Raw genomic sequence first — 72,089 nt, forward strand, 5'->3', positions numbered from 1 at the left:
TTCCCAGTATCAGAGCCCGGTGCAGTGTCTGCACACCTCAGAGGCAGGGAGCTTCTCTCTCACTCACACACCATTCCCAGTATCAGAGCCTGGTGCAGTGTCTGCACACCTCAGAGGCAGGGAGCTTCTCTCTCACTCACACACCATTCCCAGTATCAGAGCCCGGTGCAGTGTCTGCACACCTCAGAGGCAGGGAGCTTCTCTCTCACTCACACACCATTCCCAGTATCAGAGCCCAGTGCAGCGTCTGCACACCTCAGAGGCAGGGAGCTTCTCTCTCACTCACACACCATTCCCAGTATCAGAGCCCGGTGCAGCATCTGCACACCTCAGAGGCAGGGAGTTTCTCTCTCACTCACACACCATTCCCAGTATCAGAGCCCGGTGCAGTGTCTGCACACCTCAGAGGCAGGGAGTTTCTCTCTCACTCACACACCATTCCCAGTTCAGAGCCCGGTGCAGTGTCTGCACACCTCAGAGGCAGGGAGCTTCTCTCTCACTCACACACCATTCCCAGTATCAGAGCCCGGTGCAGTGTCTGCACACCTCAGAGGCAGGGAGTTTCTCTCTCACTCACACACCATTCCCAGTATCAGAGCCCGGTGCAGGGTCTGCACACCTCAGAGGCAGGGAGCTTCTCTTTCACTCACACACCATTCCCAGTATCAGAGCACGGTGCAGTGTCTGCACACCTCAGAGCAGGGAGCTTCTCTCTCACTCACACACCATTCCCAGTATCAGAGCCCGGTGCAGTGTCTGCACACCTCAGAGGCAGGGAGCTTCTCTCTCACTCACACACCATTCCCAGTATCAGAGCCCGGTGCAGTGTCTGCACACCTCAGAGGCAGGGAGTTTCTCTCTCACTCACACACCATTCCCAGTATCAGAGCCCGGTGCAGTGTCTGCACACCTCAGAGGCAGGGAGTTTCTCTCTCACTCACACACCATTCCCAGTTCAGAGCCCGGTGCAGTGTCTGCACACCTCAGAGGCAGGGAGCTTCTCTCTCACTCACACACCATTCCCAGTATCAGAGCCCGGTGCAGTGTCTGCACACCTCAGAGGCAGGGAGTTTCTCTCTCACTCACACACCATTCCCAGTATCAGAGCCCGGTGCAGGGTCTGCACACCTCAGAGGCAGGGAGCTTCTCTCTCACTCACACACCATTCCCAGTATCAGAGCCCGGTGCAGTGTCTGCACACCTCAGAGGCAGGGAGTTTCTCTCTCACTCACACACCATTCCCAGTATCAGAGCCCGGTGCAGGGTTCTGCACACCTCAGAGGCAGGGAGCTTCTCTCTCACTCACACACCATTCCCAGTATCAGAGCACGGTGCAGTGTCTGCACACCTCAGAGCAGGGAGCTTCTCTCTCACTCACACACCATTCCCAGTATCAGAGCCCGGTGCAGTGTCTGCACACCTCAGAGGCAGGGAGCTTCTCTCTCACTCACACACCATTCCCCAGTATCAGAGCCCGGTGCAGTGTCTGCACACCTCAGAGGCAGGGAGTTTCTCTCTCACTCACACACCATTCCCAGTATCAGAGCCCGGTGCAGTGTCTGCACACCTCAGAGGCAGGGAGCTTCTCTCTCACTCACACACCATTCCCAGTTCAGAGCCGGTGCAGTGTCTGCACACCTCAGAGGCAGGGAGCTTCTCTCTCACTCACACACCATTCCCAGTATCAGAGCCCGGTGCAGTGTCTGCACACCTCAGAGGCAGGGAGTTTCTCTCTCACTCACACACCATTCCCAGTATCAGAGCCCGGTGCAGGGTCTGCACACCTCAGAGGCAGGGAGCTTCTCTCTCACTCACACACCATTCCCAGTATCAGAGCCCGGTGCAGTGTCTGCACACCTCAGAGGCAGGGAGCTTCTCTCTCACTCACACACCATTCCCAGTATCAGAGCACAGTGCAGTGTCTGCACACCTCAGAGGCAGGGAGCTTCTCCCTTACTGACACACTATTCCCACTATCACATCCTGGTGCAGCATGTCCGTGCACCTTGGAGGCAGAGAGCTCCCTGCTTTCTGTATAACCATTTTTACAGTCCAGCTTTCAGATGCTCATTTCGGGGTTTCTTTTCGAAGGGGTTCTTCTCCTCCCTTCCCAACCTGGCATCTCAGTAATGGTCCTGGGTCAAGAGACACAGGTCACGCCTCCCTTCTGAATCCAGAACAAGGGTGCTTTATGGGCAGCAGTTGGGTATCACTGGGGCTGGCCCAGGGTTATGCGTCTGGTGAGGAATATGTCCGTCCAAGGCAGAATACCCCGCACAGCACAGCACAGCCACCCAGCAATAGCGGATTGTCAGTGCAGATACAACTCTTCTGATCCGTAGGCAGCTAATGTGGGTAAAAAAAAGGTCCTGACCCCTAAAAGCTCAGAATGTAGGTGAGGACAGATTAAGGAACGAGGAAGAAGCTCCCAGGATTTGTTTGCTGCCCTTGACAGGCAGCAGAAGGGAGGCGGGTGACTGAGGGATTTCACTCGGTCAGGGCTGATAGAGCTCTACGTGCAGCACCTCCTCCTTCTCTCGCCAACCTCCTTAATGAGGAATTAATTAGCCCTTCCTAGGATCCCACAGCCACGCTCACTGGATTACCAACCTTCCCGCTAGCCTGCAGTCCCCCCGCTTCCCGAGGGAGCCCTCGGAGATATCTAAACAAACACTCCTGGAGACTGTGCAGGATTTAGGGTATTATCAGGAAGCCTGTGGCCAGAGCTGAGATAACAGACCTTAAATAGCAGACTGATTACACTTCCTGAGAATAGAACTGAGATCCCAGGAGAGCCTGCAGGGCACAGAGACACAAGGACACTATATATAGCATGCCCTTCATGAGTCCCCCAGGAACAGCAAGGCAGGGCTCAGAACTTCATTACCTTTAAATGTCTGACTAGGAAACCATTAGCAACAAGACATGACAGGCGTGTGGGGGTGAACTCACACCAGGATACAGTCCATGCCTGGTGCTGTCCAACAGGAGAGCAGAAATAGCACATGATTGGTGCCCTGCCAAACACAGCAACTAATGTCTAATCTCTTTCCATTCAAATCTACTTAGAATGGCTGTGGGAATACAGTACAGCAGCTTTATGACATCCATAGACATTATTAAAACTGCCTTCTGATTGGCTGGTGCAAATAATGGTTATTGTGTGAGTTGTCCTATCAATCAGATTTCAGGATTTCCTGGGTGCTAAGGAATTTCGAAACAGGTCACATAAGAACCTAAGAAATTGCCATACTGGAACAGACCAAGGGCCCATCAAGCCCAGCATCTTGTTTCCAACAGTGGCCAATCCAGGCTACAAGTACCTGGCAAGTACCCAAACACTAAGTAGAGTCCATGCTACTGATACCAGTAATAGCAGTGGCCATTCTTTAAGTCAGCGTGATTAATAGTAGATAATGGACTTCTCCTGCATGAACTTATCCAAACCTTTTTTAAACCCAGCTACACTAACTGCACTAACCACATCCTCTGGCAACAAATTCCAGAGCCTAATTGTGCATTGAGTGAATAAGAATTTTCTCCAATTAGTTTTAAATGTGCTACTTGCTAACTTCTTGGTGTGCCCCCTAGTCCTATTATCCGAAAGAGTAAATAACCGATTCACATTTACCCATTCTAGACCTCTCATAATTTTAAAGACCTCTATCATATCCCTCCTCAGCCCTCTCTTCTCCAAGATGAACAGCCTTAATCTGGAGCTATACAGAGGCATTATGACATTTTCTGTTTTATTAACCATTCCCTTCCTAATAATTCCTAACATTCTGTTTGCTTTTTTGACTGCTGCAGCACACTGAGCTGATGATTTCAATGTATTATCCACTATGATGCCTAGATCTTTTTCCTGGGTCATAGCTCCTAATATGGAAACTAACATCATGTAACTACAGCATGGATTATTTTTCCCTATATATATGCTATACATTGCACTTGTCCTCATTAAATTTCATCTGCCATTTGGATGCCCAATCTTCCAGTCTTGCAAGGTCCTCCTGCAATTTATCACAACCTGCTTGTGATTTAACACCCTGAATAATTTTATATCATCTGCAGATTTGATTATTTCACTTCTCGTATTCCTTTCCAGATCATTTATATATATATATTGAAAAGCACCGGTCCAAGTACAGATCCCTGAGGCACTCCACTCTTTACCTTTTTCCACTGAGAAAATTGCCCATTTAATCCTACTCTCTGTTTCCTGACTTTTAACCAGTTTGTAATCCATGAAAGGACACCAACTCCTATCCCATGACTTTTAGTTTTCCTAGAAGCCTCTCATGAGGGACTTTGTTGAACGCCTTCTGAAAATCCAAATACACCACATCTACCGGTTCACCTTTATCCACATGTTTATTAACCCCTTCAAAAAAATGAAGCAGATTTGTGAGGCAAGACTTCCCTTGGGTAAATCTATTCTGACTGTGTCCATTAAACCATGCCTTGCTATATGCTCTGTGTTTTACACTTGTTCTTATTTTCCTGAGTTTTTTTGACCCAATAGTTTTGTTTTGCAACTTTGGTTTTCCAGCTCACTCAAAGCCAGGCCTGTGATCTGACACCAGCAGCCTTTATTCACAACCCCCTACATTATATCCCCACCAACTTAGATAGTCCAGTCACTGAAGTGACAACCTTCAGTTGGGGCCATGCACCAAGGTTCTTTCTGGAATGCTGCAATCCTGGACCCTAGATCACACTGACCATGACCATGACTATTCCCCCACCTGCAGAGGCTGTGAGTACTGCCTCTTCAGCATCCTAGTCAGTCAGGGAGCAGAAGAACTGAGCCAGGAATCTGCATGGCCATTGAGTGACTGATTTGGCCTGATTTCCCCAATCATAAAAACTTGTGATGTCAAATCAGTGTTTGCACTTCCCTATTACAACAGGGGTATGACATCACAAAGTACCACCAGTCAGTCACGTTAGAGGTTTTTACTATCTAATCAAATTAGAAAATAAATGTGCACCACTCATAACTTAAACATGTGCCTGTGGAAGGTATGGGTGACAGGAGGTGGGGGGTATCTCTTCACTGCTTTGGATCCTTGCATTCTGTGCCTGGCCTTGGATCTATGCCAACAACATTCCTAAAGAATTCAAGGGGCCAGACCAAACCATCACATAAACCAAGAAGGAAGAGCAAAGGATGAAGAGATCCAAGATGAAAGAGACTCTGAGACCATAAAACCAATCTCTGCACGCTGATTTACGATGTGCATGTGCTGAGAGTATATGTTGAATGTATCCAATTAAAATGCAATAAATACTACCTAAAACAGACAAAATTATCACGGGCCCTTCTCTTTATTGCAAATCTGCTTCATTCCTGATGAGATTTTACTGTGTTCTATGTTTCACAGCTCTTCCTACTCAGCCCCTCCCACCATAATGAATCTGAGGAAACTATGGTGCTCCTGTGCTGCGCTTCATCTTTTTTTAAATTACTTTGCTCTCTTGCCAGCAGGGTCCTAAAGGGCACTGCTATGTGCCTGATGGTCCAGATGGTGTTTTGTAAATAAAGCAGTGGCAGAACTCAGCTGGTGCCACTAGTTCAAAATACTGAACTGTAGCCTTCCTATTTTTGATCCTGTTTTACTGCAGGCAGAGCACTGGCGTTTCTGTGACTATATCCAAATCTCATGTGGATGAAAGGCTAGCGGTGACATTTATAGTAGGGGATTCAGTCGCGCTCCCTCAGCCCCCTTTCCACTTCCAACTCCCCCCCCCCCCCCCCCCAACTCTCGAGTCACCAACCATCGTGCTCCTTCCGTTCCTTCCACAATGCAATAAACTTCCCATACTGAAACAGCACCCAGTAAAAACCTTACATATAAAAAGGCAATAATGCAAATATTACATCAGGCCCTAAAACAGCAATACATCGCCTATTAGGCAAACAGAACAAGCCAGGCTGCCTAAAAATCTGCAAAATAAATATCTTCTCCTACAAATATTGTACAAGAGCTTTTCAAACTACATAGGCCCCTTCTTCAGATGTCAGATCAGAGACATTCATATCTAAAGACATTGTCTCAATAGCTCACGTACAGTATGTTTGGATAGTACTTACATAACTCCAATAAAAGCTATCCCAGCCTGCCAAGCATACGGTTCACCCCAAACATCAAAACAGCACTAATTCCCAGGACTCAAACAGCAACAACCCTAACCAGGAAAGAGCAGCACTGCAAATATTATATCAATAAAACACTTAAAAACAGCAGGCATAACAAATAACATCCAACAGTTAAAACTAATAGGGATAAAAAAAAATCTTTTGCTCTCCATACCTGGGAACTTTTGATTTCCAGTCAGCTTGAGATTGTCCTGGATTAGCTGGTGGGTGGAGGTGTACAAACTTTATCCTTTTTCTCTTCTCCATACACACACTCTAGCTCTCATACACATACTCAGTGGCTCTATTTTCTTCACACACAGACACTCTCTCACACTCTGGCTCTTACACACACAGGCACTCTCTCATACAAAAAAAAGACACTCTCACACTCAGTGGTTCTCTCCCCTTCTTAGACACACACACAGGCAATCTCACACTCAGTGGCACTCCCTCTCCCTCACACACAGACACTCTTTCACACTCTGTCTCTTATATACACAGTTACTTTCTCACACAAAAAAGGCACTCTCTCAATCCCAGTGTCTTTCTCTCCCTTTCATACCCACACACACACACACATATATATATATATATATATATATATATATATATATATATATATATATATATATATATATATATATACAAAGGCACTCTCTCACTCTCAGTGGTTCTCTCATATGCTCAGGCACTCTCTTACATTCAGTGGCTCTCTGCACAAACACACATATACAAATACAGGCACAGGCACTCTCACACTCAGTGTCTCTCTCTCCCTCATTCGTAAAAAGGCACGCTTTTATACTCTGCCTTTTGTATACACACAGGCACTCTCTCACACAAAAAAGGCACTACCTCACACTCAATGGCTCCCTCTCCCTCACATATACACATTCATTCTCAGTGGCTCTCTGTCTCCCTCATACACACACATACTCAGGCATTCTGTCACATTTAATGGGTCTCTGCATACATACATACACACACACAAGAAATCTTTCACATTCGGTGGCTCTCTGCACACAAACACAGGCACTGGCACTCTCATTTTCAGTGACTCTCTCTCCCTAATACACACGCATACTTAGGGATTCACATTTAGTTGCTCTCTCTACACACACACACATGCACAGGCAATCTCTCACATTTTGTAGCTCTCTGCACATTCACACATAAAGACACTGGCACTCTCTCACATTCAGTGGCTCTCTCTCCCTCACACACATACACACACACACACTCAGGCACTTTCACATTCAATGGCTCACTGCACACACACACACACACAAACACACAGGCACTCTCTCACAGTGGCATGCTTGGATTCAGACACACACTCATGCTCTCTCTCGCTCACTCACACAGGTTCAGGGCTTCTCCCCTCTCTTCACTTTGACGCTGGATCAAAAGTCCTTTCTTAGTCAGCTCCCACTCTCCCCCCCCCAGTGGCCTGCCAGGACTTGTCTTCAGCCGCCAATGGGATGGGCTCTGCTGGTGGCCACCAGGTTGCAGGGTCTCCTGTATTCCTTGTCCACCGCAGGATGGACTCTGCGGCGGCAGCCTGCCAGATCACAGGTTCTTTTCGTTACGGACCATAGCAGTCACGTTGATGTTACGTTACCTCCTGCTGCCGCAGGGCCAATCCTGCAATAACCTGTGAGATTGGCCCCAATGCAGCAGGAGATGACGTTCACTTATACGCGACTCCTGCTGCTGGCTGTGTGGGTAAGAAAGTGGTGGTTGAGTGCAGCATTGGCTCAGGCAGGGGTTTGGTTTATCCCCACCCGATTTGAATAAAAAATGCAAAGAAAATAAAATTAAATAAAGGAAATTTGTCAGGGCTGGGGATTCACTGAATCCATTGAAGGCCCTGACTGAACACCACCGAAGACTAGAAACCCCGGTGGCTGGCTACAGAAGAAAGTGCTAGCTTCCCAAAGCAGGGATGTTAGCCAACTCTCTCTGTATCTGTTGTGCCGGAGGTGGACCCTTGGGCCGAGGTGAGGTTGGTGCAACCCGTAGGAAGGGTCCTATGGGTCCCCACCGTTGGCAGGCAAAGTGGGCTGATGTACGGAGACTGGCTGGTGCTTCACCAATACCAGCCTCGTTCCCCGCGGGTTGAGCCTTTGGGTGCCGGGGCCGGCTAGACTTAGGTGGGCCTCTGTATGTCGTCGTCGATGGAGGGATCAAGGTCAGCCCAGAGACAGTGGCAGAGGTAGAGCACAGTCTTGTACTAGACGAGGTAGTGTCCCGGAGACCTGGGCACCAGAGGAACAAAGTCAGACAGGGGGCGCCCAAGCAAGAGCAGGCCGAAGCCTGAATAGGCCAAGTCCAGGACTTAGGTTGAAGAGGCATCGTAGAGCAAGCTTGAGTCAGGGCTGGCGGCAATCTAGAAGTAGCAGCAAGCGAGGCTGAGGTCTGGTCATGGAGATAGTCAAACATAGTCAGGCAATGCAGAGGCCTGGGTCTTGAGAGAGGCAACGGCGTGGTCAGGCAATGCAGAGGTCCAGACTTGGAGAGAGTCAATGACATGGTCAGGCAAAGCAGAGGTCCGGGCTTGGAGAGAGTTAACGATGTGGTCAGCCAAAGCAGAGGTCCGGGCTTGGAGAGAGTCAACAGCGTGATCAGGCAAAGCAGAGGTCTGGGCTTGGAGAGAGTCAACGGCGTGGTCAGCCAAAGCAGAGGTCCGGGCTTGGAGAGAGTCAACAGCGTGGTCAGGCAAAGCAGAGGTCCGGGCTTGGAGAGAGTTAACGATGTGGTCAGCCAAAGCAGAGGTCCGGGCTTGGAGAGAGTCAACAGCGTGGTCAGGCAAAGCAGAGGTCCGGGCTTGGAGAGAGTCAACAGCGTGGTCAGGCAAAGCAGAGGTCCGGGCTTGGAGAGAGTCAACGGCGTGGTCAGGCAAAGCAGAGGTTGAGATCCAAGAAGGCAATCTTGGAACACAGGAACAAGGAAACCAGGAACAGGAGTCAGCGGGGATCAGGAACACAGGAACGAGATGAATCTTTCAGGAGGCAACGAGTACTCAACCAGCGAGGAGACCTGTTGCAAAGGCAAAGCTAGGGAGCGGAGCCTGGGCTTAAGTACTGGAGCTCCGCTGATGTCATCATCCGGGGCTGCGGCTCGGTTCCCGCCGCGGGCCCTACTTAAGCTTCAGTGATGCGCACGCGTGCCTAGGGAGGGACGCAGCGCCGAGTAGCAGCGTCTCTCCACGGAGCAGCAGAAGCAGTAGCTGGACTGGAGACACCAGGGTCTGTAGCTGAGCCGGAGGCACCAGGGGTGGCCCGGGGACGGAGCCGGCGGCCTACCGCCGCCAGAGACGAGGGACCAGGCACCGGAGTTACTGGAGAGAGGTGAGGGGGCCGTGCCTTGGGTCTGCTGCGGACAGCACGCGTAACAGTATCTGCGACATGCCTGTAAGAGATTCTGAATTTATCATGGATTTACTAGTAGTGTCTTGTGTAAACAGGACAGATATGCCAGTAATGCTTGCTTCACAAATTAGATGGTCCAATCAAGTGATAAGCAGATGGTTCTGCTCTCCACCCGTAGATTAATGTGGACTGCGTAGCTTGTGCTAGATTCCCACTGAACTCTGTCTTGTAAGCAGGTTTTCCAGTTTTCTTGCCATAGTCTCTGCATTATTTTGGCAGACTTCTCCTAGGTTTGAAATCCCTAATGAATCTCTTGAAAACTTCATTTTCTACCAGTGTGAGCATTGCTATAATGACAAGCTGCATATCTCCAGCCAGACACCCACACAGCCAAAGACAGAAGCTCAGCTGGGTGCTGGGAGTGCTTTGATTGCCATTTGCTTGAGGGAGACACAGCTAAGAGGACAGCGCTTATGGTTCCCATTTGGGTTTAGTTCACAGCCAGCACAGATGTGCAGCACAGCGCTGCCTTCCTGAGTCAGATTTGCACTGAATTGCTGGGGGGAGGGGGGTGTATGTTTAAAACATTTTTTCTCATCCTTGTTTTTCTTTGATGATGGCTATGAGAGAGATGTCATGCTGGACAGCTCGAGGAGACATGCAGAGTTCCAGGACAACACTTCCTGTTCAGAAGATTGACCAGGTGGCCAAGCTGCTGGAGATCTTGTCCAGATGATGGTCTATGAATATGTGTGTGTTTTTGTGTGTGCGCGCGCTGGTGTGCGATTGGAGGGTAAGGGTGGGGCAAAGGCTACACAGATGGAAAAAGCCCATAGTGGGCTTCCAGATACAAGAGAGGACCCTTCCGGACCCTGAAGACCCATTCTCCAGCCCCTGGAGGTACTTGACTGATGGCTGCACTTGTTTACGCACAGTATATTCTCAGCAAGGAAAGAGGCATCTGTGCTGTGAACAGGCTGAGTGACTAACAAAGTTATAGCTGCCGAAGCACTATGAGGTTCTGCCTTATTGAATAAAAGAAATGAACAGTTTCTTCAGGCTGCTGAGAGTCGGCTCCGCACACATGCAGACAGAAGCTCCTTCACTCCTTTCATAAAGGCACAGAAAGCCCTCCTCTCTGGTTTTCGGACCACGTCTAATACGCTGGGCTGAGACAGAATTATCCCAGCACACAGCACCGGCATTGTATGGCATCATTTTTTCCTAAGGATTGCTCAGGGACTGGTCAGTGTTTTCCAATGCATAGATGTTACCAGAATCCAACAGAGTCAGTGCACAGCAACAAAAAAAAATAGAACAAGAAATAATTTGCATTGTCTATCTGGAGTATTATAGTGCAAACCTGAAAGAGGAATGTCTTCCAGAGCCTATAGAAAGAGTAGAGAGGCTCCAGAGAAAGCCTGGCCCATGAGCCCTAGGAAATGAGACTTAAGAACCTGAATGTGGATGTCTCTCTCACCCCTAGGGACTTCCGAACTGAAGCAGTTCACAAATCAATTTTAAAAATGCATGGAAAATCCATGGCGTCTTAATATCTGTACGTGAAGCTTTTTTTTGTAAGAAGGTCGGGCCACCTCCTGGCAAAGTCTGGAGCAAATCCACCGACAATCTGCTTTGGATTCCCTGAGGTCCAGATCCCATCGCTGTCTCTGGCAGATCCAGCAGCACAAACCATCTTTGCTTCCCTCTGACGCCCTAAGTATTTAGGATCCACTGGTGACTCTTGCTGACAACAATGTGGAGTTGTGACATGGGCTCCCCCCGATAGAAAAATCGTCAGTGGAGAGGAGAAGTGATGACACCTGTACAGCCCTTCTTGTGTTTGCTATGAAGGCAGGAGGGGTCACATTAGACTTTGCAAAGTCCCACTAGAACCTGGCATGGATTCTCTGAATGGGGTGGAGTAGGATAGACCTCCAGGGCCCAAGGCTCAGTGTAAATGTCTCTTTCTGTGTGTGTGCTGAGACTCAGGCATCTATTTACAAAGCTGTTAGGGGTTTACTGCGCGGTAAAAACAGCCTAACGCGGTGATAAAGAGTGGTATTTGAAATACTGCACGTTGTTCTGCTCCCAGCCCAGCGAGTATGCCAATGAGCTGATTAGCATATAAATGCATTCTAACAAGTTCATTACTAGCCCAATGCATGCAAATCAATTAACACAGCTTGCCTCAAGAATCGCAAGCCACGTTGTTTGATTCAAAGTTAGGTACAAGCTAACTTCCCCAGGGAGCATCATCAGGACGCTTATAGGTAAATTTTCAAATGTTGTGCACGTAAAAATTAGCTATTTTCAAAACTGCAACTTTTATACACATAAATTGGGGTCTGCGAGCAACTTTGCACATGTAAGACAAGGGCAGGCCAGGGGCATTCCGGGGCTGGGCCAACATTTACGTGCATAAGTTGCTATTTTAAAACCTGCCAAAGTGAAGTGCATATTTACTTCTATTCAATATCAGGAGTAAGCAATCATAAACAACATTAAAGTGAAAAAATGACTGGGTGGAGGGTCTGGATACAATGGTAGGACTTCAGGTTGAAGAGCTGACTTTTTCCTGATATTTCTGTCTCTCATCTGCTGCCTGGGCCTTTGGTGTTTTTGGAAGGCTGACTTCAGTCATGATGGAGGTCTGCACAGGTAAAACAGCCCAAGCTGTAATGCGTGAGAACAGAAAATGTCATTCCAACCTGCAAAAGAAACAGATTTCACCAAGAAATTGTACAGTGCGGTTGCATAAAGGTCTAACTTCTTCACTTTAGTTTTGTCAGTGTTGAGAGGTTATGAGGATAATTTGCTCAGCCAAAACTGTTTAACAATCTGATTGAAGTCTAGTGAGCGATTTTAGAGATGTGCAGTAACAAGACCCTCTCCCGGGATCCTAGCATAAGAGCAGGTTCCAGCTGAGGATTTATAGACACAGGAAATATGATTGCAAGGCCCATCAAGCCTCTGCCTCTCTTCCCTTCCTGTTGGATTAGCACACACCCTGCTTGCCTTCTCCACAACTCAGGATCTTCCGTGCTCATCTCAGGCTTTCTTAAATTCTGAGACTATTTTTGCCTCCACCACTTTCACTGGGAGGCTGATCTATGTATCCATTACCCTTTCTGTGAAGAAGTATGTCCTTATGATACCTCTGAGTCACCCCTCTTTAGGCCTCATAACATGACCTTTATGTCTAGAGCTTGAGAAAATGCTCGTTTCTGGTGCATTATTTAAAGCTTGGAGCTATTTGAAATGGTCTTTTATACCCCCCTCTCTCTTCGGTCCTCTGAAGTTAGGGCTGTTCAGCTTGGAGAAAACACAGCTGAGGGGGGATATGATAGAGGTCTACAAAATCATGAAAGGACTTGAACAGGTAAGTGTAAATTGGTTATTTACTCTCTCAGATAATAGAAGGACCAAGGGGCACTCCATGAAGTTAGCAAGTAGCTCATTTAAAACAAATCTGAGATAATTATTTTTCATTCAATGCATAGTTAAACTCTGGAATTCCTTGCCAGAGGATGTGGTTATGGCAGTTAGTGTAACTGGGTTTAAAAAAGGTTTGGATAAGTTCCTAGAGGAGAAGTCCATAAACTGCTGTTAATCAATACGGAATAGTAGCTTGGGATCTATAATGTTTGGGTACTTGCCAGGTACTTGTGACCTGGATTGGCCACTGTTGGAAACAGGATACTGGGCTTGATTGGCTCTTGGTCTGACCCAGTATGGCAATTCTTATATTCATATTAAATCTCTCCTTATAAGACTTATGGGATATTTTGGTAATCATTCTTAGGACCACCTCTACTTTGTCTATATCTTTTTGAAGGTATGGCCTCCAGAACTGGTCACAGTATTCCAAATGATCTGTACAGAGGCAATATGATCTCCTTTTTTTCTACTGGCTATATCTGTGCACCACTGAATTTCTCTTTTGATGGCCACTGCCTGGTTGCTCTGTTTTATCATCTTGAGATCATCAAATAAGTTCACCCTGAGACTGCTCCCCTGTTTGGTTCTTATTGATATCTCATTCTCATCATGTACCGTTGTCTCCGATTTCTTCTTTAAGAGGGTCACTTTCAAAGTCATTTCCGTGGATAAAACCGTGCTTGCTACAAAATCTCCCACCTGACGGGATTGAATTTATGTGTCTATGTCCTGTAGGAGTGAACGATTGTCCGCACTGAGTGGAGGCATTCTGGAGGGAGAGAGATTTGGACTTGCACTCATACTTTTGGATTTTCAGAATTTCCGTCTATAAATTAGCAGGTGCAGGGATGTGCAGAGAGGTGTGAAGGGGGTCATTTTCAAAGTGAACATAGGCGTGTATGCTTGCTTTGAAAATCGGTGTAACTTATGGGCATGATTGGCATAACGCGGGCTGTTACAGAATTATCCCCCATTGTGTGAGCTGCCTCTTCTTGGCTGAGCTTGGGCCTAACACAATCACTCACAAATTATGCTCTGGTAATTGTATCTACAGGACTGAACTTCTGGTGGGGAAAGAATTAAGGCTTGCTTTTTCCAAGAAATTGCTTTTCTTTTCGTTTTTTTGTTTATTTGGTGTTTATTAGGCATCTGCTCAAAAGTGTTCTAAGTGAATAACAACAATGCTTTCTGCAAAGCTTAATTTTCTAATACAAAGATCCGGCATCATCTCCATACTCTACAATATAACTTACCACAAAACAATGTAATCCAAATCATATTAAGCAAATAATAAAACTAGTTTGGATAACCTAGGTTAAATTTTGTAGAAACCACAGGAACCTCAATATTCACGTCACCAACTTGATCCCAAACCGTATACAATCCCATTAAATCACCACATTAAGATAACAGAAAAACTCAGCAGGCAATAGCTAACCCTAGGTAATAGGATCAGAGAGCCAGGTCTTAAGGCTACAGCGAAAGGCAGGATAATCGGACATGGAGCAGCCTCTTTAGGTAACTTGTTCCAACATGTTGGAACTGCTAAGAAAAAGGCCCCTTTTATGTATTTATTTGCTTGCTGGTTTATCCGTTGCGTGTACAATCGAACCTTGCTTCTCTGGCTGGTACAATTCAGAGTATATTACAGTTCCTTCACTTTAGCACTGAGTTTCAAATGAGATTAATCCCAGACTTGCACATTTGGCCCAGAATCAATGGGATTAAATAGTTCTTAACGATGCTTAGCGCTTATCACTGCCTGGCCACCCATCCTAGGATACGGGATTTATCACTTCTCTCCCATAGCAGCAGGGTCAGAGACGTACAGATCTCATACTGAAGGAGTCCTGGATATTGACAGGGATGGCAGTATATTCAATCAACCCAGAATATCCCCCGAGTCCTCGGACATGATAAACTCCAGAAGAGTTACACGGCGCTTCCATTCCTTTCTCAGAAGGGCTGGGCCACAATAGTGGTTTTGGCTTTCACTGGGGGCCAGTGGCGTGGGCAGGAAGGAGGCCCCCCCCTCCCCCAAAAAAACAAAACCTCCAGCCGGGGAGCATGCAGGCCCTCACAGCTGCAATTGGGGAGCAGGGTTAGGGGCTCTTTGTGGTGATATGATGGTTCAGAACTTTGGCTCTATGCATGACTTATTCTTACGAACTCAACAGACCTAAAAACATTCAAAAAGGACTTAAAAACAATATTGTTCCACAGGTTCCTCACTGACTTTCAACCATCTAATCATACTTTCAACTGAACCCCCAATTACTTACCCCATAATTTCATCCCTTTCCCCTTTTCCTACTTCCCCTCCCCCTCTACCCTTATCTTATCTCATTCTGGACTTGATATCCATTTGCTAAGACTGTTCAATGGTTCAAATGTCTCTATACTTCTACACATTTGTTAAGAATCTGTTTACTGTTCTTACTAATGCTCTGTTACAAGGTATTGTACACTTTTGTAAACCGTTATGATGGCTCAACCGAATAATGGTATATAAAACTCATCAAATAAATAAATAAATAAATAAATGACTGAGTGGTTGTGTCTGTGATTGCATGGGGAGGGAGGGTGTGACTTTCACTTCTGGCTCCTTTCCCTCTCCTCCCCTCCCCTTCTCTTTCCTTCTTTTCCCTACATTCTCCTCTCTGTCCCCTCTTGTACTCTTTCCTCCCTTCACCTGGTATTTCTCTCTTTTGCTGGAGGGAGGCAGGGGGCCCTGGTGGCACTCCAGCCTATCATTGTGGATCTCTCTCTCTTTTCCTGGTGGGGGAGTGAGGACACCCCCCATTACTAACCCTCCAGCCTCTCCTGTGCTGCTGCCAATGCTCTCCTTCCTCCTGTCACCAATCAGTGCTGAAGGGAGAAAATCAGCCGAGGGAAAGGGAGGTATGAAAAACCCACCGGCTTTCAGACAGTCTCTGCCCGCCAAAACGCAATTGACAAAGGCCTGCATGGCATTGGATCTTTGCCGATGGAACCGCGACATTAGTGGGCTGCTCAGCATTAAAATGTAGGAAGGCTTCAGAGGCTGGATAAAGGAGCCCTGAGGGCTGTAGTTTGCCCACCTCGGTTATCATTCCAAAACTGCAACTTTCATGCAGCAACCGGTAGCAAGGAGAATGTCTTCACTCAGCAGGTGGCAGATCCAGCCCGGATTTAGATACGCTCTGCTCTCGGCATTTAGAGAAATAATCTGGAAACTCACCCAGGGCACTCTCTTCCTAAAAGGAGCTGGCAAGAGGCTCTTTTTCTACTTTCAGGGGGTCTTCTTACACCCGCTATAACCACAATATATCCCATATATAATACCCGTCCCCTAAACAGAGACATTCATTTATTTAAAAGAATGCTGAAAGCATTGCACTTGACCAAAGTGAGATTGCTCCTCATTTCTTTATCTCCATCTGGTGTGTCTGCCCTTTTTCAGCTTTTTCCTACCAGCCCCTCTGCAATATCAGTCATAATAATAGTGAGTAGAACGGGCCCCGGGCCTGGCTCCTGAGGCATTCCACTGAAAGTTCGCCTTCCTTTGCCGTGAATTCTACCTGTTGCCTATCACTCAACCGATTTCTAACCCAGTCAACCACCTGAGGGTCCATCCCCAGGCTGCTCAGCTTATTTATCAGTCTCCTGATCGACACAGGGTCAAAAGCCTTATTATGTTTTCCTAACATACCTTTGCATGGGTTGACTGTCAATAATACTGCTTTTCACAGGACATTCAGGGCTGTCTGTATATGAGACAGTCTGGGCTAAAGATGATGTGCGGCTGTGTATTCCCTGTGGGGGTCACAGCAGCTGATCTGTTAATTGCGGGAACATTGCTGGTACCCTGTAGAGACCAAAGTGAGCACAAGAAATGGATTTATTTTGGGGATCTTCTGGGTAACTTATGACCCAGCTTGGCCACTGTCGGAGACAGGATGCTGGGCTGAATAGATTTTTGGCCTGACTCAGGACAGCAAATCTTACATTCTTATATAATGCCACTATCTATTCTCTCTGATCTTGCAAAAGCATTTCACAAATTTGGCCTGGAGCAGGATCCCTTGAACTGTCTAGAATTTCAGGGCCAAGGTAATCCTCTCGGGACATGGGGTCAGTCTTTATCAAACTACAATCTACTGTAAACCATGTCTTCAACAGACTGTTATGAAAAATGTGGGCTTTCTTCTGCCTATCTGGCTGGGAGATTTTGTAATTGACAGAACCTACTTTTCTCTTGCTTCATATGGACCTCCACACCCAACTGGCTTCCTGTAAGTGTTTATATTCAATTCCACTCACCAGTTCATTGGAGGCAGTCCCTCATTTGTGAGATATATTCAGCCAAATGTTTCCCCAAGTTTGATTCTTCCTCCCAGGCCTCCCTAGAAATAACTAGAATACTCCAGGGTCTTCACCATAGTGGAGCTCAAAAAGTGAAAATCTTTCAGTATAGTTTGTTGTTAAGTTATTAGGATTTCAGTTTTCTCCATTTGTTTTAATATTATTTATGTTATTGTATGTTATCTGTATCTGTAGTTATTTATGTTGTATATTGTCATCTGCCTTGAACAGTGATGCAAGTGACAGAATAAAAATCTTTTAAATAAATAAATAAATACCTGTGATGCTGTGGGATACTTCTCAAATAGCAAACAGTAGGCAAGGCAAGAGGGTGTTCCAGTCTTTCCCATCTTCATTAACACATTTTGATAACATCTGTTTCAATGCCAAATTAAAATATTCCCTCAAACCATCGTTCTAGAGATTATACACCAAGGTTCTAAAAGTTCCGACCTGTAGGAGGGAGTAAACCTGTTTCATAATCTGATAGATGAACGGTGTTCTATGATCCATCAAGATATCTTTAGGTAGCTCCAATCTTGCGAAGAATTCAACCAAAACGAAGGCAATTACTCAGGGCTTCATGTCTTCAAAGGCATTGCTTAGGGGTATCCAACAGCATAATCTAAAATGACAAAGAGATAGCAGTAACCTCAAGTAGATTGGTCAAGAGGTCTTATCAGGCCCATAGCTATTCAAATGGGACCCCTATAATGGGTCAAGGAATCAATAGGGCCCATTGATTAAGCTAACTCTTCAACTTGTCGGTATATTACAGGCTAATTAAAGTGGCTGAGAATTCTCTCCTGGGTATTTTCATTGACGAGGTAATCTCCTTAGGAGATGACTGTGGTTGAGTTTAGGATCTGCCTTCTAAAACACTTGGAAACTAATAGCTTTTCCCAAGCTTCCCTGGGAGCATCCGCTGCATGACTTGGTGCAGAGATTATTCTTTATCATAAAGGATGCTCCAGTCCATCTGAAGAGAGGCATGTGTTTGAATCCCCATTCTGACACCATATGTGATAGTTCCTCACATGCTGTGCACTCATAACTGGGACTCAGGAACTTAAATGAAAGGTAGATTTTATCTTCCACAAGTTCAAATAACAGTTTTTCACTGTCTTGTCCCAGGAGAATGCAGTCTGCCTCCAAGCCACAGTAAGGATTTAAACAGAAACAGTTCTGGCTCCTTGCCACAGGTAACAGTTTAAATAGAAATAAACTGAGAACCAATACTTAGGACAGCCTGAAGCACAGTTTAAACAGGGAGAGAAACTCACTCTCCCACACAGTTTACTAACTGGAGATACTTTAGTTTCTGATTTCAACAGAACCCTTGCTCTAGAGCAGCGATTCTCAACCGGTGTGTCGCATCCTACCTGAAGCTGGCGGGGTCCAAGATCAGAGCCGCTGGTTGCTGCTGCTGCCGGAGATCAGGCCGGCGGGGCCGAAGAAATGAAGACCAGCACTGCTGGCCACTGCTGGAGACCAGGCCGGCGGGGCCAATGATCGGAGCCACTGGCTGCTGCTGTCCAAGACCAGACCGGCGGGGGCCAAAGACGAGCTGTTCAGCTGGAGGCTGGTGTGTGTGTATGGTGTCTATGTGAGACAGGGAGGGTGCTTGTGTGTGTGAGACAGGGAGGGTGCTTCTGTGTGTGTTTGTGTGGCATATATGTGAGACAGGGAGGGTGCTCGTGTGTGTCAATGTGTGTGTGCGAGAGAGAGATGGAGCATGTCTTTGGCTGGCTGTGGCTGTGAGAGAGAAAGTGGGCATGTGTGTGTGATTGAGCCTATTTGTAAGTGAGAGAGAACATGTGTGTGTGATTGAGAGCCTGTGTGTAAGTGAAATAGAGAGAGCATGTTGTGATTAAAAGTCTGTGTGTAAGAGAGAGAGAGCATTGTGTGATTGAGAGAGACTGGTCAGAGAGATGACATATGTATGTGTGAGAAAGACTAATCAGGGAGATGACTGAAATGTGTGAGCTTGTGTGTGTGAGAGAGAGAGAAGAGACTGGTTGTGGTCCCTAAGGAAGAGGACCGAGAGGACGGAGCTTCAGCAACTACAGCTACTTCTGGTGTGTGCTATTGGCCTACAAGGGAAAGGAGTAGGAGAACTGCTGGAGAGGGTAAGTAAAGGTGGCTTTTAAAGTTCATTTTTCTTGATTGACTGCCTTTTTAATTATTGGGTATTATGTGATGTGTCTGCTGTTTTAAAATTTTTTATTGTTGTTTGAAGAATTTTTAATAATTTTTAAGAGTTTTTGTTAGATGTTGTTCTATTCATCAGCTGTTTCGAAACATTAATTCATAAAGTTTTACAATTATTTCTGTGTGGGAATCTATAATAGCTTGGCTTTTTCTGTTTTCCTAATGGGAGGTAAATTGTTTAGGGCCTGGTTTAATATTTGTAGTGTTGCCTTTTTATAGGTAGGGTTGTTCCATTTCAGTGCATTCCATAATGCAGGTGTAACTTTTTGCTCATTTCTTTGTGTATATTATTGCAGATCCTGGAAGTCTGTTAGGTGCTATATTTCTGTTTCCATTTATCCAGTTTTGTACTGAATGCAGAATGGCTTTTTTGGGTTTCCATTACAGTTTCTGTCTCCATCTTTGTAATTTGTGGTCTTTCTGTACTTGGTGAAGGTCGATCTTGTGTGTATGACCTAGGTGAGATATTTAACTAGCATGTAGGCACATAAAATACCTAATTTTATTTGTTGTTTTCTCAATAGGACATACATTGGTGGTGAACTGCTGTCTTTTTATAAGTAGGGCTATTGCGCCTGGTAGTAGAGGGAGTTTGTGTTGCTGTTATTGAGATAACACCAGAATATCATTTTTGTATGGTGAGTTAAAAGGGGAATGTTCTAGTTCTGCTTTATACTCATTGCTGAGGGTCAGGGGTGGGAGTGGGGTTAGCCCTATGACTATCATGTGTTCAGTGTATCTCGCATGTAAGGACCACACTAAATCTATCAGGTATGTCCCGACAGAAAAAAGGTTGAGAAACACTGCCCCAAGTTACTTTATTAATAGCAGTTAATTGTTATGAGTTCGCTCCTCCAGAGGGGAGGAGTTAGCAATTTGTTATGAGTTTGCTCCTCCAGAGGGGAGGAGTTAGCAATCTGTTATGGTTTCGCTCCCTTGGTGGGAGAAGTTAGTAATCTGTTAGGGTATAGACTGCGGAGATAGCAATCTTGATGTGAATCTACTCCTGTGGAAGGAGGAGATAACAATCTGATATGCTCAGTTCCTGTAAAGGGGGTAGATAACAATCTGTTATGAACTGTTGCTGAAGGCCCCTGATGGAAGGAGTAGCAATCTGTACCAGCGGAGTGCTTGGAGAGGGCACTCAGCTGTAGAGGAAGGTAGATAGGTGAATCCTTGGGCCAATGGCAGATGACAGCGCCCCCAAGAGGATATCCTGAGAGGGACCACCAGCTAGGCTGGGTTATGGAGACAGACACATAGTTCTTTTATTAGACAGGTTAGTAGAACCACCAGAGGTGGCAGTAGTGAGCTGACGTGCCCGGCAGGGCTGAAGTCCCTCAGGTTCTGGAACAGCGATCCTAGGGTGGCTGACCTGTAGAGAGACTATAGATAGTGAGTAGACAGGGTATGCTGGGTTCATAGCCAGAACTAGATAACCAATCTCACATAAGGTCTTAAAGAGGCTCAGTAGCTGGAAAGGGTTAGGCCCTCGAGGAGCAAGTACCTGGTTCCAGGGAAAGCTCAGAGAGCGATGGTAACTCACAATTGTTTGTAGCAGCGATAGCTTCCAGGCAGTAGAGAATCTTCAGAGTGTTCAGGAACATGGGCCCTCGAGGAGCGAGTACCGGTTCCTATCTGTAATCTGAAAGTAAAGGAAAGAGCGAGGCCCCCGAGGAGCGGGTACCCCTGGTAAGTCCGAGGAGGCAGAGCTTGGACGAATTCGTATCCTTGTCCGTGTCCGAGTTCATGTCCTTGCTAACTCGATTAGTTAGCGAATACTGAGACATCCTAACCTCTTTATCTTTTCCTCATAGGGGAGCCATTCCATCCCCTTTATTATTTTGGTCACCCTTCTCTGTACCTTCTCATGCAACTATACTTCTATTTCATTTTTACACTTTTGTACGGTAGCTATGCTGATCACATTCTTTATTTTTCCCCTTTTTTTCCTTTTTGCTTTCCCTGTGGTGGTGCTGCTGCTGCTGCGACTTGATCCCTTTAAGGACTGCAGCATTGATGAGGTCACCACCAGGTCCGAGCCAAAGCTCAATTTTTACTAGGGGTGGGAGCTTTCCGGCCACAGCTTCATTTCGGCAGCGAGTGCTTCCTCAAGGCTCCCTCCAGCCACCCCCGTGCTGTGTGAAGTAGCGAGAATGGCAGCAGAAACCCTTCCTCTTCTGCTGCAGCTTCACCCTCCTCCTCCTCGGTGTGCCCCAGGATTCAGAGAGACTCTTCCATGGCCGCCAGCCTTGCTCCTCCTGCTCTCTCAAAATGCCACGGGAAGCAGAAGGACAGTCCTCCCATGGCAGCCGGTGGCTGCTTCCTCCTCCTCTCGTCCAGTCACGGGCCTGGGCTTTAAACCCGGGCCATGGCATGGAAAAAAAACCCAAGGCCCTACAAAGGGCCATGACAGACCCTTTCCAAGCCAGCCTTACCCATACCAGCCAGCAAGTGCTGGGGGAACTTCCAGGGGGCAACTGCAGGTGGAGCATGGGGGTTCCCCTCTCCAGCAGGTAAAAAAAAAAAATAAATCAATATTTCTTTCCCCAGTCTTCAGTGACATCAATCAAAGGGGCAGGGTCTGTTGAGAGCACTGATTCTACACTAGCAAGGGCAACTGTACTAGTAATGGTAAACATATTTGGGTTCTCCTTACACCTGGTAGGGCACATGCACTCCTGTACAGTCCCCAGTCACCCCTGAGTTCAAGTGATACCTGCAGATCACCTCTTCCTCTGGCAGGTCCAGTAGGGTGGTCCATATGCCTGAAAATGCACGGCCATGGCTGTATCTGTGCTCTCTTCTGTTGCACCTTGCAGAAAACAGGACTAAGGCTCCAGACTGAATTTAACAGATTTATTAATATATGTTCTGCAGTTTACTGTCAAGGCAGCTGCTCTCCTGCTTTCTTACAGGTCGATACAGTTATGCCGCGTTAGAAAGAGTGCGGCAGTGCCAGGCGCACCCTCGTTCCCCGCACGCACAGTTCTCTTCACCTACCGCTCGATACTCTCTTCAAATTGCATGCAAATGCATGCCGCGTCTGCGAAGCGTTAGGCGAAGGTTAGGCCCGCGCAACCCATTTTACTGTATAGAGCGCCTATACAGTATCCTGGGTGCGCGGGCCTAACGCTTCACGGCCACGCTGGTATCTGTCATTTCAAATGTCATTTGAAATGACAGGTACCAGGAAGTGGACAGTTATGTTCTCCGATGCTCGGCAAACTTTCCCCCAGCCCCCGCTCACCTGCCCTGGCCGCGTCCGGTCTCCGGTGCAGCCCCAGTCCTGTATCCTCCTCCCGAAGCAAAAAAAAAAAAACCGAAAAAGTAGCAAGAGAGCGAGGGGAGAGACGGGCAATCCTAGGCTCGGGCCTGCTAGTCCCTTCTCCTCTCCTCCCGAAGCAGGGCACGAAAAGCAGCCTTGCTCCGGGAGGAGGGGGGGGGGGCAGTTTAAAGCGACGAAGCGACTTACTTTTGCAGCACCCCCCTCCGGACATCGGCGACAACCGCGGCTCCAGCCTCCAGCTGTCAGACAGACGCATCGCACGTGGGAAAGCGGCCCCTATGCGTGCAATTGGCTGCTCAAGACGTGACGTCACGACGTTTGGCGTCACGGCATGTGACATCACGTCTTGAGCAGCCAATTGCACGCATAAAGGCCGCTTTCCCACGTGCGATGCGTCTGTCTGACAGCTGGAGGCTGGAGCCGCGGTCGTCGCTGATGTCCGGAGGGGGGGGCTGCAAAAGTAAGTCACTTCGTCGCTTTAAACTGCCGCCCCCCCTCCTCCCAGAGCAAGGCTGCTTTTCGCGCCCTGCTTCGGAAGGAGAGAACAAGGGACTGGCAGGCCCGAGCGTAGGATTGCCCATCTCTCCCCTCGCTCTCTTGCTACTTTTTTTTCGGGTTTTTTTTTTTTTTGCTTCGGGAGGAGGGGACAGGACTGGGGCTGCACCGGAGACCGGACGCGGCCAGGGCAGGTGAGCGGGGGCTGGGGGAAAGTTTGCCGTCTACCCTTACCCCTGCCTCTAACGCTGGGGTAAGGGTAGGCGGTAAGTTAGCAGGGTAAACGCGCGGCAAAACGGCAGGGTAAAAAAGCGATAGTCGGGGCGCGCGTTACTGTATGGGAGGGAATAGCTAATTCGCTCGTTTACATTTAATATACATGCCGCAGGCAGAAGGGGTCACCCAGGGATTTTAAGAGGTGGTAGGGATGAGTTAAAGGGGATAGTGTATCGCAAGAAGGGCTAACGCGGCCGGAAAGTGAGTAGAAGGCGAGTTAGGAGCAGGGTAACCGCGGTTGCACTTTACTGTATCGATCTGTTAGTCTGGAGAATGGACCTTTTACAGCTTAGTAGCACTACCATCAAAACTTGGGGTGGAGCATACCCCAAAATAAACTATTAGGAAGCGCAAAATCAAATCCTGGTCAGGACAACTGGGATGTGCCTCTCAAGTTCATTACAATCCTATCCTCCTTCTGGCCCTTTCTGACCTCCTCCTCCAGTCTTTGGCCTTTCATGTCTGCTCCCATCTCCTTTTTAAGAACATAAGAAATTGCCATACTGGGTCAGACCAAGGGTCCATCAAGCCCAGCATCCTGTTTCCAACAGTGGCAAATCCAGGCCATAAGAATCTGTCAAGTACCCAAACACTAAGTAGATCCCATGCTACTGAATTCAGTAATAGCAGTGGTTATTCTCTTAGACAACCTGATTAATAGCAGTTAATGGACTTCTCTTCCAAGAGCTTATCCAAACCTTTTTTAAACCCAGCTACACTAACTGCACTAACCACATCCCCTGGCAACAAATTCCAGAGTTTAATTGTGCAATGAGTGAAAAAGAATTTTCTCCAATTAGTTTTAAATGTGCTACATGTGCTACATGCTAACTTCATGGAGTGCCCCCTAGTCCTTCTTTTATCTGAAAGAATAAATAACCGATTCACATTTACCCATTCTAAACCTCTCATGATTTTGAAGACCTCTATCATATCCCTCCTCAGCCGTCTCTTCTCCAAGCTGAACATCCCTCTCTTTGTCCCCCTGCCTCTTCCTCTTCTCCCTCTGTCTCACCTCTCTTTCCCAGTCTGTCCTTTTCCTCTGTCTCTCCTCTCTGCAGTTCTCCATTCCTGCCACAGCTCCTTGTGCACTAGCAGCCACTCATCTTGAAACCCACCATGCTGGTCTGAACTGCTAAATAGCTCGTGAAGGCGTGTATACCACACTATTTCCAGCGTGCACGCTAAAATCTCACTGTATGTGACAGTCCTTCATTTAAATTTGTGCACATACTAAGGTCTTCTGAGACCGTTTAGCGTGCACACGAAGGCCTTAATGCATAACGCACTAAACGGTCTGTGTGTGCACAGTAAGCTTTGGTGCATAGGCCCCCAAATGTCTCCTGGTTTCTTAATCCTTGAGGGAACGTTTCATCTCTTCTGACTGTTTTAGTAAGCACCAAGGCAAAATGCCTGTAGCTTCTGAGCATTTCCAATTTCTTCTAATGCCCCAGACAGACTAATCCTTTATTGTGTTCCTGTTTTTTGTTTTTAGTTGTTTATGTTTTTTTTATTCATGTAATTTCATTTTTTACCCAGCGCGAGCTGTCTATGGAGACGTTAGTTGTCGCTCTTTTAATGAGGAGTTGTGAGATTAATAGCTGCAGCGCGGTGACAATCTGCTGCCTTTTTCCACAGATGAATGAAGAATGCAATGCAGCAGCTCAGAGACCTCTTATGTCCTGGCTGGGGATATGGAGGAAGAGCTGCCTCACGCAGGCCATCACCTTTGGGACAGGTGGCTGCCTGACGGTATGGGGGAGGGGGAAGGTGCGTGACAGTAGTAATAAATCAGGATTTAAGAGCTGTAACGTCTTGTACTGGTCCCAAGGTGCTCACAAAGTAAGAGAATTCCAGTGCATGCCACTCCGCACAGGGAGAGCCTCAGATAATAAAGCGTGAACTTTGAAACAGTTTGTGTGTGGGATGCACTCTGAATACAAAACATTTCCACCTTTTTCTCTGAGAGCAGGAGTCACACAGAATGTTATGAGGATTCCCAGCTGGAAAATCAGCTCAAAGGCAGAAATCTCAAATTATTCTTCTACCAGAGACCTCTCGTCCCTTACCGCTGCCCTGTGGCACCCTCTGCTATTCCAGTACTAAGACCTTCACAGACAGCCCTACCACAGCACCTCATTCCTGTCCTGTAGCAACCCCCTGACATTTCAATATGGAGAACCCCCGACACACAAACACACAGCACTGTCACTGCACCTCACTCCTGCCCTGCTGCACATGTCCTGCTATTCCAGTACTGAAATCCTCACACACAGCTCTACCAATGCACCCCATTCCTGCCCTGCAGCACCCCCCCCCCCCCCTGACATTTCAATATGGAGAACCCCCAACACACACCCACAGCTCTGCCAATTCATCTCTCACCTGCCCTGCAATACCCCTTGTTATTCCAGTACCTTGACCACCGCACACAGCTCTGCCAATGCACCTCATTGGTGCCCTACAGCACCCCACTTTTAATCAACAGTATAGTCCTGAGGTTGAAGACATCTAAGGTTTGTTCTGACAGTTGACTTCTTAAAAGTTCATGTTGACTTCTTAAAAGTTCCCTCCTTTGACTGAGGGCCCCTACATTTCAAATAGTGCCAGAGCTGAGTGGCTGCATCCCTCCCCCTTCCCCTCAAATAGGATGAGTCACCGTTTTCAAAGAAGTCTGGCTTCCTTCTTCAAGCCTTCTTCCAGAGCCGAAGAGCACATCAGACATGCAGAAACCGTACCAGCAGGCACCCCTGGCACCCCTGCCAGCCCCACCAGCATCCCTCTCCCTGACGGTCTGGATTGTTTTTACTGCAGACCATTTTCATGGGCCCTTTTTTTATTCCCCTTCCTCCAGTTGAAGATCCTTGCAGATTTCGGAGGTTCTCAGTGAATGGTGCAGTCAAACCCAATGCAGGCAGTGGCTTTCTTTCTCCCTGGCTGTCACTGGGGCTGCTGCCGGAATAGCTGTGTCACCTCTCACTTCACTTCTGCTCTCAATAAAAAGAAAACAAAAAAAACAATGCAAAAGGAAGATGAGTTCTCTGTGAGTGTATGTAGGAGGGATTGCTCAGGTACATGTATGTAATAGCACACGACTGAATTTCTTGGTGTGACTGCAAGTTACGTTCATGCAGAACGACCCTAGCTTGATCTGTCCTCTTGCAGACAGACGCCTCTTGATTTAGTTATATGTATGAGTTTTGTGTTCAGCACACCTGAGACTGCAGTGCCACTTCTTCTTATGCCATGGAAAATGCCAGTTTGCTGTGAGTGGGGGTGGGGTGGGGAAGCAGGCCCGGCCCCACCAGGTGTGCAGGCCGTGCAATTGCACAGGACGGCACACCCGGTGGGACGGCGTCGGGAGCAGGGAGAGGCCAGTGTTCCGCCGGTGGACCCGATCCCACCAGCGGTGGAAAAGCAGGAGGTCCATGGTGCCACCAGTGGACCCAATTACAATTCATTGCGAGATGAGAATACAGGAAGTTCTAGCGGGTGTTGAATTAGAGCGGGGTCAGCACATGAAGAGGAGCTGCAGAACAGCTGCTGTCTACAAAGAAGAATATACAGGCTGGCAGTAGCAGCAGAGGAGGAATGACCCATGGACCCTGACTGCTTGGTCTGCATGTCTGTGGGAGTGAATGGGAGCCTGCCTGGTTTAAATCCTTTGTAGTTTTATTTTTCAAGTGTTATTTGATGTGTCTGCTGTTTTGAAATATTTTATTGGTCTTTGCGAGATTTTTAAAAACTTGTATATGAGTTTTTAATTATTTGATCTTTTAGTCATCAGTTTTTTTGAAATATTATTATTAGTATGTTTTTAGTATTATGATTGTATTATTTTATTTCTTGATTTTATTGTTTGATGATTGAGGAATGGTGATGGTTCTGTTTTTTCATTGTTGCCCTGCATACAGTGTCTGGCTTCTTGCGATTCCCGTTCAGTTTTTGTCTGCGCGTTTGTATTTCTACTTATGGTTGCTCTATTCTGTATTTGGTGAGGGTCTGTTTATGTTCTGCATGTGTGACTGAGGTGAGGCATTCTCCTAATAGGAAGTGTATTAGTGTATTTGGGCTTTCAGAGGGTCAAGCCCACACCCAGCACACATCATAATAGGCCTCATACTGTATGGGTTCCAAGTGTCTTTTTTGCAGGGATTTCTGGTTGGCGTCACAGCAGTGCATGTAAATATAATGTAAGTGATATTTTTACCTCAGAATACTGTACTTTGATATTTTTCATGTAAAATTATACAAAGTTAAAATTATACAAAGTTATACTGTTCCATATGTTATACGGTTCCATGTAAAGCTCCGCTATCTGTTGAGCAGTTCTTCGTTTTATGTAAACCGGAGTGATTTGTAGTCCCTACTAGAACTTCGGTATATAAAAATTAAAAATAAATAAATAAATAAATAAAATATAAATGCATAACTTTTAACTGTGTGTGTGTGTGTGTGTGTGTGTGTGTGTGTAACGGGGCGAGGGGAGGGCGCATTGTTCAAGGCTATAAGGTTCGCCTGGGGCACCTAATGCCCTTGCACCTGCCATTGGTATTGGGGGGGGGGGGGGGGGGTGTCAGTTTTTAAAGTTTGCATCACTGAAAGGAGCTGGGCTTTTTTTTTTTGTGTGTGCTCGGGATAGAGAATGAATGAATGGGGGGGGGGGGGGAGGGGAGGGAATCACAATAATTATTAGCACAGGGAAGCAAAAAAACCTAGCACCAGTCCTGTGAGGAAGGGAAATGATTACTTTTATGGTAAACATGTTTGCATGAAAGCTAAACTAGCGCTCCAGTTAATGAATTAATTGGTGTTTTGCTGGGTGTAGCAGGCACACGGCTGCATTAACGATTGGAAAGGTACTGGGGGCATCAGTGAGTATACCATTAAAGTATGCCCATGCCTACATAGTTTATGCAATGTGGATAGTTATTTGATCTTCCACAGCGAGGAATGGTGTCGCACGAACAGACATCGAGTTAAACAAAACAAATTCAATATCATTTCCCTAAACTGCTAAAAGGATACTAAAGCCAGGAGCGCATCTGTCCACTCCAGCTTTAGAGATTTCATTGCTCTTGTTCCCTTTCCAGGAGCTCGGAAGCTGGGGCCCTGGACTCTTTCCTCTCGACAGAAGCTCGAGTTTATGAAAAACCAAGTAGCAATAACTACATTTTTGTGACTTTTCATCTGTCACTGGAGTTGGCAGCTTTGCCAGCTGATTCCCGAAACAGGAGCAGAAATGGGGAACTGCGACCAAGGCAAGGAAGCCCTGACGCAGCCAAGGCCCCCAGACGTGAGTCAGGCTTGGCTACGCTTAATGGTCCGGCTGCTGACCTTTGCCAGATCCTCTCCAAAATAAATTCTGCTGTTAGCAGACGGAGAAGGGCCTGGTGTGATCGCCAGCACTGGCTACAGTCTGGGGAAGGATAAACTTCCTGACCTAACTCAGGTTCTGCTGCTGGATCACTGACTGAGGTCCTGGAAACTTTCTTGGCCGGAAAGTTTGTCCCTGGGCTACCAAAGTCATACACAAAATGGTAAAAGGGAGAATTTCCTTGCATAGAGGAGAAATGACAATTCCCAGCCCTGGTCTTCCGCTCCTCGGGCCGGCCGGGGCTGGGGATACTGTGAGGCGGCGTGCCCAGTCCCTGGTTGGGGGTAGGGGGGGTCTTCGGCATCGTTCAACAGTGACACCTAGGAGGAGTCCTGGTCCACAAGGGCCATCACTGCAGTGACTTAGGAGGGGGGGAGAGAAAACAGGAGGAAGATCCCGAGGTACATGCGAATGAAGGCTGCAAGATCCCAGCTCTGGTTCTCAGGAAACTGTGAGGTTAAACCTCCTACCCACCCAAAAAAAAGAAGAAAACCACAAAAAAAAAATAAAAAAATTCCAAAATCCCCCCCAAAGCCCTCAGTTGCTGAGTCCTGGTGCTTTTCAGTCTTACCTCTGTTGCTCTCCCTGCTGCCTCCTCTTTTCCCCCCAGCATCAGCGCGGGTAGCAGGCTGCTGAATAGGGAGGTAACTGCCGCTGAATATAGTCGGGCAAAATATTGGGGTAACTGGGACAGGCATTCGGCCTCTTTGGGAACGCCTCCAACCCTACCTCTTCCTTTACGGGTAAAGTCTGTGCGGGCGAAGGTTTGCTGAGGCAACATGTGCCCCGTCGTCAGGGGGGGGGGGGGTCCTTCTCACCCCATCCATGTGTCCAGCACAAAATGACAAGCGGCCCATCCTGTCAGCCCCCGCAGCTAAGTGTGGGGGACCCTGGAGGCCCCCCACTATCCATCGTGGCTTCTAGGATCCTAGGTAGGAATCGCTTGCAGGCTCCCGCCGTGAGGATGTCTGCATTGGTCACCAGCCTGAGCAGGAGGAGCTGGGTGGTATTTTTCAGGGGCCTGCAGGTCTGCAGTTTCAGGAGCCTTCTGGGGGGGGGGGCCTGATACCCCAAGAAGGGGCAAATTTTTGATCAGTGGCCCCCCTGGGTCTCTGGAAGTGGATAGTCTGGGTTTGTGCCTCGGGAGGAGGAGGTCAGGATAATCCCCCGCCTGCAGTACAGGGAGGGATGGCAGTGTCTTCCCGCAGAAGAAGAGAGGGCTAGCTGAGAAGATTTTGTTCCCGTTTTCCTCGAAGAAGAATTTTTGCCACCAGTTGCTGCCCAGGCGAAGGAGAGAAGATTTTGGGGGTTTTTTGCAATTTGTTTTTTAGGACTTTCTAACCCAGCGGTCCAGTTTAACATCAGAGAAAGTGAGAGAAGATCCCAGTCCCCCCTAGGAGCCCACCTTCGGTCACTGGGAGTGCTGGGTCTGCCCCCCTGGAAGGGACAGTGGCTGAGCTGGGGGAGGTGAGAGACCTGATGTGCATTTTTTTACGATCAACTGGAGATTTTTGTTGTTAACTGGACTGGAGATATTTAGGTTACAGTACATTTGTTACTGAAACACCCCCATCGGTGAGCCCAGTGTCTTTTGTGAGAATACAAGGTGCCCAAAAAAGCAAAGGCACCTGCACCTCAGTTGTGAGGCCATCTGCAAGAGAAAGAGATAGAGAGGTTACCTTCCTCCTGGCTTGCCTTGGGTCTTGGAGATTAATCCTCTTCCCCCTCCACGGAAAAGGACCCTGGACAAGAAAATAGAAGAGAGTGTGAGTTGTGGCTCTGGGAACACCACGTACTCTTGTATTCAGGACAGCCACCAAAAAGAAGGTTGTATTCCATTTCAGGTATTTCTTAGGTACTGCAGTTCCAGTTCAAAATATCTGCCCCTAGCGGTTTACAGACAATTACATTAAGCAAAAATATCAAAATAAAATGTGGCCCCTGCTTAGCCACTAGAAGTGTGCTAGAAGTGTTTTGGAGTGTCTATGTCCTACTACTGAGAATCTTCCAACAGTGGAGGAGTTCAGACTGTGGATGTATTGATTAACTTTTGGGAATGTTCTAGCACTAGGAAGTTCACAGGGAGTTCAAGGGGTGTATGTAATTTATTGGATTGGCAAGTTGTTTTTTCCCCCCAAAGGGGATGGGACAGATTAGGGTCTTTAAATATGCCTCCCATATGGCACCAAAGGGAGGTGGCTGGGATTTTCAATTGTTAGAATACCGGGGTACATAGAGCAGAATTTGAGAAGCAGTGGGGTGTAAGGAGCAGGGGAAACGGGAGGAACAAGGAAACGGTTGTCCTGGCCTGCTTCTCCAGTCCTTTTGCGTGTCTCTGGAAAGGGTGAAGAACCTTTCCTGGAGATATTTCAGAAGTTAGACCTAGAGCATCTGCCTGACAGAAAGAAGGGGAGGGGTCTCGTGAGTCATCTGCAGAGGGCTCTGTAACTTCTTCTGGGGAACAGCAGAGAACCTGAGAAGGAAGAAGCAGAGTGATGAGATGCAGAGACTTATAGAGCATAATATCTGCTTATCTGGAGAGTAATTTTGGAAGAGTTTTGAACCTAGTATTTCTGTATCTTGATTTTCTACTATTTCTGCTGTTTTTGTACTGGCTGAAGTGGTATTTCTCTTGAGTAAACTTTCTTTCTGTTTGGAGTACAGACGTTATTTTATTTTTGAAGGTAAGCTCTACCCAGTTTGGCTTTATAGGTCTTCCTGCCTCCATTCCACAGGCCCCAGAGAATGCTTTCCCCCACACTGGCTGAGAAAATCTCATGCTCTCAAGGAAGGTGGCTCCCAGCTGAAGGGGGAGGGAGGTTTACAAAAATAAAAATGCAACCAAATTAAAATTGATGAGTTTTTTTTACTATATAGGATATTAGTATTTATTGTTCATTCTATACTTTTTAGTTTTGTCTTATGATTTTAGGCTTCCTTTATAGTTTTACGTTTTGATTTTATATTAATTTTTAAGTAATTATTCAATGTATTTTATTATTTGACTATTAATATTTATTATGTTTATCATGCTGTAGTGTTTGAAATGTAAACCGTTGTGATGGTACTACTTAACGACGGTATAGAAAAGCTGTTAAATAAATAATTAAATAAAACCCATTAAAAACCGAGAGAAGCTCGATGACTTGTAGGATGTAAGATATTGCTCCTTACCCAAGCTTTATTTTCTTCCGCATTGCTTCTCTGGCCCCCTGGATGGGGGAGCATTATAATCACATACTTAATCCCATACCCAGCATATCATCTCTTACCAACAAGCTATTCAATGTAACCCCTTCTTCCAAGCACTCCTCAGGACAGGGGGTACAGCTCATTACCATACTGAGTCCTGACTCACACTTTCATCATAGTAGGGTTCTCTAATGGGGGGAGGGTTTCTACTTTCAGATCCCAAGGCATCGGACTTGCAGCTTGGTCACAAAGACTCTTCACACAGTAGTTGTGTTCTTTTCTTGCCAATAGGAAGTGTATTGGTGTTCTAGGGCCTGGTATAACATTTGCCATAGGCATGGGTTGTTCTGTGTACCAGAGTCTTTGCCTGGAGGCTCATTCTAATGTACAAACTCAGAGATGCAATGAAATGCCACCAGGAAATACAGACTGTACTCAGTGTGGCTGCCACCGAATGACTGGAGCTAACCATTTGCACAGCACAATCTGTAACAGCTCACTTTTCTATACCGGCTTTCATAAAACGTTCCACAGAATGTGCCCACGTGAGAGCTGAGGGAGACGGACTGGACTGCAGGAGGTTATGTGAAGAAGGGTAAGTGAGCTTCCTGAGACTAAGGACAGGGGCCAGGAATTTGGTGCTGAGCACCCTCAGCAGCCTGGCACAAGTGAGAACGGGTCGGAGAAGTCTTGGGATGAGTGCAATCTGTCTGAAGCAGTGCATCTTTTGGATCCTATTGTATAGCTACGGATAAACAATGACACCTTAGCTTATTCTTGTAGAAGTTTAGTTTTATATTGTCGTTTGTAAGCAGGTAGGGGGTTTTTTGTTCTATATTTATTTTGGATATTTAGTATCTGCTATAATGTGACTGTTTGAATGTTTTGTATTTGTGTTATTAGAAATTGATTGGTATGATTTATTAATTGGAACAGTTGTTTTACTATATCACTTATCTATACTGCATGGACAAAGCATCTCCAGACAGGCGCTGAATCACACCTGAGGCAGAAGGAAATCACAGTTCATGGCAACCTCTGTGTGGGTGGCTTCCATTGATCATACTACACTGGTCACTCAATTTTCCCCTAAGGGGTTTTTTCTGCTTTAAGGAGAAGAGCAAAGTCCATTACCCTCTCTAAGGGCAATCCAGAGATGCTGAGAGCTTCTAACTGTGCGGTGATGGGATAAGCTGGTGGCTGCCGTGGGAAGTGAAGACTCCAGCTTCACAACTTCTTGCCGGGATATCCTGTTAAAAGTTGCAGCAGGGCTGCAGTTGGGTGTTTTTTGCCTGCTTCTCACAAGCTCTGCCTGATAAAGAAAAGGCATTTTAGCACTGGGAAGGAGAAGGTGAGAAATGTTGTTCCGACTTCACCCCAACTTCGTGTGAAGGCCCTGGGGCTGAGCCTTAATGGGAGCCTGCTGAAGCAATCACTGCTGTCAGAAAGCTCAGGGAAGAGAAGCTTCCCCCCTTCTTACCTCTGTCAAAGGTCGGGCAAGGCCTAGACCTTGGAGAGCAGCAGCCATCACCTCACCAGTACAACACAGCAGCAGTGCCACAGGCTGTAATTAACTGGACATTGATGGAATTTCAGTTCAAAAGCAACTCCAGAGGGGAGAAACCAGATCCCCCCTTCCTGTGTCTGCCGGGGCCTGGAGCATTGCTCTGACAGGGATGGATGAATGGAGCAAAGCCTGGGCTGGCAACAGCTGCCAGCTGCACTTAGTAGCCAGATTCGGACTGCCCACTGCAAAGCCGGTGCGGCTCGCTGCGACGTGACAGCGCGCCCCTTTTGCTGGGAGGCGCTTGCCAGACTCGTGTAGGCCCCGTCCTGTTCTGGTCCTGGGCACGGGGCACACACTGGGAGAGTCGCAGGCCACGCAAAGCCCCAGGACCTCCCAGGGATCCCGCACAGAGGGGGGGGAAAGCTCCAGCCTCTGTATACCATGGTGGCTCTTCCTGCTCACCACTCACTCCAGAAAGACCACACAACAGGGCTGGTGTTCAAAACAAAAAATCTTTACTGAGCCGATGGCAGAAATCCAAAACCCTGGCGCACTTCAGGGCAATGTACCAGGGCTGCAACACAATCCACAGTCTCTTCTCGCTCTCCTTCCCAGCACAGGTCAGCTCTTTGGGACGGGTACCCCCATCCAGCCTGTACCTAGTTGGTAGCTGAAATCCTTTCCTTAAGCTTTCCTTTTTCTCTCCCCCCCCCACCCCTCTCTCGTCCTGGCTGACTGAAGCTGAGTCAGGCTTTGACTCTGGTAGACTTTCCCAGGCAGGCTGCCTCTCTCCTCTTCCACCTCTTGGTGCGCCTGTCCCTAACTTCTAGGGAATCCCTTTCTCTCGGGATCTGATGCTTTTCAGGACCTTGTCCTTTCCCTCCCTGGACTCCCAGGGATCTTCCCTTCTGGCAGTCCTTTTCCGAGCCTTCCCTGAGGAGGGATAGGCCCACTGGTGCCACTCTCTGAAAACAGAGTTCCCCAAACCACCAAGACTTCGGATCATAGACTCCTCTCTTTCGGACCTCCTGCCTCACTCACACAACACCCCTCTGTGGGACAGCTGAGTAACTTCGTAGGCTGGAGACGAAAGCACACTGACTCCAGCCTTCTTTTCTGACCAGATTCCAGTTTTCTTATGACCCCCAGCATTCACACGTCACCTGCTTACCTCCGGCAGTACAACAGCAGCCTTCACTCAGGGCAAAATTGTGTCAGGAACTGCCTTCTCCTGGAGTCATGGGGCCTTGTCTGGGCCCACATTCTTCTCCCCTGTCAGCAGGGTCCCGCCCCCAGAGCATGCTTTCTATCTCCTGGCTTTTAAGGTGGACCAGGCTAGATGCCTGCTCCTAAACAGGTTAAGGAGGGGGTTGTAGAACCACTCCTCTACACCCTCCCAGTGGGGAGAGGTGCTCCTCCTTAGCACATTGATGTCACATGCAGGCAAGTGCTAGTGAGACCTCTGTCACACTGAGGGCACTCAGACCAGCTAAAGCCACAGGCTGCATGTTTGTGAAGGGCAGGGGCTATTTGTTCAACGGCAAAAATGGGCACCCATCGCACTCAGTACTGGACTGTGTCAGTGTAACAGAAGGCCAAGGACTATGAAGATCCAGGGATTCTGCACCCGGTCCGTACTCTCTGGCTCCTGCTCCTGTCTTCTCTTCAAGCTCTCCCAGTTCTTCCTGGCTACTTTGATGTTTAACTGGACTGAACTACAAGTGTATGGATGCAATCAGGGAAAACCAGGACTAGCTCAATCTGTCTGTCTGGAGGTCTCTGGGTATCTTACTTACGATGTTCTATTAAATCCTAACCCCCTTGCAATCTGTTACCCGCTCTCATAGGATTACAAGGCCCAGAATGCGCTGGATTTGTACAGGGTGAACTGGCCGTACCACCCTTTCTGAATAAAATCAGCAGAGTGCCTCTGATGCTGCGGGACTGATGTAGATCTCATTCTGTGACACTGCTCGCTGCGGGCACCTCCTCTACAAGCACCCAGTCACCTTGCACACTCAGCGCACTAAGTGACATACTGCATTTGTGTGTGAGAGAAAAAGACAGCATGTATGTGTGCGATTGAAAGCCTGTATGTGTAAGCATGAAAAGACAGACAGCATGTGTGTGTACATGTGTAATTAAGAGCCTATATACGTGAGAGAGAAAAAGCATGTGTATATGTGAGCGATTGAGAGCCAGTGTGAGAGAGAGAGAAGAAAGTTGCAAGCAAACCATTCCTCCCTCCTCCTGCTAATTCAAAACAATCTCAGGGCACCTGGATATCAAACGCTCCCAGGTATGCAGAGCAAAACATTTTTTGTATCCTCATTATTTTTCATTATTAGGCCTTTGTGTCTGCTATTTTGAAATATTTTATTGGTATCTAGAAATTTTTTATATGAGTTTTTAATTATTGGATATTCCATTCATCAGCTGTTTTGAAATAATCTGTTCTTTTTGTTAGTATGGTTTTACTGCTACTGATTTTATATCTCTTGATTTGTTTTATAAGGATGGGTGATGTTTCTGTTTTTCCTTTGTTGCACTGCATACCGAGAATCTGGCTTGTTGCAGTTTCCAATTCAGTTTTTGTCTGCATGCTTCTAGTTATGCTTTATGATCTCTTCATTCTTTGTTAGGTGAGGGTCAGCACATGTGATTCAGGTGAGGTTTTCTGCTGGCGTGTAGTTTCTGTGTAGGACTCTATAATAGCCTGGCTTGTTCTGTTTCCCTAATAGAAGATGTATTGGTGTCTTAAGGCCTGGTGTAATATTTTCAGTGTTGCCTTTTCTTAGGTAAGGTGTTTACTGTTTGAGTACTGGAAATTGGTGCTGTTTTGGTGTGGGATGTTTACTATTTATGCAATTTCTGTTCAGACAGTATATGTATCTTTCCCTTGTGTCATTATTTCCAATAAAAATAATACTGGGCCTTTATTTTTTATTTCTGCCGTGAATTGTAACGAGCAGTGTGTCACACATGTGAGCGTGGCCTGTCAGGTGTGTCATGATGGGAAAAGGTTTGAGAACCACTGGCTTCGAGGAATGTACCATCCTTGCACAGCTCCCCCACTGGAAGCTGCTGCAATGGTTTCTTCCTCTTTCTATATCACAGTGTGACCCCTTGTGTCTGCGTGCATTTCTGAGTTGCAGGATAGGAGGCTGAGAGCACTTTACCTCCTCTTCCTCGGTATATGATTTTGTAGCCCCAAAGCCTTAGAGAGGAGCCTGTGCACTGGAATAGAGCTTTGCTGCTAGTTCACCCCAGTGACTAGTTATCTTTTTTTTTTCCTTGGGGGGGGGGGATTTATTTGTGATTATTGCTTGGAAGGAAGTTTCGTGCACCCTTCCTGTCCACCAGTGCTGCATCAGAAAGGAGTTTTGTTTGTGACTGAATGAAGTTCTGAGGTTTTTGAACTTTTCAGTCATCCCTATGTCCCCCAAGTCCATTCAGTAACAGCTGAAGAAGATGTGGATACCTATCCGGTACCATACTCATACCAGGGAACTCTGCAGATTTGGCAGAGATCTGCCGGATCTCTAGGCCAACACCTGAAAACTGCAGGTGCCCTGCTGAAGAGAAAGTGACTGCAGCAGCATGGCCCTGAAGGAGGAGGAGTGTTGGCCCCCCAGTTGGCAGGAGGAGAATGAGGAGGAGCCTTGGGGGCCGTGTGGCAGAAGCAAGATGAGCAGGAGCATCAGCCCCCTTGCGGGGAACAAGAAACTGTATCGGCCCCTCTGAGCAGATACAAGAAGAGAAGCAGTCTAGGACCATTGCAGAGGAAATGAAACAAGGGCAGTGCGGGCCCGATGCTGAGGAAGAAGGGGAGGAGTGTTGGGCCTGGAGAAAGAGGAGGCTGCTGTGGCTGTTGGGGATTAAGGTGAGGAGACAGAATGAGCATACATGTGTGTGTGTGAGAGTGCATGTGTGTGTGTAGAAGAGAGAAATGAGTGTGCATTATGTGAAAAAGAGTGAGTGTGCATGTGGTGTGAGTGTGCATGTGTGTGTGGAAGAGGGAGAGAAGTGAGTGTGTGTGTGTGTGAAAGAGTGAGTGTGCATTTGCTGTGAGTGTGCATGTGTGTGTGTGCAGTAAGTATGTGGAAGAGGGAGAGAAGTGAGTGTGCGTGTATGTGTGAAAAAGAGGAGTGTGCATGTGGTGTGAGTGTGCATGTGTGTGTGTGTGGAAGAGGGAGAGAAGTGAGTGTGCATGTGTGTGGGTGAATGAGGAACATGTGTATGAGAATGAGCATGTTAGTGTGTGTGTGAGAAAGTGTTGGTGCATGTATGAGAGAGAGAACGTGTGTGCCCATGCTGCTGCCGGCCTACCCAGTTCCTCGCCAGCCCACAACAATCTCAGGGTGACTGGAATTCCTAGGTATGACCATATTGGGTGGAGAGGGGAGGAGAAGGGCCACCACTCTGGAAGTGCCTCAGAGTACAGAAAAGGAGAGGAAACAATTGGAGAGATGAAGAGTAAGCAGTGGATCCCATATATTTCAGAGGGATCCTTAAGGGGATAAAATAATCCTTTCTAGTTTGCCCAGAGCTGCTTCACTTTCCATCCCAGGCGAAAGAAGGGATCCCAAAGGAGATGTAATTAAGGGATCACAGATTTACTGCTTCCATTTGTGTTATGGAGATAACATGAGAGACTTGTACCAAGTACCACATTATTCACGATGAACTATTTCCTCAGTAAAGTTTTATGTTAGAGTGCCTTCACAGTATCCAGTTTTGAAGATAAAATCATACTTAATGACTTGGGTCTTAGAGGTTTATCCTTTCTCCCAATGGAGGACCTTCCTGTATCTGTGAGCACGTGAGAGAACATATATGTGTTTCTGTGAGCATGTGTGTGAGAATCAGGGAGGATTTGAATGAGAGAGAGAGAGAGAGTGTGTGTGTGTGTGTGTGTGTTATATGTATAAGAGAGAGAGAAGAAAGTTTGCCCTCAATGCCCCTTCCTTCTCCTGCTAATCTTCAACAGTCTAAGGCATCTGAAACTCAAAAGTTCCCAGGTATGGAGAGTGGGAATTTTTATGTTAGTTTTAATTACTGGGTGTTATTTGATGTATCTGCTGTTTTGAAATACTTTTTTGGTTCATGGAAATTAAAAAAAATGTTTATATGAGTTTTTAATTAATTGATGTAATTCTGTTCATTAGTGTTTAAAAATATGTATTCTTTTTATTAATATGCTTTTACTATTATTTATGTTTTATATCTCTTGATTTTATTGTTTGATGTTTTACTGTATTATGTTTTATTGCTCTTTGTGTTTTCCACTTCAGTTTTTGTCTGCATGTTTCTATTTATACTTTATGGTCTCTTTATTCTGTATTTAGTGAGGATCTGTTTATGTTCTACATATGTGACCAAGGTGAGGTATTCTGCTAGTGTGTAGTTCCTGTGTAACAGCTTGGCTTGTTCTATTTTTCTAAAAGAAGGTGTATTGGTGTTTTAGGGCCTGATATAAGAGAATTGCTATTGTCTTTTCATAGGTAGGGTTTGAGTGCTGGCTGTTAGTGCTGTTTTAGTATGGGAGATTTACTGTATTGTATTGTAATTGTAATTCAGTTTACTCATAGATTTCTGAGGACCAAACCCATACCCAACATACATTACAATAGGCTTAATAGTATATGGGTTCCAAGGTTTTTTATACTTTTGTTTTACAGGATTTTCTGGTTGGCAGTTGGCACCACAGCACTGCATTCAAATATAATACACAGGTTGTTATAAGAGATATTTTTACCTAGGAAGACTGTACTTTGAATGTTCTTTTTCATACACAATCTAATATAAGTGCATCATTTTTACTTGTGTGTGAGAAAGCCCATGAGGCAGCAAGGCTGCTACAGAAGAGAAAGAGTACAGGCAGCAGAAGTGCAAACTCTGCTCCTCTTCCCTGCCGGGACAGAAGAATGCACATGCCAGTGGAGAAGGGAGTGGAGGGGTAGAGGATTTAGTATGATTGCTTTAACAATTGTTACTGTGTTGTGTTCCTACCTGCTTTGATGGATCGGAAGCCTATCTGTAACTAGGGGGTCACATGGCTTTTCCAGACTGGTGCAGGGTCCTGTGGAGAGCCCAGCAAGCTATTTACTGACACGGATCGCATTCGCTATGTGAAAACAGCAGACCTGAATCTGAAGAGTTTGGGGAAGCTTGTCGGAGGAGAAAGGCTTATCTCTTTTCTTGAGACAGTTCTGACCCTGTAGCAGACGTCACCTCAGGAAGCTTATCCAGCTCCCAGACTTCGGTGCCCAGGGAAGGTAATGGAAGAGCAGTGAGGTCTGATTGTTTTACCAACTGTTCCATTGTTGGGGAGATTTTCTTCTTTATATCGGACCCATATGTGAGCTCACATTACCTTCAATCCCTTAAGCAGGTCTTGTTTGGAGCTGCTGCATGATAAATCTTTCTTGGCAGCTGTTGCAACCTCTAGCCTTGGGGCTCAGATGCTCATTGCTGAGCCATGGAGAGAGGTGCAAGCATGGTTGGGAATGACCGGCCATGACGGGGACTGTGCTGTGGTCGTAGTCCCTGACCATGCTGTGAAAGTGATTGTTTCCATCGCTTTAGGGAAGTGTTTTGGTGGGCACTGTAGAGCTGCCACTCTTCTTCAGACAGAAGGCTTCATGTTAGTCACAAGTTTCCATTTTATTTTCACAGTCACCCTCCGCTTTCTTCTGCTTCCAATGTATAATCAGCCTACCTCGCACGTCTCCCTATCCACAGCTTCAGACACTGGAATGAGAACCTGAGCCAGTTAGGGCTCTCTCACCTTCCATCTGGCGTTTCTGTCCATTCTTACTTAGCCCCCTCTCTCTCCTCCCGTGGAGCCTCGTCTCTGCAGTGAAGCTTCTTGGCTTAAGGGCCACGTATGTCCACCCTGAACCTGGCCCCTAGGTGTCCCCTACTATGCAGGAGCAGAAACCCCCTTCTCCAGGGATCCCCCAATCTCTATCAGCCTGAGAATGAGGAGCTAGGATCAGAAATCAAATCCAGATCTCCTTCCTGATAGTCCCCAGCACTATTGCCACTGAACTGGCCCAGACATTGCCACGTAAGAGGTCTGAGTGAGTGCTTGCAAGCCAGTCTCCTCCCTGAAGATGTGTGATTTGTATTCATTGCCTGCTGGCCCAGATAGCTCTTGAGCTGTAAGTGGGAGTCAAAACTGCACCATGGAGCAGGAAGAAAGTGTCTATAAGTAATGGAAGGCCTTGGGATCTTATGAAATTACACAAACCATTTGCCTCTCTGCACACTCTATGGGGTGGAGATGTCCAGGGCTGCAGTCACCCAACAGAAGAGAAAGCATGCGGTAAAGGAAGGTGGTGCTCTCATAAACCCCCTAATAGGAGGAAATCATCCGCCTCCTCCGTATTGTAAAGTTTAATAAGCAATAATTCAGAGTCATTACGGGCTGGATGGCAATTTCTTTTTTTTTTTTCCCCATGGACAGGCTTGTCATAATTGGTTTAACTGCTATTTCTCCAAGGTTAAAGCAGAAAGAAAAAAATAATAAAGCGAAAGAAAACCGTGTGAATCAGCTCAGACTTTCCCGAAGGAAAGACTGCACTTCACTAGCAGGTAAGCAGACAGCCAAGATGGCTGCCTGTGTCTGAGGGCTGTGCTGGCAGGAGGTCAGAGCTGGATTTCAGCAGAGGAAGCTGAAGCTGGAGCTGGAGCTGGCGGCAGAGCTGGAAGAAAAGCAGGCCGGGCGCTTTCAAAGCCCCCAGCACCTTCAGCCATGCAGGACTTGAAAGGGGATGGCACCTCTGGGCGCTAAATTCAAAATGCTGCCGAGGACGCCGGCGATTCCCAGCTCCTGCGTTTGCAGGGCTTCTGCAGTTTTTTTGGCTACGGCCTCCAGCGACCCCTGGAGAGGGGTTAGGAGGGAGCCCGAAGAGTCACCCAGCCTTGGGATTAATAAACATGGGACGGGGGTCCCGGCCTCCAGCAGAGAAATGCAGCTGAATTGACTAAAGGGGATGGAGGGCAAGCCGGTTTCACATTCTGAAAGCCCACGGGCGGGTTTACCTGCACAATTTGGAAACAGCGGATTGTTCACCCAAAGGCGCTCCCCCTCCTGCCGCCACAGGAAGGGAGAAACTCCCCAGGAAAAGAAATCATGCCAGCCAAGGCTGCTGCAAGAAATGCTGCGGGCGGGGTGGGATTTGCAGAGTCTTACATTTAAGTCCTGAGAGCAGAGGTACCTCCCCTCCACCCCTCAATCTTCCTCGCACAATGTTTTCTGTCGAGTGTTTCCTCCTACATAAATGAAGTTGTGAGGTTGCCGTGTTAGTGCACTTGGATGCAGAAATAAGGTCAGCACGGAAGCCGGGGGGTGAGAGACCTTGGGAGGGGCCCTTCAGCAGCTCAGTGGGGATGAGGAAGGGGAAAGAGCTCCCAAGGCTGGGAAGTTATTTTAATAAAAAAAGATCTCAGCTGCAGCATTTTTGTTGCCCTTTACTTCTAGGTTTGTTTTTTTTTTTTTTTTTGCTTTACTGAAATTACAGGAAATTAAATCTTTAGGCACCAGACGTAGGGTTTGCAAGCTGTGCAGCAGACTGACCTGCAGGCCGTCTGTCTCCTCCCAGAGGAGACCGGATTAAAACCGGACACACATGTTAAATGGAGGTTTTCCAAACCATGCAGGTATTTACGAGGTCCTTTCACCCATAGACCTTGCCACAGTGCTCAGAGGGAACTCATGCATGTACTTGCCTGGGGAAAAAATACCTACAGAGATTTGCAGACTCCTTTTTCTGTGGATATTTTTCTTTTCCTGAGAAACAACATACAGGGTAGCTGTGAAATTTCAAAACTAGGCCAGCCTGGGAGCTCAGGTGGCAAGTGCTGTGCACTGCCATGAGGAAGGTCCCCGGACCCAATCCTGAGTCCAGTCTTCTGGTGCATGGGTTGCTGCGGAGGCAGCATTCTCAGATCCAGAATGAGAGGGGAGTCGTCATTGTTGTGATTTCGAGGTGTTGGAGTGGATTCTTGGGTACCGCGGAGAAGGCCACTCCCATGGGGAGGAGCCCCGAGAGGAACCGCAGTACTAGGCTACACTCTATACACGCAGACACGGAGAATTCGTGTTTATTATACAGCTCGGTGGTACTGCCCAGGGGGTGGCAGCAGTGAGATAACCCAGTAGAGTAGTCCAGGGGTCCTCGGCAGAGGAGATCCGTCCCACGCTCCGATGATGGTAGGCTGCGCTGGGTAGAGGAGAGAGCGTAGACTCGCAGCGCTGAAGCTGAAGGTGAGACAAGCTGACAAGGTTAGTTTATTCACTGAATAGATAGCTGTATTTGATGAAGATCCTGGCAGGCAGAAGTAGTTGGTTTGCAGGCACCAAGGCAGGGAGAGCAGGCCCTCGAGGAGCGAGTACCCGGTATCCCAGATAGGCACCTGAAAGAAAGCATAGGGCCCCCGAGGAGCGGGTACCCAGGTTAGAGGTGAATGGCCCCGGAGGGCAGAGAGAACTTCCAGCAGCAGCAAGGAAGCGGCAGAGCAGCTTAGACCGGAGGCAAATTCAGTCCTTGTTAACTCAGTTTGTTAGCAAACGAAGGGCAGGCTAAATACCCGGATGGCGTGACGTCACTCAGAGGGGCTGTCCCCGAGGTTCCCGCCATGACATGGGTGGCGTGTGCATGCGCATCCTAGGAGGCCCTCAGGAGAAACATGGCGAACACCGTCGCCGTAGGCGTTCCAGGGACGCCTGAGAGAGCGGCATGATGACGCGGTGGCGGCAGCCATCTTCCTAAGGCTTGCGGAGAGAGAGAAGGAAGAAAGGTGAGGCACAGAGGTCGAAGCCGTTTGAGACCGGACGGACGCAACACTCATTGCTTAAGGGGGACAACCAGCAGCTAGCTTAGGGATTCCAGAAAGCCCGGGTGCATGGCCGCCTTGCCCAGGACCATCACTGTGATGAGCGGTTGAGCTGTACTGGGGGAAAACTGCCTCAGGTTGTTGCAAACAAAGGCTCCAGATCCCAGCCTTGGTTTTGACTGCACTGCAAATACAAAGAAGACCAAAGAAAAGGAAACGCAAACCTGTTTGCCCCGCTGAAAGCCTACACCTCTGTAGAAATAGGCACATTGTTAATCCCCATGTGCACTTTTATTCAGGGGGGGAGGGGGAGGGGGAGGGGTGCAGGTCTCAGTCAGCAGATTTACCTGGAAAATTGCCTTCCAAAGGCTCTTTACCTGTAAAACACTGCTCCTACCCCAGCCTTGATCCCTCCCAGTCTAGCTAGCAGGCTTTCCATGTAGGCACGAGGGTGGTGACGGTGTGCAACTGTTAGTCCTGGGGGAATTCTGCCCTACTGCCTTGTGGATTCCCTTTTTGACTTTCTAGAAGCAGCGAGTCTCGTCTCTTCTCTTCCTTTCTCTACTGAGTTGTTGTCTCCATGGAGCTTTCTATTTGGATGGGAGTTTCTTTCCACCCTCCCAATCCACTCTACAGTTTTCAATTGATTTGTTTACTTTTGGGGTACCCAGTAAGGTGGGACTCAGTTAAGCTAATTGAGTTTCTGCTCTGCCATCAAATGGAAAAGGTTTCCCTTCATGCAAGAAGAGCCTGTGGTCAAGATCCAAGGAGGGGATGACTTTCAGCCGTGCGGAGAAAGAGGGGAGAGGAGAGGAGTTTGGACCCCCATCTGTTGGAGATAAGGAGGAGTATCATCCTGATACTGAAGGGAAGAGAAGGAGAAAGTCTTGTGCCATTTGGTACTGTGAGCAGATTAAGGATAGAGAGGAAGACAGCGAGGGGGAGGTATGAGATAAATGACCTTATAAAATGACTTCCATCTTTGATACTTCACCTACACTGCAGTGACGGATGTAGGATTTTGGCTCCCCTAGGCACTCTTGCTGCTGTCGCACCCCCCCCCCCCCTGTCATCCCCCTCTTCTCTTCCCACCTCAAGGTTGGACAACAGGGGGGCAAAAGATCTAAGGCACAATCCCCCCACCCCTCCCCTAGTTTCCTGTGACAGCTCAAGGGTAGATCCTGTAGCAAATTTTTTTTCTTCTTTTTTCTTTTCAGTTTTCTTCTTTTGCAACTATGTATAATTTATCTGATTGTTGTTTTGATTCTGTAAACCATTGTGATGGCTAAACCGAATGACGGTATATAAAAACGAATACATAAATAAATAAAACAAATATGTAAAAATTCTGAAGCAAATTGGCCAACATTTCCATCTTTTACATTAGATTATGAAATTAAAGTAGTGTTACATTGTGTTTATTAGTATAATCTATATTATTTGTACTGGAATCGGTGGCTCCCTATCACAGCAGAAGCAGCTCCTCTCCCTAGCCCACTGAAAGAGATGCACGGCTAAGCCTTGGCAGGCTTACAAGGACATCACACCATTCTGGCAGCTCCCTCCCTCCCGAGTCACTGAGACTGGGCAGCAGAGCCATTTTGTACTTCCTTGTCTGGGCAGCCAGTGGGCACCCTTCAGGATTATTCAGCTCTCCACTGGGGAGGGGGCCTGTCCCAAACAAATGAAGGCTTAGCTACTTTAATTGTGTATTGGTTTTATTTTGTTTTAACTGGATTAATATATGCGTATTTAAGAAGTTGATTGTACTCCGCTTAGCAGGAGGGCCCTCTGTATAGGTGGATTATAAATGACTCCCTGAGTGTAATGATACTGGAAGGCAGTAGATCCTCAGCCAGCCTGCTGTCCCCCCCAAACGTCTGCTGCCCTAGGCACAGGCCTGCTGTGTCTATTGACAAATCCAGACCTAGTGGGAAGCCATCAACTTGCCCTATGCCCCTGGGAGGTAAACAAATATCAGTAACTTAAAGAACTAAATCATTTGGCTTTACCATCTTAAGCTTTGTACAAGACTGAAAGAAATCACAAATTTATTTGGAAGCACTTGCACCAACTAAAAGTGAACTAATAAGCTGTAAAGAACTTTATTTCATCAATTACAATCCATCAGTAAAGAGAATTGTTGAAACCTTCCAATGATTTCAGTGGGTTTCCTTGTCTGGTGACTTTAGTGCTTAACTATGCTGTTATCATCACTGCAGTATGCAAGAGCTTTAAATTAGGAATTAAATGAATGCAATGCAAAGGGCCTAGAAAGAAATCTCCCCCCACCATGCAGGAAATCCTGAAAATATATCTTGTTGCATGAAAAAAAAGTGTTTCACCTGAAATTTATATCTGAAATGTGGCTTCTGGAACTACTGTCCAGGTTCAACCATCACAGGGATTACAATAATAACATCGAAAAACAATAACATAGTAATACAATAGCACAACAGAGTAACAAAGTACACAATAACATAGTGACACAATATCAAAGTAACAGTATCACACAGGAACATAGTAACAGAATAAATTAGTAACACCATAACACAATAACATAGTAATACAATAAGTGACAGCAGAAGAAGACCAATCAGCCTATTCAGTTTGCCCAGTTATTTCTGTCCACACTGCCAAGGATTTATCCCAGCCACCAGTCATAGAGCGTGTCCTCCTGTAGGATATCGCTCCTTATCCAGGACAGATTTTGTTGGCTTCTTTTATTGTGCTCCATCCTCTTGAGTGGCAGAGCTTACAAAATCCAATACCTTCCATCTTTCCCTGTCACTGGCTTCCCGTTCCCTCACTCTTCCTCCACCCCTGGTCATCTGTTGTGCTTTAGGAAGGATGTCTTGCAGTTTGAGATTATTTATTTATATTCCGCTTTTCCCACTTTTTTCAGCACTTCAAAGTGGATTACATTCAGATACTGTAGGTATTTCCCTATCCCCAGAGGGCTCACAATCTAAGTTTGTACAATATGAATATGGACATGTTTCAAGCAGCTTGCATGAGTTCCTGGCTGTGAGGATCTGGTGGCGTTCAGGTGCTGGGGGCACGAAAGCCATCTCTCTTCTAGGAGACCCACCCTGCTGCCATGCAGTGCTTCACCACTAGAGTAGCAGTAGAAGAAGGGGGGGGGGGGGGGTCCATGATGGCCTATTTCTCTCCCCTGAGCCTGTCCTCCTGTGTCATGGTCATAAGGCATAAGCCTGCTGCCTCCAGGCCTGACATTCATTCATTTATTTACATTACTGACCCACCTTTTTGAATATGAAATTCATTCCTTTTACATAAAACAAGAATAGCAGCAGATGAGCAAAAGGCCGTTTTCAGCTTCACAATAGATAGGGTAAAGAATTTTAAAGTAGCAGCAAGTTCACATTTTTGCTTTGGCATTGAAAGGTGCTAGACAAATACTAAGTTTATACATAGAGTGGAAATACTGGAAGTTTAAGTCTGGAAACAGGTGCAGGCAGCAAATGTTTGCTCGCAGCAGTGCGTCTCAGCAGCATGTCAAGGAATTTGGGATGATCCTAAGCGGTGAACCCGTCGTCCCTCAGAGGTCCATATTCAGTCACAGTCCGCATAGCATAGCCAGCTTAACTTTGGAGGTATTCAATAGTGCAGACTGCTCTACAGTACAGTTATTTGGGCAGCTCTGAATAGCAGTGTCAGCCGGATAACTTATTTGGCTAATGTAACTCCTGCCCAAAGGAATGCACCTACTTTATCTGGCTAGATTCTCACCAGATAATTCTGTGGCATAAGTGCTGGGTAATTAATGAGTGATTTGGCTCTGAATATGGACCCCTCAGTATCTCTGTGCTTTGGGTGTGGCAGAAAAGCCAGGCTTTTAGTTGTGTAGCTGCAGTAATTGTGTATTTCGCAGAGCCCTGCTGGGAGGGAATTCCGGAGGGCTGGTGCCGCTCCCGAGAAGGATCTCTTTTGGGTGCCTCTTTGCAGAGTTTTTGAGTTGTGGTGGCACCCCAAGCTGGGATCTGTTTCATCCCTCCCCAGAGGCAGGCAAGAAACAGCTGCATGCCACTTGCCCTCCTCCTCCTACCTAGCCTACCTGCCTGCCTCTTGCTCCTTCATCCCTTTTCGCCATTACTCACCTGAAGGCAGCTGCAGCGTATGGTTTTTTTTTTTTGTGCAAAGCCTACTTTGGAATACAGGGTGCATGAAACTTGAAAGGTTTATTAATAAAAAAAAAACTTCATGTCCCGTCGAGGAGAAGGAAAGAACATTTATCCTCAGTTATACTGTCCCCCTGACCTTTCTGCATGCCAGGCTTTCTTTAGCCAGTTAGTTCAGTTCAGAAAATGAAATGGAGATGATTCCTTCCCCAACTTGTGAAGTGATTTCATTAGCAGCGATGTGCCAAAGAGATAATTAGACTGCCTGCTGCCAGAACCGCTGAGGGAGGGTTTCCAGCTCCTCGCAGGGACTGTTGGGTGCTGCCAGCCACACGGATTCCAGAGGCAAAGTGCCAGGCGCTACCCGGAGATCCATGCTGCCTGCACCAAAGGGAAATGTGGTACAAGCTGGACCCGAGGGAGCACTGGTGCCAATCATCCAAGCTACAGCTTTGGCTTCCCTAGGGCAGTGCTGAAAAAATCCCTCTCCCAGTTCCTGTTATCAAACGGGAATAAAGATGTACTTTTTACTTTTATTTCAAGGCAATTGATGTTTAAAAGGAGAATGGAAACAGAGAAACCTGACAGCAGAAAAAAAGACCATTCGGCCTGCCTAGTCCTGCCCATCCACCCCAATGACTCAGCTCTGCCACCCCCCCAATAACCAGGACAGAAGCCCTGCTCGCGCATCAGTTTCACGCTGGTGCTTCTTCAACCATTTTTCTGCAGGTTTTATTTGTTTATTTGTATTTTTTGTTCGCTTGCTGCCTAAGCGATTTACCATTTTCAAGCATACATAATCATACACATAATACAACCCCCCCCCCCCCCCCAAAAAAAATAATAAAACCAAAGCAATAAGTTTCAACATAAGACAGGTTAAAATATAAAAATAATAAAAGATATAAACTTGCGGGTCGTTAAAACAGAGCAAGATACAAGAAATTGATCAAATAACTCCGAAAAACCTCCGCCTTAGCTTTACTTGATCATTTGTTTCCTTTCTTCTGGTAGAAAACCACAAGGTCAGTAAAAGGCCAGTTTAAGTTTAAAAAAAAAAGTCTTAAGTAGTGACTTAAATGTTTTAGTGCACGCACATACATCCCCCTGACGCCAGCTGAAAACTCTGCTTGCCATTCTGTTTCTGGACGCTGGGAATAGATTCCCTCTTGGGATGGCGGAGCCTGCGAGTTGCTGGGGTGGTGCTAGTGGGCATTTTCAGATGAGCCTGTGCCAGCCCAGGACTAGCTGAGCCGGCCTTGTTTTCCTGTTGCTGGTGCATTGTGGGGTTTGCAGTCCAGCAGCAGTCAGAGAGGCGGCAGTCAGAGCTGCTCCTGCGAAACAGCTGGAAAATCTTCCATTTTTGACAGTTTTTTTTGTGGATTGTTTTCTCTTTTTCAGCTGTAATGTTCTGTTTTATAGGTTTATTTGCTCAGGCTGTCTTGCAGAGCCTGGAAAACTATATCTCAGGGAAAAATGGGAGAAGAACAGGGAGGTGAAATCTGAATGAAACAAACACTAACCCTAAATCTCACAGCAAGTCACAAGCTTAGCACAATTAATTGTACTTTACTGTTAGCAAACTTTGGAGCCCATCTGATGCAGGTATGGTGATTTCTCAGGCACAATTTTTGCTATGTTTTTTTTTACAGTGAGCCCCATACACAGCTTCTCCTATTAAGCAGTGAAAGGGTTAAAGCAGGTTTTCGCGGGATGTGCCAACAGTCTGCTGCTGCATAAAATGTATTGGGGGGGGGGAGAAGGATCAGTTTTGTAATATTTGGAACAATAATCTACAATTTTCTCTCTTCCCCTAAGGTCATGAATGATGCTATCAAGCCCTTAGAGACTTCCAGAAGACTCCAGGGTGAGAAAAAGCTGCAGAAGGGTTCCAGCGAAGACAGGTGAGGCTCTGCAAGTGATAGGGGGGAGGTTCTACGGATTTCAAATCTTCAGGGGAGCAGATCACCAAATAGTGAGGCTGAGCAGCGCCTCCAGAGTCCAGGGCCCCTGAGGACTGTGCCTATTGTGACACCCTCTGGCCCTCGGTGGGCCGCGTCTGGAGCAGATCTTTGGGAAGCCGGCTGGAAATTCAGATCTCTCAAACGGGTAACGCGAGAAAGTCTCCAACAATAAAACACATTTTTGGAGGAAAAACTTCATGCGGGGGCTGGCAATGCCAGAGACGCCAGGGAAAAACCGCAGAACGTAGGGGATGGAAGAGCAGACAGGAGATGGGGGGTGGGAGGTAGGAAGCGAGAGAGGCTGTGTGTGAAGGCTCCCCCCATGAGTCAGATGGGAAGGGACAAGACAAAGTGGAGAGCCCCTGCAGGGAGGGTCTTCCATGCCCACCTGCACCTCTGCTTGCCGTATTTTGGGGAGCTGTTTCCTTTGTACCGATCCTTTATCTCAGGCACTGCTTACTCTTAATTCACCGAGACAACTGAGAGCGTGTTCTGAGCCAGGCTAAGGTAAAAGGTATCTCCTGAGCTTTTCACACAAAACTGGTGCTAAAAGCATTCAGAGTGGCGGGGGGGCTTGGAGTCCCAGCCTTGTCAGATAAATCCACAGACTTCATCCTGAGTGTAAACATCTGCAACTACTGAATATGCATCCTGAGCATAAACACAAGCATAACTGGACCATGGAAAGGGTCCCCTCCCAGCTCTGGGAAGCCTGGAGAATGTGTTTTGGCTAGTCTTGGAATCGGAAAGGAATTGAATTTGGGGCTCCAACTAGTGAGAAGTCTCCCTCCCCATTTGGTGATTTTATGATAAGGGAATGTGAAACGAGAGAATTGGTAAGCAATATGATTCTATTCCTGATAAAAAAAAAACAAAACAAAACCCTGTCTCTTTAAAAGTGGCCATTTTGGAAGATGCTGCACTCTTGTGTGTGAAACCCCCTGACAGGACGCATAAACTGTGAGAGGTGTCTGCCGCCTATTTTGAAGCCGAGCAGCGGCCTCTGGGTGGATTCACTGCAAACGGTGATCAAAGAGACGGTGCAGTGGAGCTGACACAGAGGCAAGGGTAATATTTACCAAGCTGGAAAGGGAAACTCAACCACTCCTCTTTCCTGTTTGTGATCCCCTCTGACTGCTTCCTCCAGCACTGATTCCCGCCTCTGTCAAAAACCACCTCATGGGATAAAGGGGAGAGGGCTTCACATCCGAAGATATCTTTTATTTCTGGGGATTCCAGCAGGCAGAGAAGTATACAAAATATCAAGAGATATTAAGCACACTAATTTGATCAGGGCTCACAGGCTTCCACAGCAGAACTGCAGCCGCATCAGACAGCAACCAGAGGAAAAGAAAGCCACGGTAACAACTTTCCCCTCCACAAATAATGTATAGCAAAACTAATCAAATTGGCTTCTTCTTTTCTCCCTTCAGTAAGCTAGATTGCATCATATTCCCCTCAAGATTCTCCTACAGACATAGTTGCATCATTACTCATCTCTCACAGACATCGTAATTCTTACTCCCCCGGATGCACTCAGTATCCTCCCTGGATGTCACAGGATCGCTCTAAAAGCCATTAAGCAAGGGAAGCCCAGGCACCCCAAGCTTATGCTCAGTGAATCATGTCTTCCCTAGGCCAGACGCTGGAACCTTGAATCACTCCCCAGTCTTTGGGAGCAACGCTACATCCTCTGATTGTTTCCATACGGGGGGAGAACACTCCTTTGGTCTCTCCCCTTAAGTGGGGGAATCCCCTGCAGAGCTTTATCTTTGAGGAAAGGCACTTCGGGCAACTCAACCTTCCTGTGAGTCCCTCCGGTCTACCCCGTCCCCCCCCCCCTCATAGTTTCTTAGTGAAGCTATATAACAAACCCCACAATAATATATCATGCTATATAATTTCCCCAATGTTTAACTTTACAGTTATTTTATGTCATCCATTCAGTCCCCACCACTCTTATCATTACCCTGTAGTAGTTCTGCTAAAAGTCCAAATATTGACAGCTCTTCTCACATATTCTCATGTCCAAAAGACTGAACTGTGACAGCAGCACAAAACGCTAGGAAGAGGTCAATGAACCCCCACCACCCAGAATCTCTCCAAGGCCATACTCTAGTGACACAAGGCCTAGCTTAAAGCCCCATCATATGTGTGCCCTTAGAAAACGGAGAGTCAGAGGCTTGGGGTTGTCCAGTGAGGCTATGACCAAAGGTCCCAAAGTGAAAGGCATTTAAACTATTATTGTCAAATTGAGATCTCTGCAGGTCAGGGAAAACCTTTCCCTCTTTCCACCTGAATGAAGATGTTGCTGGAGGGCAGTGCTTCCCAAACGTTCATGCAGTATGGCTCAGTTTTAACATCTGAAAATTTGCATGCTCCGACATGATGATCAAAACAAAACTAGCAGACCTCTGCTTTCCCTCCCCTCCCCAATGGGAAAGTAACAGTGGAAGGAGCCTGCGTTTGGAAAACCAGTGGTTTACTTGTCATCCCCAGTCATAAAGTTATTCGGCTCTCTGAAAGCGTGACAGGATATTTGCAGTTGCAGGTCCACTTTTATGGAACCAGATACCAATTATTCAGACAGGCCTTATAGCACATACTAGATCAGTGATATTTTTGATAAGCAGAACAATTGCTTATAAACGTTTAAACAGTGAAAGGATATTGTAGGTTGGAAATAAGTGAATCATTTTGTTGATTTTGTGTCATTTGGCTTATGAATTATATATTACCTTGTTTTGTTAGTTTAGTTTTATTGTCTTGCTTTTATGATTGTTTTATTTTGTAAGCTGCTCAGAACCAGAGATATAGAGGTCCATAAATTTTTAAACATAACAAAAGAAATAAGGAGGGGTGGCGGCAGCAGCAGTCAGCATGGGGGCCTGTGAGGTAAAGCAGCTTCACAGACTCCGTGCTGACCTGTGCTGCCAGGTGCAAGTCGGAATGGTGATCTGGAGGCAGGGTGGAGTAGAGGTGCATACAGGGAGGGAACAGCTCTTTTCTTGTGACCCCAGCCACTGATTTGGTGACCCCACTTGGGGTCACGACCCACAGTGTGGGAACTTTTGCTCTAGGGCCTTTTGTGAGTATCTGAGGCCTAGCCAAATGCCTCCCTCTATCCTGCTCTTCCACATTCAGAGGAGGCCCTGTCTATTGAGCTTATTTTAGCCCAGCTGCTGAATACCCCGCTGGAAGATGAACAATAGCCCAGCGCCATTTTTTTCAACTTTCTGCCTCAAAAAAGTCACCCGCGTCTGATGCATTTTAATTGAGGATTCAGGCCTGTCTCCAACACATCTCTCACCAATGCTTTCAAAAGCATCCAGAGAGGACCTGGATACACTGGGATCTGTATTAGGTGTGCCGGATTAGGCGGGGCTCTGACAGTTTGTCATTAGAGTGGGAATCCTGATGTAGACCTGAGTTTCAGGGAGCTGGGGAACAGCTCTGCCACAACTTGCGATCCTACTGCTCGGGTCCCCTCCTGCTCGGGTGGTTTTGAAGCACTGAAGCTGCAGTGCAGACTTTCTTAAAGGATCACAAAGCGGTTATACTGCATTATGTCATAAAAGGCTCGCCTTAGACATCTTGTTATATGTAAACCGATGTGAAATGTCAAGTCAAATGTCGGTATAGAAAAATAAATAAAGAAATAGATAAAATAAATCACAAATAACTGCTTTAGTAAGTTCTGAGCACCACGGAGAAGGAGACAAATCAAAGCTTTCTAGGCAGGTGCTAGCCCATTACCAGGTCCAAGGGTCCATTTCCTGATTTCATTTCGTTTGTGATGTATACTTGGCCTTTTGTGACTTCAAAGCGGATTACGTTAAAGGTCGTGTAGGTACTTCCCTGTCCCCAGAGGGCTCATATTCTAAGGGCCTCATTTACTAAGCATTTTTCCCCCGTAGACACAGAATGGGAGAAAAGCCCCAGTAAATCAGGCCCAGAGCTTATCCCTGTGACTTGGCTAAAGTCACAGGGAGTGGCAGTGGGATTTGAACCCTGGCTTCCCTGGTTCTCAGCCCGCTGCTCTAACCACTTCATAAGATGCAACCGCAGCAGCTGTGAGTGAACAACATGCGGATAACATGGAGTAGACTTGGTTTTAACATGGGATAGACCTAGTGTCTGGGTACTTGCCAGGTTCTTGTGGCCTGGTTTGGCCTCTGTTGGAAACAGGATGCTGGGCTTGATGGACCCTTGGTCTGACCCAGCATGGCATGTTCTTATGTTCTTATAGCTTTAGGGTATCTGACTCCGCTCATATATATAACGTTATAGCTTATAGCGCCTTACAAGAGAAACATAGCAATTGAAATAATGATATAGAACAAATCAAAGAATCGGGCCCGGCGTGACAGGGTGGGTGTACCGTGCATTTGCATAGGGCGGCAGTCTTAAGGGGCCGCTGGCAGCAGGCTCAGTGGATACTCATCAGCTGGTGACTCGAAGCGCTGTGAGCAGCCGGGAGCGGAGGCGGTCTCGGTTGTGGATGGTGCATGGATTCCAAAATTGATGCCGGGGGGGGGGGGGGAGGAGGGATGTGCGCCCTGCTGGCACAGCCACCATCTGAAAAAAAATAAAATGTCCTTATTTGTGCCGCAGCTAACAGGAGACGAAGCATGGCTTAAAAGAAGGCTCTGGCAGTGGCGGGGAGAGGAACAAAGGTGCAGGACTCGTCCAGAAACAGCCCGCTTTAAAAAAAAACAACACACAAAGCAAAAAACAGCAGCTCTGTCCTGTTCTGCGCAGGCAGCTGGCCCACCTGACCCCAGGGACCTCACAGGCAGCCAATGGCGGAAGCCTGAAAATGGTAGGGTCTGCACTAGCAGGGGAGGCAGGACTGATCTATTTGCGCAGAGGCTGGCCAGAAGCAAAGCAGAAGGAGCAGGTCAGATGGCTGCGCTGCGTGTCCTGTGTCAGGAAGACAGCAGAGCAGCAGCTTTGCTTTGGGCAGAAGAGAGGGGCAGAGGACTGTGTCTGCCTGCTGGGAGCCAGAAGAGGTAACCTAAAGCAAATTGGGTATTAAGCTGAGGAAGGGGGAGGGAGCAAACTGGGCAGGGCATTGAGTGGAGGGATGGAGGGGCACAGGGCAGGGAGCAAACTGGGCAGGGCATTGAGCGGAGGGATGGAGGGGCACAGGGCAGGGAGCAAACTGGGCAGAGCATTGAGCGGAGGGAGGGAGAGGGCAGGGAGAAAACTGGGCATTGAGCCAAGGGAGGGGGTTGAGCCTGGAAATGGCGGGAGAGAAAAAGCTGGGAGTTGAGGGAGGAAGAGATAGCTGGGTTTGAGCCTGGGGAGAAGAAATGTTGGGAGGGGAAGGCTGTGGGGGTTTTCAAGCAGGTCCAAATTTAAAATGATGGCTCCCATAGCCGGGGAATTGGGGTGAGAGAGTTCCCCCCCAGAAATCAGACAGCAGCAGGGGAGTCCCAGTTGTGATGTCTTCGAATATGTTGCCTGTGCCTAATCTGGCCCTGCTTTCAAGCCTGATGTAATTTTACACTGCTCACGGAGGAATTCTGCATCTTGGAGTAGTAATTCAAATGTAATACAAAAAAAATGAATTATTACTCAAAGGGAATGATGCTATCATGCTTTGATTTTAAAATATTGATTGTGCACTGAATGTGCTAGAGGCTGCCAGTTTGGCTGTGAGGCGGTAACAGTTTTAATTTGTGGTCAGCTATTCTCTGTCTTCTGCCAGTGTGAGCGAGGTGAGCCGATGGATTCTGCTAGTGCGTAGAGGTCTGTAGCAGACTCGTTCACTGTATTTTCCCAACAGGAGGTGCATTTTTGTTGTGCAATCTGGTGCAGTCTTTGCTGTGCTGCCCTTTCATAGGTAGGGTTGTTTTTGGGTGAATCTTGAAACTAGGGTATGGCAGATTTGAGGTTTGCTATCTGTGTGGTTTTTCTTCTTTTGGCAGGAGTTTGCATTATTTCACAATGCGCCTGGTAGTTAGTTTTACTTAGATGACACCAGAATCTGAATGCATTTTTGGTATGGTGAGGTGTATGGGGAAATATCCTGCACTGCCCACTTGCTGGAGGTGTGGAGAGGGGGCGGAGGAGGGATCTGTGTATCTGTTTACAGAACCCAAGGTCCAGGACTTAGATTGGGTTTCTCTTGCACATACATTGACAGGAAGGAACCTCACCCATAAGCCAGGATAAAGCATGTTGGGTTACTGTTAGTGCTCTTATTAACACTTGCATTGTGTTAGCCTGACTTCAGTGCCAGGAAAAATAGTGGAAAGTGTTCTAAACTTCAAAATCACAGAACATATAGAAAGACATGGTTTAATGGAGCAAAGTCAGCATGACTTTACCCAAGGCAAGTCTTGCCTCACAAATCTGCTTCACTTTTTTGAAGGAGTTAATAAACATGTGGATAAAGGTGAACCGGTAGATGTAGTATACTTGGATTTTCAGAAGGCGTTTGATAAAGTCCCTCATGAGAGGCTTCTAGGAAAAATAAAAAGTCATGGGATAGGTGGCGATGTCCTTTTGTGGATTACAAACTGGCTAAAAGACAGGAAACAGAGAGTAGGATTAAATGGACAATTTTCTCAGTGGAAGGGAGTGGACAGTGGAGTGCCTCAGGGATCTGTTTTGGGACCCTTAGTTTTCAATATATTTATAAATGATCTGGAAAGAATTATGACGAGTGAGGTAATCAAATTTGCAGATGATACAAAATTGTTCAGAGAAATTAAATCACAAGCAAATTGTGATAAATTGCAGGAAGACCTGTGAGACTGGAAAATTGGGCATCAAAATGGCAGATGAAATTTAATATGGATAAGTGCAAGGTGATGCATATAGGGAAAAATAACCCATGCTACATTTACACAATGTTAGGTTCCATATTAGGTGCTACCACCCAAGAAAGAGATCTAGGCGTCATTGAAATCGGCTCACTGTGCTGCGGCAGTCAAAAAAGCAAACAGAATGATGGGAATTATTAGAAAGGGAAAGGTGAATAAAACGGAAAATGTCATAATGCCTCTGTACCGCTCCATGGTGAGACCGCACCTTGAATACTGTGTACAATTCTGGTCACCGCATCTCAAAAAAATATAGTTGCGATGGAGAAGGTACAGAGAAGGGCAACCAAAATGATAAAGGAAATGGAGCAGCTCCCCTATGAGGAAAGACTAAAGAGGTTAGGATGTTTCAGCTTGGAGAAGAGACGGCTGAGGGGGGATATGATAGAGATGTTTAAAATCATGAGAAGTCTAGAACGGGTAGATGTGAATCGGTTATTTACTCTTTCAGATAATAGAAAGACTAGGGGGTCACTCTATGAAGTTAGCATGGGGCACATTTAAAACTAATCAGAGAAAGTTCTTTTTTACTCAACGCACAATTAAACTCTGGAATTTGTTGCCAGAGGATGTGGTTAGTGCAGTCAGTATAGCTGTGTTTAAAAAAGGATTGGATAAGTTCTTGGAGGAGAAGTCCATTTCCTGCTATTAATTAACTTAACTTAGAAAATAGCCACTGCTATTACTAGCATCAATAGCATGGGATAGACTTAGTTTTTGAGTAATTGCCAGGTTCTTGTGGCCTGGTTTGGCCTCTGTTGGAAACAGGATGCTGGGCTTAATGGACCCTTGGTCTGACCCAGTATGTCAACTTCTATGTTCTTATTGTGCTTTTTCCAATTTGTTTGAAATCTGCTCCTTGTTGAGTTTCCACCCAATGCATGACTTTATGTAAAGAAGAGAAGAAGGAAGAGAGGTGGAGTTGGGGGTTGTTGAGGGGGAGAGGATACACCTTGCAGTTTTCCAGTTGTGATGTCTGTTATATCTTACAGCAGGGTGTATAACAGGCAAAAGTCTCTACTGTGTTTTGCTGTTTCATTGTAAGTTCTTTCAAACAAAACAGATTTTCTTTTTTTTTAATTTATACTTTATTGAGATTTTAAACAAATTACAATTGTAAAAAATCAAAAAGAAAACATTTTTCATGTATGAATAAACATAAGGCAATCCTATTTAGAAAAACAAATACATCAAAAATTAATAGTCCACATTATGGGAGGAGCAATTCAAACCATTAATAGGAAAATATGCAATTCAAATTTGCAACATTGGAGATAAACATTATTTATTTGCAACTTTTTCTACCTCAGCTCTTATCTTGTAGGAAAGATTCCAAATGAGTTGGATCCTGGAAAATAAATTTGTTTCTTTGTAATACGACTAAACATTTGCACGGAAATTTTAAGAAAAAGGTTGCCCCCAATGCCAAAACCCTTTGTTTTAACATTAAGAATTGTTTCCTTCTTAATTGCGTACTACGTGAAACATCCGGAAAAACCTGTATCTTCTGGCCACAAAACAAATAATCTTTATTCTTAAAATATTTCTGTAAGATTAGGTTTTTATCACTTTCCCTACAAAAAGTAACAAATAAAGTTGCTCTTTTAGGAATATCATCAATAGATGATTCTAAGAACGCTGTTAAGTTAGGGGAATCTTGTTGGACTTGGTCCATACCCTCTTCACCCTCATGTAATCTCAAACTAGTATTGAGAATATAATATAATTTTGAGATATTTTTATCATCTATATTAGTAATTGCCAAAATTTCTGCAAAATATTTTTTTAATAATTCTCAGGCAGATATAAATCTGGTTACTGGAAAATTTAGAAAACGTAAATTTTTCATCCTAATTGTATTTTCCAGATTTTCTATCTGCCTCTGAGTTGACAAACTATCCTTAATAAATGAGTTATTAACCATTTGTAAAGAATTTATTTGTGATGTAATATTCCTACTGGCTTCCTCCAATTTATCTAATCGAACATTATGTTTTCCTACAGAATCCTTAATCTCATTACAGGTTTTATTATTTTGGGCAATTGACAGAGTCATAGTTTTCTGCAACTCATTAATAGCTCGCCAAACGTCTCCCAAAGTAACATTTTGGGGATCAACATGTTCAGCGATTACTGCCTGTAATCCTGAATCTCCTATTGTCCCAATTACCTCTGTTCCCCCGATGACAGGGGGGTCACAGAGTCCATATTTGGTATTTCTTCCATTTGAGGCAAATTTTGATGGGAGAGGTCTGGTTCTTCAAAAGCTTGCTGAGGTGGCTGCAGTTGGCTAGGGCTCTGAGAAGTTCCTGATGAAAAAGAAATATCAGGAATTGAACTACGGGCAGATTGACTTACCCTTCTGATAATATGGGAGTCCATTGGTCCTCTAGTCTCAAGCGGTGCTGGGGAAGATGTCCAAACCTTGGTTTTCCATTTTCTACCCATGCAGGATAGGGAAATTAAACAGGAGAAAGAAAAAAAATTTAGAAGGGGTGCGCCCCTTTGGCGCGCGGCTTTGGCCGCGCGCCGGCGGCTGCACACCACCCTGCCCCGAATTTATTCACCAGTCCGTCTCCGCATGATGACGTCACGGGGGGGGGGGCGTGTCCAGCAACGCCGATCCGATGGCACAAGCTCCCAGCTGGAAAAAGGGAGCTATCAGCGTTCCCTTCCGCCTTTCCTCTCTTTCGAGAGGTCTCTCCTGGTAAAGTCCTCTGGTTAGGTGAGTCACCCTGCCCCGAATTTATTCACCAGTCCGTCTCCGCATGATGACGTCACGGGGGGGGGGGGGCGTGTCCAGCAACGCCGATCCGATGGCACAAGCTCCCAGCTGGAAAAAGGGAGCTATCAGCGTTCCCTTTCGCCTTTCCTCTCTTTCGAGAGGTCTCTCCTGGTAAAGTCCTCCGGTTAGGTGAGTCACCCTGCCCCGAATTTATTCACCAGTCCGTCTCCGCGTGATGACGTCACGGGGGGGGGCGTGTCCAGCAACGCCGATCCGATGGCACAAGCTCCCAGCTGGAAAAAGGGAGCTATCAGCATTCCCTTCCGCCTTTCCTCTCTTTCGAGAGGTCTCTCCTGGTAAAGTCCTCCGGTTAGGTGAGTCACCCTGCCCCGAATTTATTCACCAGTCCGTCTCCGCGTGATGACATCACGGGGGGGCGTGTCCAGCAATGCCGATCCGATGGCACAAGCTCCCAGCTGGAAAAAAGGAGCTATCAGCGTTCCCTTCCGCCTTTCCTCTCTTTCGAGAGGTCTCTCCTGGTAAAGTCCTCCCAAAACAGATTTTTCTAATTAAAAAAAAAAAAGAAGTAATGATCTCTGGGTTATTATTTTTTGTTTCTGTTGTATATTTGGTTATTGGAAAAACACATAAACTTAAGTGTTAGAAAACAGAACTGGGGGGGGGGGGGGGGAACAGCACAATCTTTGTTGGCACAGGGCAGAAAAAAGCCGAGCACCGGCCCTTGCAAAGAATGACAGCCTGAGGAGCGGGATAGGCGACATGGAAAAGATGAGACATTAATTTGGAACAAAAGACAGGGAGGGAGGCAGCACCTTGGATTTTATTCTGGAGTGTCAGGAAGGCATCTGGCAGGTGTGATCATGGGTAAAGTAGGAGCTGCGAACCTGTGAGCAGCGGGAAGCAGCTGAGCTTGTAGCCCTGATGAGAGAACAGAGGTCTGAGGGGAGGTTTATTCCTATACATTTGAGCTCTGAGAAGCCGGCAGCTCCAGCACTAAAGCTGTGGCCGCTCAAGCTTTTTTTTTTTTTTTTTCCCCCTCCTCTGGCTGGTAGCATGTTTCCATCTGCTGTCAGTGAACGTGTTTAATTCCGACTTCCCCCTCCGTGTCCTTCCTGAAAGCTGGGGGAGTCTCCTGCTGCAGGATGCATCCCCTCTTCTCCGTCCCCCCATTCCGAGGGAGGCATTAAAGGATTCCACTGCTCCCTCGCCAAGTTCACTGCTGCTTACCAGCCTTTTCTAATAGAAACAGACAGTGCAAGGAGAAAGGCTGTTAACATTAATTACTCTCTGAAATTGCCTTGCAAACAATGTTATTGAACCTTGGAGAGAGAGGCGGTGTGTGTGCAGCTGGATGGGACAGGCAAGATGGGAGAAGTGCAGACACTGGGCGTGGGAAGGGGGTTTGTGAGCGAGAAAGCCTCTCGGGAGGATCATGGTTTGCGGGACTGCTGTTCTGCATGGTCCTGAATCTGTGAAATTTCTGGTCTGGATTCAGGTCGCCGAGATGATCTGGGCAGAACTGGAACCTGCACAAGGATCGGTGAAGAGACGCAAATGTCATCGCTGCATCTCTTGGACCTCCGGGAACTTCACAGAGGTTGGTGAGGACGCACAGACTCCATCAGTCTGTCTCTTGGATCTCCTGGAGCTGTACAAGGAGTGGGGAGGTTGCACAAACTCCATGGTGCTGGGTCTGGGATCTCCTGGAGCTGCACAGGTAATGCTGATGGCACCCAATGGTTTGGGGAAAATTGTACTTTGGAGCTGTGATTTGCCTTGACTCCTGGTGCCCTTATCTATAAGTTACATGACATGTAACTACTAGAGAACCAGATTGTATGGCAGGCCTCATCAGGGCCAGATCTAAAATTTCGGTGCCCATGGGCAGAAGAGTGCCATGGTGGTGCCTGGTTGAAGCTATGCAGCACACTGCCCTAAAGCAAGTTGAAGCAGGCTCCTCTCTTGTCTGGATATTTTGCACTTTCAAAACTTGGCGCCCTCGACAGTTGGCCTATGTAGCCCGTTCCTAGACCCAGGCCTGGGACTCATGGTCCCTCTCTGCCAACAGAATTAAGCGTGTTTTGGTGGGCAGGGGTGTCATTAGCTACGGGTGGGAAGAGTGGGAACTTGGCGACTGAGCAGGGATTGGGGAGCAGCAGGGACTGAGCAGTTGGCTGAGGGGTAGGCGAGTTAGATGGGATAGGAGGTATGAGATGAAGACATGGAAGTGAGATGGAGGCATGAGAAGGGGAGACTAAAGGGTGGAGAGGGGTCAAGATACAATGTGAAGGTCCTGAAGGGCTGGGGAGTGGGTGTGAGGCAGTGGAAAGGGAATGTGGTGGAGGGGGAAGGGAGGGGCCTGTGAAGGGCACGAGAGGGGTAAAAATTAAACAGAGGAGGAGGTGAAAGAGAAGTATTGGGGATAAGAAAGGGGCTGGAGGCAGGGCAGGGGACAGAATAAGTGAAATGAAGCCGGGGCTAATGAAAGGATGAGGGGCATAGGACAGCGAGGGTAGAGAATGGGGTGAATGATGAAAATAGGGGAGTGGGGGAAAGACAGGAAGAAGGGGGAAGGGAGAACTGCGGAGGGGCTGAAAGAGTGGGGAGATGAGCTGGGTGGGAAATGGAAAGGTGGTGGGAAAAGGGGAAAACTGAGGACTGGAGAATGAGAGAAAGGAGAAGAAGTGGACAGAAGAGGCAGAAAAGAGATGAAAGGGAAGAGGGGGAAATGAAGATAGGAGGAGAGAAGAAACAGTAAATGGAAAGGAGACTTGTAAGTTAAGAGAAAGGCGGAAAAGAGACTGAGACCAATGTTATTAGAAATATAAAATGCCCGGAAGGTAGGAAAAAGCGTTGTATTTTCACTTCAGTGACTGGAATATGACAGCTCGGGGACATGCACCTCTTAGATTTTTGTATTTTGCCCAGGATAGAAGGAAATGCATTTCTGTTTCTCTTTCTTCAGTGTTGCCCTACATGCAGGCTCTGACTTCTCAGATTTGCACGTTTCTAATTTTTAATTTACAGTTTGAGATGTGACTGAGGCAAGGGATTCTTCTGGTCTCTTGTTTCTGTGTAGGATTTATCCATAGGTAGTGTATTGGTGCTCCAGGTCCTGGTCTAATATTTGGAATGTTGTTTTCTCATGGGTAAGATTTTTGGCGTTTGAGTCAAGCTCTTAGTAATGTTCTGGCATGACAGGTTTGCTCTATAAGGTCTGAGTACATTTGCTGAAAGATGCTGTGTTGCTTCACAATGTGCCTAATAGCAGATGGAGCTTGTGTTGCTGTTACTGAAGTGACACAGAATTTGTATGGTGAGCATTCATTTTAATATTTAAGAGTGTGATGTCCAGTTGTGTGTTTTTACAGGATTGCTCTTGGGGGGAGGGGAGTGAAGGCGCGAGGAGAGGAATCTGATCGCGATTATTGAGTTTGTTTATTTTGGAAACTTCTTACTCGCCTTATCACTCTAATGCCCAAAGTGAGGTGCAGAATCTTGGGGAGCAGGGCTGGAAGGGCTTATGGGCCCAAGCCATAAGCCCTTCTAAGTACCCCACTGATGAGCAACGAGACATCAAGTATTCAAGAGTACTGGCATTGAGCATGAAGCTTCTGCCTCTGGCATGCACAGGGTTAAAAGAGTCGATTCCAGGACCTCCTTCTTCTCCATGGCACACTGCCCCGGAGCTGCCTAAAGGAAACCATTAATAATACATTGGAATGGCATTGCCCTCATGAGGCATGCATGTATGTGTGCTTCTGCATGCATGTATGTGTGCTTCTGCATGCATGATACATCTCTGTTCATATGCACACATAATGTACACATGCATCGTGTGCTTGATGCATAGCTACATGTGTTGTATACGTGTGCACATGTCTGATGCACCTGTGTGTGCGTGTGATCAGGGTCCAGTCTGAAATGGGGTGAACAGCTGGTACCAAAAACCAGTCCTGATAGTTTATGAATCTCCTGTTCCTTGTGTGCTAACAGCATTATATGTGGAGAGAAGCCCTGGTTTGAATCCTGATCCAGCAGTGCTAATTCTATGGATGGGCACCAAAATGGACTTTCTGCCTCTCTTCCCCCACCCCTACACCCCTACACACAGACACAAAACCAGAGACATGAGACTGAGTTGGGAGTCTCTGACACAGAGACAGGGTCATAAGACTGAGTTGGAGTCTCTGACACAGAGACAGGGACATAAGACTGAGTTGGGAGTCTCTGACACAGAGACAGGGACTTGAGACTGAGTTGGGAGTCCCTGACAGAGAGACAGGGAGATGAGACTGAGGAGGGAGTCTCTGACACAGAGACAGGGACATGAGACTGAGGAGGGAGTCACTGACACAGAGACAGGGACTTGAGACTGAGGTGGGAGTCTCTTCCACAGAGACAGGGACATGAGACTGAGGTGGGAGTCTCTCCCACAGAGACAGGGACATGAGACTGAGGTGAGAGTCTCTTCCACAGAGACGGGGACATGAGACTGAGGTGGGAGTCTCTCCCACAGAGATGGGGACATGAGACTGAGGTGGGAGTCTCTCCCACAGAGATGGGGACATGAGACTGAGGTGGGAGTCTGACACTGAGACAGGGACATGAGACTGAGAAGGGAGTCTCTGACACAGAGACAGGGACATGAGACTGAGATGGGAGTCTCTCCCACAGAGACAGGGACATAAGACTGAGAAGGGAGTCTCTGACACAGAAAAGGGGACATGAGACTGAGGAGGGAGTCTCTGACACAGAGACAGGGACATGAGACTGAGATGGGAGTCTCCCCCACAGAGACAGTGACATGAGACTGAGGACGGAGTCTGACATAGAGACACGGACATGAGACTGAGATGGGAGTCTCTCCCACAGAGATAGGGACATGAGACTGAGGTGGGAGTCTCTCCCACAGAGATAGGGACATGAGACTGAGGTGGGAGTCTCTTCCACAGAGACAGGGACATGAGACTGAGGTGGGAGTCTCTCCCACAGAGACAGGGACATGAGACTGAAGTGGGAGACTCTTCCACAGAGACAGGGATATGAGACTGAGGTGAGAGTCTCTTCCACAGAGACGGGGACATGAGACTGAGGTGGGAGTCTCTCCCACAGAGATGGGGACATGAGACTGAGGTGGGAGTCTGACACTGAGACAGGGACATGAGACTGAGAAGGGAGTCTCTGACACAGAGACAGGGACATGAGACTGAGATGGGAGTCTCTCCCACAGAGACAGGGACATAAGACTGAGAAGGGAGTCTCTGACACAGAAAAGGGGACATGAGACTGAGGAGGGAGTCTCTGACACAGAGACAGGGACATGAGACTGAGATGGGAGTCTCCCCCACAGAGACAGTGACATGAGACTGAGGACGGAGTCTGACATAGAGACACGGACATGAGACTGAGATGGGAGTCTCTCCCACAGAGATAGGGACATGAGACTGAGGTGGGAGTCTCTCCCACAGAGATAGGGACATGAGACTGAGGTGGGAGTCTCTTCCACAGAGACAGGGACATGAGACTGAGGTGGGAGTCTCTCCCACAGAGACAGGGACATGAGACTGAAGTGGGAGACTCTTCCACAGAGACAGGGATATGAGACTGAGGTGAGAGTCTCTTCCACAGAGACGGGGACATGAGACTGAGGTGGGAGACTCTTCCACAGAGACAGGGACATGAGACTGAGGTGAGAGTCTCTTCCACAGAGATGGGGACATGAGACTGAGGTGGGAGTCTCTCCCACAGAGATAGGGACATGAGACTGAGGTGGGAGTCTGACACTGAGACAGGAAATGAGACTGAGGTGGGTGTCTGACACAGAGACAGGGACATGAGACTGAGAAGGGTGTCTCTGACACAGAGACAGGGACATGAGACTGAGATGGGAGTCTCTCCCACAGAGACAGTGACATAAGACTGAGGAGGGAGTCTCTGACACAGAGACGGGGACATGAGACTGAGGAGGGAGTCTCTGACACAGAGACAGGGACATGAGACTGAGATGGGAGTCTCCCCCACAGAGACAGTGACATGAGACTGAGGACGGAGTCTGACATAGAGACACGGACATGAGACTGAGATGGGAGTCTCTCCCACAGAGATAGTGACATGAGACTGAGGTGGGAGTCTCTCCCACAGAGACAGGGACATGAGACTGAGGTGAGAGTCTGACACAGAGACAGGGACATGAGACTGAGGAGGGAGTCTCTGACACAGAGACAGGGATATGAGGCTGAGATGGGAGTCTCTTCGACAGAGACAGGGACATGAGACTGAGATGGGAGTCTCTCCGACAGAGACAGGGACATGAGACTGAAATGGGAATCTCTCTCACAGAGATAGGGACATGAGACTGAGGTGAGAGTCTCTGACACAGAGAAATAAGACTTTCCATACTGGATCAGACCAAAGGTCCATCAAGCCTAATATCTTGTTACCAACAGTGGCCAAGCCAGGTCACAAGTACCTGGCAGGATCCCAAGAGGTAGATAAATTCCAAGCTGCTTTTCCCAATAATAAACTGTGGATTTCTGCAACTCTACCTTAATAATTGTTATTGGACTTTTCCTCCAGGAACTTGTCCAAACCTTTTTTTAAATGCAGGTACACTAATAGTTTCACCACATCCTCTGGCAATGAATTCCAGAGCTTATGCGTTGAGTAAAAAAATATTTTTTCTTATTAGTTTTAAACATATCACCTAGTAACTTCATTGTGTGTCCCCTGGAATATGTACTTTTCGAAAGAGTAAACAATTGATTAACTGTTGCGCTTGGAGGTGGACCCTTGTCCTGGAGTAGTGTAGAACTGCTCCCTGGTAGGGAGCACCTGCCCCCAGTTGGTGGAGCACTGGAGGAGACAGAGGCTAGGATGAGCTTCACCACTGGAAGCCCGCGGTCCCCCGGATGGAGCCCGTAGGGACCCGGGCCACTTGGACTTAGGTGGGTCTCGAAGGGTCTCCTGGAGAGGTAGTAGAGAGTCATGCCCACGAGCAGCAAGGTAGCCCGGTCGGTCACTAGACCTTAGGTCTGGAGAACCAAGGAAGGCCAGTACAGCGTAGGCGATGACAAGGCAAGGGACAAAGCCAGAATCAGGAGATGTGGTTAATGGCAGCCGGGGTCAGAATCCGAGGATCAGTCCGAGGAGTAGTCAGCAAAGCAAGGGTCAGGTTCCAGAGGTCAGACGAGATCACAAGGCAGGCAGAGGTCAGGATCCAGGCAGCGAGCAGAATGGTCAAGGAACAGACCGAGGTCAGTACCAGAGAAACAGCTGAGGGTACTACCTGGGAAGACAGGTCAGACGGACGCTGGAACAGATAGATGCTGGACAAGGCTGGAACAGGAGGATGCTGGAACAGTAGTATGCTGGAACAAGACTGGAACAAGACTGTGAACGCGGAGGCAAACTAGTACACTTACAGTGCCAACCCGATTGCCTAGGCAAGGAAGTGCAGGCAGGGACTTCCTTATATCGTACATTCAATCAGGGCGCGCCGCAGAGCTAGGACCTGCCCCTACAAGAGGCTGGGCGGTCCACGAGTGTGCACATAGGGGCATGGCCAATGCCACTGAGGACGCCAAACTCTGGTGTGAGGTCTGGTGCGCAGTGGAAGGCCCGGCGACCGCCGCCGCGGGACGCCGAGGCCTGGAGGTGCTCACCGCTGCCGCTGGGGAGGCCGACCTGTGACCTGCAGAGGAGCTAGCGAGGTGAGCAGGAACATGCGCAGACAGGGCGCGCAAAATTAACGTTTATTCATTCCATTCCACTCTATCGTATCTCCCCTCACCCGTCTCTTCTCCAAGATGAATCCTAACCTCTTTAGCCATTCTTCAAAGGGGAATTGTTCCATCCCCTTTATCATTTTGGTCACTCTTCTCTGTTCCTTTTCTAATTCTGCTATATCTTTTCTGAGATGTGGTGACCAGAACTTCACACAATACTCAAGATGAGGTCACACCATGGAGTGATACAGAGGCATTATGATATTCTTTGTTTTATTCTCTATTCCTTTCCTAATAATCCCTAGCATTCTATTTGCTTTCTTGGCTGCTGCTGCAGACTGAGCAAAAGATTTCAAAATATTATCAATGATGACACCTAGATCCTTTTCCTGAGTGGTGACTCCTAATGTGGAACCTTTCATTATATAATTGTAATTTGGGTTATTCTTCCGTAAGTGCATCGCTTTGTACTGTCCACATTAAATTTTATTTGCCATTTGCATGCCCAGTCTCCCAGTTTTGCAATGTCCTCTTGCAATTTTGCACAATCCTCATGGGTGGGTCCCTCTTCCAGCAAGTAAACCATTCTGCAGGGAAGGTGTGCAGCCCCAGAATGTAGCAGTCTGACTGAAGGAAGCTGGCAGGCCCTGATTCAGAAACTCCAGGAGGGAGATAGGATGTTACAAGAAAGCATGGCATGGAGTCAGCTGGCCTGAGCTAAGCAAAAAAAGAACCAGGAAGCATGCTGGGCCGTCTTCAACTTCTATGTGGAATGGAGCTTAGTGGCCTTGTCAAGAAGAATGGGCCGATTCTGCATGGGAAAGGTCTAGGTTATTGATGTCATTGGCGAGGTGGGAGATTAGGTCTTCTTTGGCGCAGGGTTTTCTGAAATGGATAGTATTTTTGAGTGGGGGGGGGGGGGGGGAAGCTCAATTCTTTGATGGCTAAGTGGACTTTTATGAGAGAGTGGTCCGACCACAGTACTGGAGTGCAAGAGGGGATGTCGGTAGCGGAGAGAAGAGAGTTTATAAATATTAAATCAAGTGTGTGACCTGCTTTATGTGTGGGGCTAGAGATAATTTGTTTAAATCCCATGGCATACATGGATGATAGAAAGGCTTCACAGTTGGGGGATAGTGGGACCTTGTCAACATGGAGATTAAAGTCTCCGCGTATAATGGTTGGGATGTCGATGTTTAGGTTATCAGCTATAAATTCAATGATAAGGGAGGGGTTGTTGTCTAGAAAACCCATGGGGGGGGGGGGGTGTATACAAAGCAGATTTGTAATTGTGTGGATTTGAAGAGGCCTATTTCCACTGTGGGGATGGTGTTGATGGATTGAGGGATTAGCCTTAGTTCTTTTTTGGCAGCTAGTAGAAGGCCTCCGCCTCTTTTTTTGTGCCTGGGTAGGGAAATGATGTCATAGAGTTGTGTGGGAAGTTGGTTAGTGAGAACTAAGTCTGTAGGTTTCAACCATGTTTCTGTTATTGTGCAGATCTCAGGCTGAGTGTCTAAAAGGAGGTCGTTAAGGATGGGTGTCTTTTTGACTAGCAATTGGGAGTGAAAAAGGATGAGGGAGAGAGCAGTGAGGCCAAGAAATTGGGTGAGAGGCGATATCATCATTGGTACCAGTGTTCTTGTGAGAGGAGGAAGGGAGTTGGATGGGGTTTTTTTTATGGAGGTGATAGCAGTATTTGAGGGTGGGAATAGGGTGGGATAGCATCGCAGATGGTTGGGAGAGAGAGAGTAGGCTAAGTAATGGCAGGGAGGGGTTGAAGAGTATCGCTGTTTGTGTGGCTGTATAGAACTGGTTGTATAGAACTATGAGTAGGGAGGATGGAGGGGTAGTGTAATAGTGATTAATGGGGGAAAGGGAGCGGGCGGCTACTTACTTCTGAGGGGATATTAGGGGAGGAGTTTGTGTAAGGAAAGAAGGGATAACACGGAAGGTGTTATCCAGTGAAGAGGTCCTGTGGAAAGGTCATGTAGCAAGGGGTTGGGAAGAGATGTGAATAGATTGTAGGCCTTGTATCTTATGCCATTGGGAGGAATTGGGAAAGGCAGGAAAGGATCAGAATCAGTCGATCGGTTCGGTTGTATGTGAAAGAGAAATGGGAATAGGAGTAGGAAGAGTACAAAGGAGGCCACACAAAGGGGCGCAATAAGGGGCAGGCCCCTTTGGTCGCGCTCCTTATAAAATTGGGCGTACATGTGCGCATGCTGGGTAGCGCGTGCGCATGTAGGCCGCGCCCGCTTCTTTTAAAATCTACCCCCATAGTGCCACCCCTCCACCAATCTGATCCATCCTATCATTTCGATATAATTTGTACCCTAGTATCAGTGTCCCATTGTTTATCCGCCTTCCACCAGGTCCCTGAGATGCCAATTATATCTACCTCTTCATTCAGTGCTATGCATGCTAACTCTCCCATCTTATTTGTTAGAGTTCTAGCATTTGTATACAGCCAGTTCAAAGACATGAGATTGAGGTGGGAGTCTCTGACACAGAGGCAGGGACATGAGACTGAGGTGAGAGTCTCTGACACAGAGGCAGGGACATGAGACTGAGGTGGGAGTCTCTGACACTGTCCTGCATTTGCTGAGCATCTGAAATAATTTGAAACAGTTTCTTGGGTGAGGGGAGTGCTATTTTTAAACTTATCTGCATTTCTCAACCTCTCCTGTATAAGTATCACATTCTCACTACTCAGGCACCTGACACACAGCCCTCATTCCCTCCTCCTTCCATCTTATCTGTCCTGGCATTTGAACCTGAGTCTAGGTGACCCCTGCTGTGCAGCCTCTGTCTGCATATGACTCCTGTTCAGAAATTGTTTTAGATCCGGGTGCTTTGTGCTTTCTGGATGCTATATTTAGGGCCAGTACAAAGGTATTAGGTGTCCTAGGTGAACTTTCAGCCTAGCACCCTGTCCCCATTAACTGCATAGGTTACTTCCTCTTTTGCAATTTTGATAATTCAACAATCTTGATGTCCCCACTGCCCCCCTTCCCTCAGAACAATTCTGTAAAATCACTTGATTAGACATGGGGAGGATAATTATCAAACGTTATTTATGTAGGTAAATACGGATTTAGTGGGGTAAAAGGGCTTTTCGATAATTGCCCCCCCTAAAAGCACAGTTGAGAGAAAGTGCGCACATAATGGCCCTTTGGGAACTGATGTACAGCTCATGGGGAAAAGTACAAATGAACTTTGTACCTACAGGTGCAGTTTAATAATCACCCTCTAGACTTTTACATATTAAATTCTTTCATTTCCTCTCTATATGTATCTCTATCTATACATTGTACAAGTGTATGGGAAAGCACGTCACGCTGCCTGATGAATGTGGCGTCAGTTTCGTTTCCTCTCTATATGTATCACTATCTATACATAGTACAAACGTGCATCGGAAAGCACGTCAAGCTGTTTTGTTTCCTCTCTATATGTATCTCTATCCATACATAGTAGAAACGTGTATGGGAAAGCACGTCACACTGCCTGATGAATGTGGCGTCTGTTTCGTTTCCTCTCTATATGTATCTCTATCTATACATAGTACAAATGTATGGGAAAGCATGACATGCTGCCTGATGAATGTGGCATCTGTTTCGTTTCCTCTCTATGTGTATAGTACAAACATATATGGGAAAGCACGTCATGCTGCCTGATGAATGTGGCATCTGTTTCGTTTCCTCTCTATGTGTATAGTACAAACATATATGGGAAAGCACGTCATGCTGCCTGATGAATGTGGCATCTGTTTCGTTTCCTCTCTATATGTATCTATCTATACATAGTACAAACGTGTAGGGGAAAGCATGTCACGCTGCCTGATGAATGTGGCGTCTGTTTCGTTTCTTCTCTATATGTATCTCTATCTATACATAGTACAAACGTGCATCGGAAAGCACGTCACGCTGTTAGTTTCCTCTCTATATGTATCTCTATCTATACATAGTACAAATGTGCATCGGAAAGCACGTCACACTGTTTAGTTTCCTCTCTATATGTATCTGTATCTATACATAGTACAAATGTGCATTGGAAAGCACATCACGCTGCCTGATGAATGTGGCATCTGTTTTGTTTCCTCTCTATATGTATCTCTATCTATACATAGTACAAACGTGTATGGGAAAGCACGTCACACTGCCTGATGAATGTGGCGTCTGTTTCGTTTCCTCTCTATATGTATCTCTATCTATACATAGTACAAACGTGTATGGGAAAGCACGTCACGCTACCTGATGAATGTGGTGTCTGTTTCATTTCCTCTCTATATGTTTCTCTATCTATACATACCGTGTTTCCCCGATAGTAAGACACCCCTGATAGTAAGACGTAGTGGGAATTTTAGGGGGGTCGGCTAATGTAAGACATCCCCCGAAAGTAAGACGTAGTGTTAAAAAAAAAAATATTTTTAAATACCTGTCGGAGGGCCGCGTGGGTCCAGGCGGCCGGCGGCGGGAGCCGGGTGGTCGCGTGTTAAATCTAGGCCGCGGGCGGGTGGGCGCTTGTTCCCGGGGGGGGGGGGGGGGGGGGACGCGCGTTAGTTCGAGACGGCCGGCGGGCGGCGGGTGGTCGCGTGTTACATCTAGGCCGGGTCGCACAGGTGCGCATTCATTCACTGCCGGTGGGGGCTGCCGGTGGGGGCTGCCGTGACGTCACAGCATGTGACTGCCTTGAGCGCCGAAAGCAGCCCCCACCGGCAGCCCCCAGCGCCGAATTGCAGGGGTCGCACAGGCGCTGTGGGCCTGTGCGCGCAATCATTCACTGCCGGTGGGGGCTGCCGAGGCAGCCCCCACCGGCAGTGAATGAATGCGCGCCTGTGCGACCCGGCCTAGATGTAACACGCGACCACCCGCTGCCCGCCGGCCGTCTCGAACTAACGCGCGTCCACCCGCCCCCCCCCCCCCCCCGGGAACAAGCGCCCACCCGCCCGCGGCCTAGATTTAACACGCGACCACCCGGCTCCCGCCGCCGGCCGCCTGGACCCACGCAGCCCTCCGACAGGTATTTAAAAAATTTTATTTTTTTTTGAACACTACGTCTTACTTTCGGGGGATGTCTTACAGGTTTTTTCCAATATAAGACATACCCTGAAAGTAAGACATAGTGGGACTTTTTGGGGTAAAAAGAAAGTAAGACGCTGTCTTACTTTCGGGGAAACACGGTAGTAG

The 72,089-nt window shown here is 47.1% G+C and overlaps 1 long non-coding RNA gene across 1 annotated transcript; it reads right to left on the reverse strand.

Moving 5' to 3' along the window:
* Positions 1 to 17,585: 17,585 nt before the first annotated feature.
* On the reverse strand, positions 17,586 to 41,911 carry LOC115093294. Its single transcript, XR_003857270.1, has 3 exons — positions 41,698 to 41,911; positions 30,629 to 30,691; positions 17,586 to 17,926 (listed from the first exon to the last, which is right to left on the reverse strand). It is a non-coding gene; the product is annotated as an uncharacterized LOC115093294 (long non-coding RNA).
* Between the last annotated feature and the right edge of the window lie 30,178 nt (positions 41,912 to 72,089).

This window comes from Rhinatrema bivittatum, chromosome 6 (genome assembly GCF_901001135.1).
Source record: "Rhinatrema bivittatum chromosome 6, aRhiBiv1.1, whole genome shotgun sequence".
NCBI classification, from domain to species: Eukaryota; Metazoa; Chordata; class Amphibia; order Gymnophiona; family Rhinatrematidae; genus Rhinatrema; species Rhinatrema bivittatum.